Raw genomic sequence first — 72,089 nt, 5'->3', positions numbered from 1 at the left:
GCATCCATTTTCTAAAACCACAGTGATGTCACTTATGATAAAAAAAAAAGCAACAATTTTAAAATTAAGGAAGGAAAATAACATTTTGGTTTTGGAAGAAATGTATTGAGCACATAACTATTAGCTTCTGGCTTCCTACCACATAAACTATTAATAACAAAAGTGGAATGATTCAATATCTAGAGAGTATTTAGTAACTGTATTTCATAGTGGTTACACTTGTTGGTAAAAAGGGGGAAAAGGGGATGAGATAGAGAATTTTCAGTGGGGGAAATCAGGTAAGGGAATAGCATTTGAAATGTAAATAAAGACTATATTTAAGAAAAAAGAATAAAAAGAAACGAGAAAAACATGCATATACTTATTTTGCTGGCCATCTTTCTGTCATTATACTAAAGCAACCGAGAATGCTAAGTTATTCAATGTATAGGTTTTTGTTGTTTGGATTTTTTTTGTCTAACTTCTAAAGGTTTCAGTCCATTTACTTATGAGTCCATTCACTCTGAGCTTTTCACAGTGTATTTCCCATAGCCATAAACTATGGTTGAGAAAAACCTTTTATGTTATAGCCAAAGAGAGAAACAGGTTAAATGGCCTACTGACTCTCAATAGTTTGCAGTCTTTATATATTTCACCATCTGGTGGTAATACCAACCAAGTGACCTATTCTTTATCATTTTCATCTTTTGGAAACTATATAATTTCTAAGATATCATACTGGCCTTCACTCAAATTGCAAATACAGTCAAGTGGAATAATTCCTCTACAGTCAATATTAAATTAACTGTGTTTAATAAAAAAGAATTGGTTGTCCAGTTCTTTATATAGTAAAATGAAGAACCAAATTCTCTTTCAAAAGGCAAATTCATGCAATATAAGAAATTACTATGCAATTTGAAAACTTAAAGTATAATAATATAGCACATGATATTAAGTAGCTAGTCTATTTATTACACTTTTATAACTGTGGAAGAGAGTCAAAAAATAATCAAATTAGTTATGAATTCTTAATGATTCAAATATGTTCAAGTAGTTTGAGACTAATCATGCTCTATTAGAAATAATTGTATACTAGAAGTAAATTATATATATTATAAAATATATTTATGGTTAAATTCATATGCTGATGTGTCATAGTTTATCATACATTATAAAATTTTCACAACATAATTATTTTCAAAGCATTCAGATATTTATTGCCTCTAAAGAATTAATGAGGAAACGTAATAATAATAATAGAAAATCACTTTATGTTCAAGTTAGCCATGTAACATCTTCTGCTTTGGGGATAGAGAATATAAAATTTGTTTCAGCTGCAAGAGATTTGGACAAAATTTTGAAATCTCATGATTTGTTATGCTCACTTATTCTTGAAATAACATCACAGGCAGAAATAATAGATGTGAGTACTAGAGTAAGAAATGTATATCACTCTTTCATCCATTGAATAAACTCTCACAACTTTTAAAGCAAACAAATAAATATAAATCCAATATATTTAGTATATAAATGTCAACACAAACATTTAAGACATATAGAAAACACTTTTAGTGAAACATTGTTTTGGGTCTGAAATTAAGTGAAAAGCATTTTTCAAAAGGTTTGTTTAACAGGGGCTCAAGAGATGACTGAGCAGTTAAACACTCATGCTGCTATTGCAGATGATATTATTCAGTTCAGATATGTGTGTATAACATGTACATTGATTTCTCTCAGAGTTCAGAAGAGGGCATTGCATTCTGTGGAAATGGATTGGGGTTGATGGTGATGAAAGCAGAACACCAAGCCTCTGGAAGTAGAGAGTTTCTGTCTACTCAGCCATCTTTCTTACCCACGTGGATTTTTTCATTATTCTTTCTTTGTTTTATATTCTCTAGTCTGTAAGTACACTGTTTTATTTTATATTCTTCAACATAGAAAGAGTCCTCAATGCAAAATGGAATCCTTCAGTCTCTAGCAAAGTCAGTTTCTTCCTTTCATTAATCTGATTTTATGGGACAGGGCATAGGAAAGAGGCAGAATATATTAAACACCATCACCAAAGGTGGTGAGTGAATGAAAATTTAACACCCAAAAGTAAGACTTGAAATGATGTTGTACTGGCTGGTTTTGTGTGTTAACTTGACACAGACTAGAGTTATTACAGAGAAAGGAGCTTCAGTTGTACAAGTACCTCCATGAGATCCAGCTGTGGGACATTTTCTAAGTTGGGTATCAAGGGAAGAGGGCCCATAGTGTGTGGTGCCATCCCTGAGCTGGTAGTCCTGACTTCTATAAGACCAAGCTGAGCAAGCCAGGATAAGAAAGGCAGTAAGAAACATCCCTTCATGGCCTCTGCATCAGCTCCTGCTTCCTGATCTGCTTGAGTTCCAGTCCTGACTTCCTTTGGTGATGAACAGCAATGTGGAAGTGTAAGCTGAATAAACCCTTTCCGCCCCAACTAGCTTCTTGGTCACAATGTTTGTACAGGGATAGAAACCCTTACTAAGACAGATTTTCTGACATTGGCATACCACTTAGGAAATTTTCCATTTTGGGTACAATTGGGAGCAGAATATATTCAGTTAAACAAACACACTTGATCAAAAGATTCTAGGAACAACTGCATATGTATGGTAAAAATTAACAATGTTAGGCATGCAAAATTGGGCATAATGCATGGTTTATTTTTAAAGAATACATTTCAAATGCAGTTGTACTGATTCCTGTGTGCAAAATAACAAGCCTATTATATCAAAATGGGAAACCAAGTTTTGGTTTAATAATATTTGGAAATTCCGTACATTCCTATAACCCATTTGAATCAAACCTGTCTCCCTATCCTTTCCTCTCAGTATACTCTTCCAAGCTTATGCCTCCCAACTTCATATGACCTCTCTATAAAATGCACTGAGTCTACTTCATGCTGCAAGTAAGTTAATGTGCTGGGCCATCTTACAGGAACAGCAATATCCTGAAGATATGTGACTGCTGTCTTTCCCAGAGCTAGCAAAGGTCAATAACACCTTGCGAGAGGAAGTTTATGAGCTCCTCCTCATTCATGCTGAGATTTTGGATATCCTAGACATTGTCTGGGTCTTGTACATACAGTCAATGCTTCATGTGTTCAATGGTACGGCCATGAAAAGAGAGCACTGTTTTGCATGAGATATCCACTCTCCCTGCTTCTTAAAATCTCCATATCTCCTTTCCTATGAAAATTCCTGAGCCCTGTGGTGAGGGCAAGTGATACAGATGTCCAATTTACATGTGAGTCATTCCATTTCTTATTATCTACATATTGAACAGGTAACAGAAATATCTTCCTAGCCAACTCATAACTATCATTAGAAATCATTCATTTCCTCATATTTATTTTTCACTAATGTATATAATGACTATTTAACCTAAAACATTTGTAGAAATAAAACTCAAGAGAGTTAACATTCAAGATTCACAGTCAAAGCAAGAAATTTACAGCAGTGTTAACAGCTTACAGTTGCACTGTGAATCATACCACATCTGTTTTTAGTTGTTGTGAAACAGATCTGTTTTTAAGTAAATTACTAGCTAGTAGAGGATGAGTCTGTATGAAAATAAATGTAATGGCTTTCTCATGGAAAGATATACACCTTTTTTATTCATATTTTGTATATATCATTTAGAAATATGTTCTCCAAAAAGATAAATGCAAGGATTGTGAATCCTTTTCCTGGCGTCACTTACTTTAATACTTACTGCTTGTTTCTAATGATGATGACAATGTTTATACCTGTACTGAGTGCTCAACCTCTTACTTATTTTGTACTTATGCTTCCCAGATCTTCATTTCTTCATGTATCCCTGAATTATATGACTAAGTGTGACTACTTAGTACAAAGTAACATAGTGATAAAAAACTTGGACCAGGATTCAAATCTGAGATTTCCAAGTGCACATTTCTTTAAGTCCTTCAAAGTTCTTATTGATAAATATTAATGGTGATACTAAAGGATGATCTTTGAAATACAGATTATATGTAAACAACTTATTGAAGTCAAATGGAAAATCTAAACCCAGTTTGACTTTGCGTTAATTTTTCCCACTGTTTATGTCTGACTTGAACTCAAATACTCCAAAGAAGATCTAACACCAATACCCTTCAAACTATTCCACAAAATAGAAACAGAAGAAAAACTACACAACTCGTTCTACGAAGCCACAGTTCCTCTGATACCAAAAACCACACAAAGATCCAACAAAGAAAGAGAACTTCAGACCAATTTCCCTAATGAATTTTGATGCAAAAACACCCAATAAAATTCTTGCCAACAGAATCCAAGAACACATCAAAATGATTATTCACCACGATCAAGTAGGCTTCATCCCAGGGATGCAGGCATGGTTCAATATACGCAAATCCATCAATAAAATTACATAACAAACTCAAAGAGAAAAAAACACATGGTCATTTTATTAGATGCTGAAGAAGCTTTTGACAAAATTCAGCAACCATTCATGCTAAAAGTCTTGGAAAGAACAGGAATTCAAGGCCCATACCTAAACATTGTAAAAGCAATATACAGCAAACCAGCAGCCAACATAAAACTAAATGAGAGAAACTTGAAACAATCCCACTAAAATCAGGGACTAGACAAGGCTGCCCTTTCTCTTCATATCATTTCAATATAGTACTAGAAGTTCTAGCTAGAGCAATTAGACAACATAAGGAGGTCAAAGGGATACAAATTGGAAAGGAAGAAGTCAAACTATCACTATTCACAGATGATATGATATACTTAAGTGATGCAAAAAAAAAAAAAAAAAAAAAAACTCCACTAGAGAACTTCTACAGCTGATAAACAACTTCAGCAAAGTGGCTGGTTATAAAATCAACTCAAGAAATTTAGTAGCCTTCCTACACATCTTTTAATATATGTAAAATTTATGTTATTAAATACCATTTATTTTATATGTATTTAAAATAAATACAAAGATGAGCACAGAGATTGAAACACATTTAGTTGGAAATCATTAAATATAATTATATGTTGGGTATAAGAATATCAGATGAAATAATTGAATCATGAACAAAGAAAATCCTATTCACAGAATATAGAGATAATTTTTTAATTTAATCATTTTTAAAAAGTCTTGTGTAATGGAACAAACCTTTTATCTGAGCACTCAGGTTTCAGAGTCATGTGGGTATTTCTCTGTGCTATTGAGATCAGAGTTCAATATAATGAATTCAAGAACAATGAATGCAATATAGGAAGATCTTGTCTCAAAATAAACAAACTAAAAACCACATAACAAAAAAAATTTTGAAAAAAATTTTATGTTTAATATATTGTATTATTCTGTGTTCTCTAAAATCAGAAGTGATAGAATTTATGAGACTGGATTACAGGGTGTGGTCTCAGTCATTACAAATAGCTGGCTAGTTACAGAAAGTCCAGGAATTTGCTTGGTATTCAGTCCTTGATGCTGGATGTCTCAGCGGTCCCCCATCTGATACAGAAAGCCTGGAGGATTTCTAGGGACCTAGGGTTGTCAGTCTACTTTGGGATCCAAAATAGTTAATACTGGCCATAGCAACAGGATAGATGAAGTTGCCATCAACAAAAATATTTAACACAAAATCTAGAATCCAGAAAGTTAATTCTATATGTTCTATTGTTTCTAATAATGTAGAAATACCTACACCACGTATGTAGATTATCTCAAGTAAGTCATTAGTTAACACCCTCTATTTGCTTTCATAATAATAGGAGGTTCTTTCTACCCTACTAACTCATAGATAGCATCCTAATTCTTGATCCCATTACATATTCCTCTGTCCTTTAATGACCAATCCTTAACATAGAGCGGTAGCAGTGACTTTTAGCTTTAATAACAATTTTCTTGTTGTTTTTTGGATTTGGGTTTTTTTTCAAGACAGGGTTTCTCTGTATATTCCTGGCTGTCCTGAACTCACTGTGTAGACCAGGCTGGCTTTGAACTCAGAAATCCACCTGCCTCTGCCTCCCAAAGTGCTGGGATTACAGACGTGCGCCACCACCGCCTGGCTTTTAATAACAATTCTAACAAATGTAGATTGCCATTGTAGTCAATTTGATTTTGTGGCTCATATCTATAATTATTTTTCACTTATTGAGGCAATTAAAATTATATTTGACACTTGAAAAATAGGTAATGGGCATCATTTTTTATTCTTTTATTAAAGTCTGGGATACCATTTCTCTTTGCAAAGCTGTTTGTCAGTTTTGTAAGATGTGAATCTTATAGGTTCTTGTCAATTACAAAGAAAATTTGTCTCAATACAGAACAATCCATTATTAGTTTTCTGTCTTCTGTAGATGCTTCAATTCATACATATATCTAAATATTTGAAACTTGCATTTGCATATGAAAGATATTCTATAGCATTTGTCATTTTGGATCCATTAGTTACTTTTCTGGCATCAGAAATTCTGGGAGAAGGGTTGCTTGGACCTGTGGCAGCTTGATGCCCCAGTGAAAGGGGATGCTAGAAGGGTGAGGCATAAGTGGGTGAGGGAGCGCCCTCTTAGATGCATAGGGGAGGGTTTGGGTGGGGAGGGTCATGGAGAGGAGACCAGGAAGGAGGACAATATTTGAAATGTAAACAAAGTTGGTTGATGGTGGCTCATACCTTTAATCCCAGCACTTGGGAGGCAGAGGCAGGCAGATTTCTGAGTTCGAGGCCAGCCTGGTCTACAGAGTGAGTTCCAGAACAGCCTACACAGAGAAACCCTGTCTCAAAAAAACCAAAATAAATAAATAAATAAATAATAAATAAACGGAAATGTAAACAAATAAAATGATTAATAAATAAATCATAAATAAAATAAAATATAAAAGAGGGTTTATTTGGGGCTCATGGATTAAGAGAGCTAAGTGTTTCCCATCATGGAAAAGAAGCACTGCAACCAAAAGACAAAGTTAGCAGGAAGAGCTACAAGCTCAAGTGTCCAACCACAAACAGAAAGCATCAAGAGCAGACTGGGAATAGCAGGTGGCTTTTGAAATTTCAAAGCTCCTTCCCAGGGATATTCTTCCTCCATCAAGGCCACATCTCCTAAGTCTAGCCAAACAACACCCAAAACAGGACCAAGTATGCAAATGGTTGAGAGTATGGTGTATATTTCATTCAAACAACTATTTTGATTCTGGGTTACCTCACTCTGAATGATTATTTCCTGCTCTACTAATTTAGTTGGAATCATATTTCATAATTGTATTTAATATTCTGAACAAGATTTAATTTTGTAAATGTCCTGTATTTTGTTATCCATCTACCATTGAGGGTCACATCGATTTTCCAGTTATTGTGAAAGGAATAGCAGTAAACATATATGGTTGTTTTAAGACAACATGTCACTTTATTGTTCAGACTAGCTTTGAACATATGATATAATCCTCCTTCAGCCTACCTAAGGCAAGGGTTATAGGCATAAGACATGGTACTCAGCTACCTAAATCTCAATGAGAGAAACAATGGTAAATTTATATGTTAAACAGTATTAGTTTGCAAACTATAAGTTCAATGTGAAAGATATTTAATTACCTTCAACATAAAGTAATTATTACTGTGGTATACATTATAGAAATGCAGTTACCACTTCTTTTTAAAACAATAGATTTTTTTATTTATATAGTTATTAATTTAATGCGAGTACTCTGTAGCTTTCTTCAGACACAGCCAAAGAGAGCATCAGATCTCATTACAGATGGCTATGATTCAAATTGTGGTTGCTGGAAATTGAACTCAGGACCTCTGGACGAGCAGCAATCAGGGCTCTTATTAGCTGAGCCAACTCTCCAGCAGCAGCCAGCTACCACTTCTCATTTCATACAGTACTTATTTCATGATAAAGTGTCCAGAATGTAGGATATAATCAGAAATTTCAATCATTATGAGAATCAAATAACAAAACAGTGCAACTCAATGATTACTTAATATACTTGTGAAAACTGGAGATTAAAATGTATGTTTTGTTATATTCCCACAGCAGTTGGAAACAATGGACAATTATAATGTTAATGTTCTAATATTTATTTTTTAACTGTGCTATTTTCTACTCAAATGTATTTATAGCTTCAAATAACTAGTAAAATTAATGAGCTATACATTTGGAATATCTTTTTGGGTTCTTGCAATGTGTACATATTAAAAATTAAATTACCTCTTAGTTTTGTAAATATGTAATGTATTATGTCATTCTGAAGTATAGCAGCTACTTACTTACGTCTAATAATAAAAAGTTATGGCATCATATATTCAATAAGATATGCAAGTATGAATATATTAGCTATACAATTTAAATACAAAATACAGTATATATGAAATCACTCATTGAATTGTTCTGTCCTATTTATATGATCATATTAGCAGCATGAATACTTTAAAAATATAGTATACACATATTGTATTACTGTATGATATATTATACGGCACCTTTAAAAGAATTTATTAATATTGCCATATCTGTGCAAAATGATGACAAATATTTGTAAAATGCATATTTAGAGGCTTTCTTCTATGCTGTAAATTGTGTAGCTGAGAACGTCATAAAAGAGGACCCTAACCCTAACCCTAACTCCAACCCTAACCCCAACCTTAACCCTAACCCTAACCCCTAACCCTAACCCTAACCCTAACCCTAACCCTAACCCTAACCCCTAACCCTAACCCTAACCCTAACCCCAACCCCAACCCCAATCCTAACCCTAACCCCTAACCCCAACCCCAACCCCAACCCCAACCCTAACCCTAACCCCTAACTCTAACCCTAACCCTAACCCTAACCCTAACCCACTAAGTTAATATATTATATAAAATTTCATTAAGGCACAGAAAAGGTTTCAGATGAATCTTAGAAGCTGGACAAATGACTGAATGGGTAAAAGCAATTGTTGAAAATCCTGAATTTCATATGGGGAGGGGGGATCCGGGAAAGGGGAAATCATTTGGAATGTAAACAAAGAATATAGAAAATAAAAATATTAAAAAAAAGAAAATCCTGAATTTAATTTTTCGCACTTATATAGTGACTTACAATTCTAATTCAAGAGGCTCAAAGACTCTCTTACAGATTCCTTAGGCAACAGGCATGAAGAGGGACCACAAACATACATACAAGCAAAATATGCATAACACGTTAGTAAATATATCTTAAAAGATTTTGTCTAGATCAATCTGAATTTGTATTAAACATATTTAATTGGAAATTTCCAATGAAATGAACAATGAATGTATATTAGAAAAGACATGAATTATGAATGTATGTTGGAACATTACCTAGCAAAATGCCTTGAAAAAAATTATTGGGCATCTTCTAAAAAATTTTTTCATTTATGTGAGCTATGATTTAACATTTGAATTTCTAGAAATATCGACAGAAAACTTATGTCTGTTCATTCAGGTGTATGTAAAATGCTGTCCAAACAACATTAATCATAATTTAAAAAGATTTATAAATATTTAATATATATCTGGGACACAGAGTATGAAGAATGAGGTATATTACTGAACTAGAGTGATGTTTATATGCAACAACTGAACCACAACAACATTCAGCGAGTAGGTGTGACTTTTTGGAGTAGGTGTGGCTTTGTTGGAGTAGGTGTGTCACTAAGTATGTGGACTTTAAGATCCTCATGTTACCTCCCTGGAAGCCAGTTTTCTCCTAGCACCTTAAGTTGAAGATATAGAACACTCAGCACTTCCTGCACCATGTCTACCGAGATGCTGCCATGCTCGCTTTTTAATAAGAGTGGACAGAACCTCTGAGCCTGCAAGCCAGCCCCAATTAAATGCTGTCCTTATAAAAGCTGCCTTGGTCATGGTATCTGTTCACAACAGTAAAACTCTAACAAATACATTATGTATGTGGGTTTATTTCTGGGTCTTCAATTTGAATCTGCCAGAGAGATGGCTCAGCCATTAAAGGTTGGTTCACAACCAAAAGTCAATTGGTTTTGACATGACATTACTATGCAAAATGAATTGAATCCATTCCAATTAGGATAACAAAGACAACACTAATGATGCCTATCTCACAGAGACCATTTATTTGTATTTAAAATGTATATATGAAAATAGACAAGAAACACTTATGAATGTGACCCATGTTATATAGTTGACATACAGCAAATGTTTTAATCTACTTTTTTAATATCTATACCTTCCTGATCGATGATGGAAGTATGAGGTATGTATGATAGTTCTAATAGACTTTGGTTGTTTTATATTTATAAATAATTTCAAATCCTTCAAATATAAAGGTGAAATTTTTTAATTTCTCTTTTAAGTAATGCATTATTTAAGATTTTTGTACAATGTGTTTTGGATAATATTTACTCCCTTCCCCAACTCAGCTCAGATTCCCTTCCATATTAGACACTTAACTTCATGTTCTCACATTCTTTTTCTGTTTTTAAGTCCATAATATATGAAATAGGAAATAGAAGTAAAATTTAAAAAAATTTAAGTCCCAAATTTGTATTTTTCCATTCTCATATTCCTGTTTATTAGACTTATTGCATATATATATATATATATATATATATAACTTTGAAAAAAGACAATTCCAAAAGATTTGGAAGCACTTTCTATTTAGTTTTGTGTGGCCAGTATTAATCCACCTCGTTGAACAAGGCCACACTAATAATGTCACTCTCTAAGAAAAACCATATTCAAACCATTCACACCTAAGGGCATTTAATTTTTGTCAAAGAACTCAAAGCCATGTAATGAAAAAGGGAGAGCATCTTCAAAGAAGTGTGTTTGTCTGGCTGGATGTCTACATGCTGAAGAATGCAAATAGAACGCTATTACCCTGCACAAAGGTCAAGTCCAAGTGGATCAAATAAATTAACATGACACCAGATAATACCAAATCTAATAGAAAAGAAAGTAGAGAATTGCCTTGAACTCACAGGTACAAGAGACAACTTCATGAACAGAACACCAATGGCTCAGGCTCTAAGATCAACAATTAATAAATGGGACCTCATGAAATTGAAAGATTCTGCAAGTCAAAAATCACTGTCAATAGGACAACATGATAGCATACAGATTGGGGGAAAATCTTCATAAACACTGCATCTGACAGAGCACTAATGTTCAAAATGTCAAGAAGTTAGACACCAATAAACCAAATAATCTAATTTTAAAATAGGATAAAAATGGAGAAGAGACTGAGGGAAAGGAGGTCCAGTGACCATCCCAACCTGGGATCCATCTCAAGGGGAGTCTCCAAGGCCTGACACTATTACTGATGCAATGGTGAACTTACTGACAGGAGCCTAACATGACTGCCTTCTGAGGGGCCCAAGAAGCAGTTGTCCCAGACAGAAGCAGATATTTACACCCAAACAATGGACAGAAGCCTGGGTCCCCTGAGGCTGAATGAGGGAAAGGCTTGAAAAAGCTAAGGAGGAGGGTGACCACATAGGAAGACCAGCAGTCTCAACTAACCGGGACTCCTGAGATCTCTCAGATACTGAGCCTCCAACCAGGCAGCAAACACCATCTGATATGTGGTCAGCATACCCTGACACATATACAGCAGAGGACTGCCTGGTCTGGCTTCTGTGAGAGAAGAAGCACGGGGGGTGGTAGGTATGGGATGAGGAACAGAGTGAGGACCAAGAAGGGGATAATACTTGACTGTAAAAAAGGATAATAATAATAATAATAATAATAATAATCAGAGATAGAGAATTTTTATCAGAGAAATCTCAAATGGTAAGAATCACTTAAAGAAATGTTCAAAGTCCTTGATCATCAGGGAAATGCAAAGCAAAATGACGCTGAGATTCTACCTTACATCAGTCAGAACGGCTAAGCTCAAAATCTTAAGGGACAACACATGTTGGAAAGGATGTAGAGCCAGTGGAACACTCCTCCTTTGCGGGGGGAGTTCATACTTATACAAACACTCTGGATAGCAACTTGGCAGTTTTTCGGAAAATTGAGAATAGTTCTATCTGAAGACACAGGTATAACATGCCTGAACCTATACCCAAAAAGTGTTCTACCGTACCATGAAAACGATTGCTCAACCATGTTCATAGCAGCTTTTATTTGTAGTAGCCAGAAATTAGAAACAACCTACATTTCCCTCAATTGAAGAATGGATAAAGAAAATGTAGCTCCTTAGCACATAGAGTGTTGTAACCCAGTTGCAAAATGATATGCATGGTACATACTCATTTGTAAGTGGATATTATTCATAAAGTACAGGATAACCATGCTACAATCCACAGACATAATGAAGCAGCACAATAAGGACATCCAAGGGAGGATGATTGGCGCTTCCTCGGGAGGAGAAATAAAATAAATATCAGAGATAGATGGAGGGAGGGAACAGATTGGGAGACAGGATAGGGAGCGCAGCTGACCAGGGGTAAGCATATGTAGGGAGAGAAGGGAAAAGAGAATGGGAATCAGTGGTGAGGTAAGGGGCAATTGCCAGGATGTGGCAGACCTGTGATGGGGGGAGGCCAGTGGGAGTATATGAGGGCTCAAGCTGACGCCTACAAAGTCAGGATCTTGATCCCGATGTGCTCACTTCCTGTAGCCAGGAAGGATCCCTAAGGAAGGGAAAATAATAGCAACCCACAAGAAAATATTCAACCCCTAATGTATCCTGTCTACAAGATGTACAGGGACAAAGACAGAGCAAAGGCAGAGGGAATGGCCAACCAACGACTGTCTCAAATTGAGACCTACCCCCTGAGCAAGAACCAACCCTTGCCACTACTAACAATACCCTGTTATGCTTGCAGATAGGAGTCTAGCAAAACTATTCTGTTGAGTGGCTCTACACAGCAGCTAAAGGAAAGCATTGCAGAGCAACCTTGGGGGTTCCCAGAGGCTGAACCACCCACCCACTAAAGTGTAAGAATAGGCTGGACCTAGCTCCCCTGCACATATATAACACATGTACAGCTTGATCTTCATGCGGGTTCCCTGTCTATTGAAGTGACTGCTATACCAGAATCTGTGGCCTGCCATCTGGGGATCCCATTCTCCTAACTGGATTGCCTGGTCTGATCACAAGGCATAAAGATCAGCCTAGTACTTTAGTCATTTGATGTGCCTAGATGTGTGATACCACTGGAGGCATTATGGGACAGTTGTGTGTGGGGCAGTGAGAACGGTGGAATGATGGGAGGGGATGTATGAGGGGGTAGTGGGAGGAGAGGAAAGTTGATATTGGGATGTATAGTGAATGAATAAATACATTAAAAAATCAATTGATTTACTGTATATCAACAAAAATCTTTGTGAGAAAAGAAGTGAATTCATAATTTTTTTTTTATCTTGTATTGTTTTGTTTTCATTTTATTTTGGTCTGGAAAATTTTCAGGCAATCATACATCATATTGTTTGTAAGAATGAGATTTTAAATAACACAATCGGAAAAATCGAGAATATCAAGAAAATGTTAAAATAATTTTTTTAGGATTACCATGTCATCTCTAGTGCTGCTTCAAGATGGAGAGATTACATCCCATCTTTACTTAATATGAAAGCCACGCAGAAGTTGTTATGAGTAAAAGCTCTTTGCTTTAAGGAAGAGAGAAGGTGAAGAATCACATACAACTTTCAGGTCCCAGCCACAGAAGCTTCAAAACAGGAAGGGCATATCAGGACATCCATCTAACGAAATCGTTACCACAGAGGTGTGTCAGAAAGCATGATATAAATATGGGTGCTATTTTAATTTTTATAGGCTATTTATCTTGAAAATATTATTAATTTAATCTTCTGTAAATGAGTAGAGTTCAGTTCCTAGAAACTGTTGAAGACCCAATGCATTCTAGAGCAGGATTTTTCCTTCCTAAAATGCCCTTCTCTTTGTCTTAGTGTCTTTGCCCTTTGGTCTAGGGCATCACTCTGCAGGGAAATGAGCTCATGAAAGAGTTGACATCCTGTTGTGCTAATATACATATGTCTTTTCCTAGTGCAGAAGACACCAGAATAAATTAGAATCAGGTAAGGAGCCTTGTTAATTAGAAGCAGATTAAGCATCCCCCCGAGTTTTCCTGTCAAACCTGTTTTCCTGGAAAGGTTTTTAGACTCCTTTTCCTCCTAAATATTAGAATGAATCATTGTCATCCTGTTTTTTTCTCCTTTTCTTTTGCATAACTAATTTTTTTTGACCAAAGTCATGACAGCAGGAAGCTGGAGAATCACAAGCTGATCCTGAACACATTCCATGGTGGACAACATAGAGAAAATCACTGTGCTTTCAGTGTGGTGCCTCATCAGAGGATTTAACTGTGTTCTTTTTGGGTAAGTAGCCAGTTTATAACAATATAGAGAAAGGGTGTGGCTTCTTTACAAAAGCAAAAGGTTTTTTGTTTTGATTTTGTTGTTGTTTTTCAAACCCCAGAGCTTTACTGAAATTTGTTTTCTCATGTTAGCGTGCCTACAAACTCACAGTTTTTGAGCTTCTTACAGACGTACTATGTTCCAATGAAGCAGAACTGCAATTATGTATGTATGTGTGTATGTATGTATGTATGTATGTATTGCCAAACAACATAGAAGAAGTAATGCTGACTACTACATTTATTTTAGAACAGCAGTATACATTTCATAAAATTATAGGGGAATTTTTAATTTTATTCTACACATAGTACTTATATTAAAACAAATGTTTCGCTGTCATTGGTATATAATTGAGAATAGGCTAGACATCATATGCTGTGAGTCTCAGTTTACATTAATATATTTACTATATGCTTCAAAAGCATACAATGGAAATAACTTTCTCTTCCTGAATTTTGGTAAGAAATATGAAAAAAATTTTTTCAATGATAAAGTTAATAAAGCTTTTCTTAGAATGAAAAGAAACAAAAATATTTGCTTTTTGCTGGATATTTCAACCAAACACACGCAATAAAACACTGAGAAAATATCTTGTATTTTGAGGCTTTCTTTATATAATATGTGATTTTTAATGTTTTAAAGTCTATTTTAATGGTGGTTTTTAAATATTTTTAAGGTCTGTTTTAGCCCACCATCCACCAGAGGTAGTGGGAAAGAAAGGGTACTTGGGAACTTGACCTGTTTAGAAATGGTTCTTTGAACCAATTCCTATATGTGTTGTCTGGAAACTGGCAGTTTAATTATCAGGTTAGCAGCAGCAGCTCAATGAACTAGTAAATACGTCACAGATGTGAAAGTAGTCTAGTTCATTAGTGGCAGGATAGCAAACAGAAATCCGTAGAGATGACACTACCTAAGAAGAACAGTTAGGCCTCAGCTTAATTGGTACAAGCCAACAGGAGGGACCGGGAAGGACAACAGGAAGTTTCTAGCTATGACTCTCTCAGCAAAGCAAAGATTAGCAAAGATGCAAGACCAACAGGGGATTGAACAGCTAGCTCTGTAAGTCTAGCTCAGCTACCATCACTGTCTGTCAAGCCCTTTTTAAACCCTTTCTAAACATCACATGTCCTCCATGGGTCTTATATCAACATATGTCTTGTCTCAATACATGTCTTGCCTCAACGTGTATAGCTGTCTCAGCTGACATCACTCTGTCATTCAGCCTGAGTCTACCAAAGTGATAAAAAATGAAATAGACCATGACACATCACCAGATGTTTATTTTTTGTGTATGTGTGTGTTTCTCTATGCAGTTCTGACAAGTGTAGCTCAACTATACAATATAAGAAACACACACACACACACACACATGTAGTTAGTAAAAAATCCTTTATCATGTGTCCTTCCATGTGTTTATTTTAATAAAACATCATTTCATTTATGTCAACTTCAGTAAGACATTCCTTCAGGAGTCTCTTAATCTTTCACCTGTGTACTCTTCAAAGAAACAGTCCTTCATCTGTTTGTCCCAACAAAACACCATCCAACACAACTGACTTTCCAAAAAAAATCCCTTAAATTTCCACTTCAATTGTCCAACACTTTAAATGTCTTACAATTAAATATAGAGATCTTTGAGCACAGATGGAAATTTATCACCTCAAAACTTTACTACTGTCACTCTAAAATACATTTTTTGTCTTTAAAGTTTTCTTTAAAGTGCTTTTAGCTAATCTTTAAATTTTAGTTATCTACTTTTAATGATTATATATCCTTAGGCTTCTGTTCTGTATGTTTTCTGAAAGTACAGAATAGAATGAGACATTCCATAAAATAAATCAAACAATATGTGAATTCATGATCAAATGTTTTATATTTTATTTCAATCTATATTTTTTAATCTAAAACAAAAAAACCTTACCTTCCTAGCTTGATACCATATTAAATATTAAAAAGAAGTTTAGAACGTTTAAAGTTAGATAAAATAGATCAAATATTTCTCAAGAAAGCATAAGTAATTTGAGAGAAGAAAAATGTCCATAAGATTTTCCAAGAAGTAACACAGAGGAGACGTAAGTGAGAAAAAAAATCAAAGAAAAAAACTTACCATTGTTCAAAAGGATTAGAGATTAATGTGATATAAAATTCAATAGAATTAAGATGTAGCTCTTGTGATAGAGATAGCAGTCCTTACTGGACAGCTAGTAAAAGCAATATTATTGAGGACCAGCATTTGTGTAGCTGATAGCAGCAAATTATGTTGGGTGAGTTAAAAATTTAGTGTCTAGAAGAACTAAATCATAAGCTTAACATGTATCCCTGAAAAAAATGGAGGCACATTGTAAGCTTTCGAGCAGCAAGATGTTCAAAGTTCCTTGAGATACACTTAAGTAAACAAACCTGGCATAAAATATCAGCATGATTGGCCAAGAAATACAAAAAACTGTGGGAAGACTAGACTAGGCAAGACTCCAATTTTCTAAGCTTTACACACTCTAGCATAAACTTTATTACTCAATGGTAGGCCATTTCTGGTTTTTATTTTTTTTATTTTTATTTTTTTTGGTTGTTGTTGTTGTTTTACTAAATATATTTAAATTTTTAGCAAACCTTGGTATAATAGCTGCCAAATGTAACTCTTCTCCTAGTGGTCAGTCAAATGACTTTACTTATTCATACTTCAATGATTTTCAATTAACAAATTTGTGTTCTGATAATACTTTGGCTAATGATAGATTGCCCCATTCCTCTAAATCTACTTACTGTCTGAGAACTACAGTGTTTTTGTCCCAATGCTAAGATTCTGTAATTTCCTATTGTTTTTAATAGGAATGAAGTCAATGTATACTAGTTTGATAAATGAAAGAATTGTTTCTAGAGTGGGAGAGCAAGATGGTGATTTTTCTCAATAACATTCCATGAGTCACAGGAATTAAAGATACAAAATATGGCACTCTCATTTGTGTTAGAGAGCACCTAATATCTAAGGACAATAAATGCACTGAAAACAATTAAAGACAGAAAAAAACTCTGATCATCACTAGCAACCATACTAAAATGGTACACAAACAAAAGCACTGTAATAGTATTTAATAGCACAGAATATCCATAGACAGACAATAGAAAAATAAAGACGGGAGGAAATTTTTCATGTCATCTGCATTCTTTACGTAGCATTACACATTTGATGGGAAAATGCAGTACTTAATTAAATGCAAAAAACCTTAATTTTGTTTAGAAAATTATTGGAATTTTTTCTATAATTATCATGGTAACCAAAGACTTTTATTAATTTAAATATTATCTGGTCATTTATTCAGAAATGAATAATGTAATATTAATGATATTTCAGAATTTAAATGTAAAACAAATGATAATGTAACACAGTGTTCAATATCATCAGGAAAACCAAACATCAGTTTCACAAATTTTTATAAAATTATATTATTTTATGTTTTCTCATGAAGAAAACCAGTGTTTTTCCTTTAATGCAACGCTTATCGTTTGAAAACAAAGAATACCATCAGACTATTATGGTCAAATAATTTTATGGTATTTCTTCAGTTGTAAGGAAACAAAGTTCACATTGTGAACTCTATATCATCTTAAATTATATTATGCAAAGGTATTTATTGAGTTTCAAGTTCAACTACTACTCCAAATATTGTTAGACATGTGTGGAGATTTTTTTTTTTACTTTATTCTTAAATCAGTATTTCAGGAAATCAAATGTGGACTTAGAAAGGATCACTTTAAATGAAGGGTTTTTTTTGTTTTGTTTTGTTTTCTTCAATTTTTTCAATGGGTGGTATTTAATTGAAATATTTTCAAATGAAATATAAACTTCTTAAAAGCTGGAACAATTTTGTCTCTTTGTATCCATAATCCTGCATATAAGTTATTCAATAAACATTTATCTTTAATAGGGGTGATGATAGTTTCTTGCATTAATTGCTTTGATTTTTAAGCATATAAACCCTGGGATAATTTCTATATTTTGATCTTCAAAGGATTTGTAAATAACTACTTATCTAATTCTATCTCTGAAAGTTGGTGTTTGAAACCTGGTTAGTGATTTCTGTGTTTTTGATTGCAGTAAATTAATTCTACCTTATATGTTTAAAATGAAACATTTAAATAGACAAATAAGGTTGAATTTGAGACTACCAAATGTTTTGGGGACCTCACATGAAATAAATCATCTCACATATTGAAATGTAAAGATATTCTTTTAGGCCACAACAAATGGTAGCTATATGATTCCTCTTACATGTGGTATGTGCATGTGTGTCCTGGATATGTTTGACATTACAACCACATTTAAGATTTCATACTTCTCTGATAGCAACCGTGAATAAAAATATGTTGTCATATTCTGAACTAAATTCTATAATTTAACAGGGTTAAACAATATTGAACTTTAGACTCTTGTTTTATAATATATTACACATATAAAATGTAGTCCTTAAGCTGTATTTAGTCCATGACATTTTATTCATATATATGAATATATAATTTATATATATATATATTACTGACATTACATTAATTCCAGTATCTGTGGCATATTGTTATGAGTTACAATCTGTATTTATTTAACACAGTCTATTACTGTGGTCAGTTAAATATAGTTTACATATGGTTGACATTATACACAGAAGGACACTCACATCCTCAGAAACCCAAGTATTTGTATAATTGTAGGTAATATTATTTTGATATTACTTCTATGCAGAACAGTAAAACTTTAAGGGGCCTCAGAATTGAAAAAGAAAGACAGAAGAAATGTCTTTGGAAGTTGCCATCCTTCTTTATTTTATGTAAACAAACAATTGCACACATTAGTTCATAAAACTTAATTCTTTCTTGGAGACAGAATTCAAGAATTAAGGTCATTTCCTTTGTTTCTAATTAATTATTACCTCATCTCCTGAGAGTCCCACCTCACATAGCCCCTATCCTCCATCCGCTTTTCTGAGGAGAGGGAGGCCCAACTGGTACCAACCCACCCTGGTAAATCAAGTCACTGCAGGATGGGTGCATATTCTCCCACTGATGACAGACAAGGTGACTGGGATCCATAGTCAGGTAAAAGAGGCTTGGAAAACCCTTGTTCCAGATGTTGGGGACTGACATGATTTCCAAGCTGCACATCTGTTGCATAATATGGAAGGGGCCTAGGTAGAGCCCCTCAATCTATTTTTAATTATTTCTAAATGTGTGAGCCCAATAAGTGTATAATTTTAAAGACTATATAGTCATTTATTCAATAAATAATCATTTAGTGTCAATTATATTCTAGGGATCAGATGTGAAGCAAATAATAATTAAGACAATGGAAATACCAGTAAGATACATCACAGCATGTTCAGGAGATTTTTTATCTAAGGCTGAATATTTGTGAAGCATCTTTTCATCAAAAGAGCACCTCTTTACTTTGTCATCCTGTCACTCAAATATATTACTTTTAAGTCATATTCTTATACCTCTTGTCCCATGACCATGTTAAAATATAACTAAAATACCTTGTAAACTGCATTCATTTCAGCCATGCATTAAAAGTCCCCACAATGAACATTATAAACTTTAAAGATCAAATGTGTCTAAACAGTAAGCTATAATAAAATAAAAGAAGTTATATACTTATCAAATACAATGCCCAAGTAAGCATTCTTAATCCAAGAAGGAAGAATTGATGAGAAAAAAAATAAAATAAGGCCTGAATTCTAAATAGGAAACATTAAATTTGGCAGCTCCATGTTTAACATCTGGGGTAGATGTTCTAATCTCCCTACCACCTCTAATATAACAGAATGTGCCAGGCTTCATCGGCACAGCTTCATCTGCACAGCTTGCACAAATGATTTCAATAATTTTGTCCTGAGTATGCTAGCATTCAGTTGTTCTCAGATAATGGAGCTAAATTCATAACCTGATCTCTCATATCTACAAATAAAATAATAGTACAACTTTCTCTTGCCAGGTGGAGCCAACATGGTACTCCTGAATCATAGATGTTTCAACTTCCCCATGGTGATCACAGAGACAAAACTATGTAGGTAGCTTCTTTGAAAGAAAATAGCAATTTCTCTGTTTAAAGTTCTGTACTTTTTTTTTTAACTGAACTTGAATCTTTAAAAAAAATGTGCCCCACTCCAAGGATAATCTGCCTTTGTACGATAGACACCATCATTATACAACACCTTCATTTTAAAAGTGCAGGCTCAAGAAGTTTCTTTTTGGCAGTGTAGATCTCTTTAACAATTACAGAAAGTTTCTGAGCATTAATCAATAGGCTCTCTTGAGTTTATTTTTTTCCAGATCAAACAAATGAGTTCATTAGCTTTAAATGAAGGGTTTCATAAAAGGGCTAAAATGATACAAAATACCACATGAATATTCTGTGTTCTTAGCTCAGTTACTAACAGAATTTTTATATTTCCTTCAGAAAATTCATAAGCCATGAATTCACACCAACATTTCTCTTAGCATATTTTTCAACCACCTAATACAATGGTTTATAATATTCTGCTTGTGAAACTCAAAAGTTTTATTAGATCATCTCTACTAATAAGGTGGTTTGTAGCAACTAATAATATAGTACAAACATCTACCACATTATTCCTAATGAAAGTACCTCTAAAAGTCTAAGAACCATGTACTGAGGTTTACCACTACAATACCTCTGTTATTAGTACTAGATACTGTCTTGATTCCTTTCCCACTTTTGTGATTAAATATCAAAACAAAAACTACTTAAAGTAGAAATAGCTTATGTATGCTTATAGTTACAGGGGGATATAATCTATCATGGTGATATGTGGCAACAGGCTGGAAGCACAGTGGCTAGAGCACAAGACTGGCTAGTCACATTTCATCTTCCACTAGGAAACAGATGGCAATGAATTCATGACATAACTTAAATTTCTCCATTAAACAGCCTAGAACCCTTGCAGATTGTGCTCAATACCCAGGTTTGGGGAAGACCTTAAAGTTAATTGGTCTTCCAATTAAGTTTATTAGTAAATGAAGAGAGGACCCGAATGAACTGAAAGGGAATGATATAATCAAAATAAACTTAAATTTATAAATTCTTTTAAGTATTGGAAAGAAAAAACATAAAGATCACTAGTAGTAACTTAACAGCCCATCTGAAAGCTTTAGAACAGCAATAAAAGCTCATATCCAAAAGGACAGGGAATGAAGAACAATCAAACTCTTAGGTAAAATCAATAAATCGCCAAAACAAAAACAACAGCAAAATCAATACAAAGAATCATTAAAAAAGAGATAGTTATTTGATAAAATAAATGGGATTGGCAAACTGTCCAAATTAACTAATAGTGGAAAGAGTACAAAACAAATCCAAGAATACATTGAAAGATCAACCACCATTATCCAGTAGGTTCTATCCAAAAGGTACAGATATGCAACATGCATAAATCAATGAGGATAATAAATGTTTATTTCACAAAAAATAAACCAAAAGACAAAAACCACATAACCATCTCAATGGAGGCAGAAAGGCAGAAAGGCCAACCCTTACATATTAAAAGCCATGAAGAAATTACATGTTGGTAAACTGATATGTAGTGTTTAATCTACCATATCTGAGAGCTGCTCTGAGCTTGGAGGAAATGTAGGATCACATTTCTCCAGCAGAGCTTCCCCTTCTAAGACCTTGTCTGCAGAGCCTCACCTCCAAACTTCTGAAGGAAGTCACATAGTCCTTGACAAACTTCCAAGTTCAGCATTTCCTTTTCTGAAGGAGCCATCCATCTAGTGCCTGAGATTCCAGAAAAGCCTCTCCATGAGGCATTCACTGTAGATTAAGTTCCATCCACTAATTTTTAATCCACTCTGAAAACTCCTTCACACTCTTTAAGGTTCACGTATAGCCTTTAGTCACCTTAAATAATGTGTATGTATATTGCTATTCACTGAGGATCATCTAAGAAAGCTATAACACTAAAATTTTCAGAGAAAGCTTATCCCCAAGCATGCCAGTAGTTACTTCCAGCTAGACCAGAATTCTGTAGACCACAACTGTTCAGGATGCGGCTTAATCCTTCCAGCATGGTGGAAAGTGTCATCTGTGCACCCCGGGGAGTGAACAGAGAATGTGGAATCTTCACTGGTACCTACAAATCATAGGACAATTAGGGATACAAAGAGCATATTTGACAAAGTTATCATTGAGTAGAGAATTATTCAGTTTCAGAATTACTCAGAAATATTCAGAGTAGAGTATGTGAGCTTTCTAGTGTTTTTATTGTTATTTAAGACCAGCCTTCTTCTGGGCTGTTCTGATAGAAGGTATGGGATTATTTCAATTTTCCTGTATCCATAGAGGCTTTTTTTGTGTCTGATTATATAGTCAATTTAGGAGATTTCATGCGGTGCTGAGAAGAAAAACCTTTTGTTTTAGGGTAGAATGTTCTATAGATAACTGTTAAATCCACTTGGCTCATAACTTCTGTTAGTTTAATTGTGTCTCTGTTAATTTCTGTTTCCATGACCTATCCATTTGTGAGAGTGGAATGTTGAAATCTCCGACTATTATTGTGGGAGCATCAACATGTGTTTACATAACATTTCTTTTATAAATGTGGGTGCCTTTGCATTTGGGGCACAGATGTTCAAATTGAGTGTTCATAATGGTGGATTTTTTCCTTGATGAGTATGAAATGCCTTCCCCTAATTTGAAAACTTTTTGTTTAAGTATATTTTATTGCATATTAGAATGGCTATTCCAGCTTGTTTCTTGGGATCATATGCTGGAGCGATTTTTTCCAGCCTTTCACTCTAAGGTAATGTCAGTCTTTGTCACTGAGGCGTTTCCTGTATGCAGCAAAATGCTGGGGACCATTACTTATCAAGTCTGTTATCCTAATTGGTCAGGGAAGAAATAAAGAACAATGTAGACTTTCTAGAATTTAACAAAAATGAAATCACAGCACCTCACTTTTGGCTAAAAGTATGGGACACAGTGAAACTAGTACTAAGAGGAAAAATCATATCAGTAAGTGCCTTCACAAAGAAATTGGAGAGATTCTACAATAGAAACTTAACAGTAGATCTGAAAGTTCTAGATTTAAAAAGAATCAAAAAGACCCCAAGAGTAGTATACAGCAGGAAATAATAAAATTCAGGGCTGAAATCAACCAATTAGGAACAAAGAAAATGATACAAAGAATTATTAAAACTTAGAACTGGTTCTTTGAGAAAATAAACAAGATAGATAAACCCCTAACCAAACAAACTAAAGAGCACAGAGACCAAAGTTAACAAAATCAAGTCCACTGTTTTTGCGTGTTTTATTTTATACAGTTTCTTGTTATTATTTTATACAGTTTCTTTACTGTAGCATTTTTTATATCTTGATATCTCAAATAGTAATCCCTCTAGCATTGTTCTTTCCTGTCCAAGATTGCTTTGGCTATATGAAAGTACTTTTGCTTCCAAATAAATTTTTAATTTAATTATTAACAATTTTATTAATTATGTAAAAATGTGAAATTTGAAAATGGGATTTTATGGAATCTGTTAATTGTGTTTGGTAGAATGGTTATCTTCATACTTATTCTACTAATCCACAAACATGAGAGCTCTTTCTGGCTTTTAGTTTCTTCCTAAATCTCTTTCTTCAGAGATTTAATTTTCATTGAAGGCATATTTACCTCATTGTTAACTTGTCATTAAGGTCATTGTAATCACATTATTTTCAAGATCTCTCTGCAAATATGTTTGGTTTTGGTATATAGAAAGCCTATTGACTTGGGAAGCTAATTTTGAATCTGCCCACTTTACAGAAATTGCTTCTGTGAGTTTACTGGTTGAATTTTTGACATTTCTTATATATAATATCATTTCATCCAAAAATAGGGATGACTTATTTTCTATCCTCAGTTATATTTATATAATATACTCTTGTCTTATTGCTGCAACTTGTGCTGTGGGAATTGTATTAAAAACTCAAGTTGGACTAAAGAACAGCCTTGTCTCATTGCTGACTCTAATGGGATGGGTTCAACATTTCCTTCTTTCAGATGATATTGGCTGTAGGTTTGACGCATAGTCTGATTATGCTGATGTATGCTAACGTCATTCCTAATCTTTAGGACTTCTTTAACAAAGGTGTGTACATGAAAATTCCTATACTTACACATGCATACAAACATACATACATATACATATTTTTAAGTACTATAAAGTGAAATTCTGTGTATAAGTAACGGAAAATATGCTTAAGTATATTTATATATTTACACTCTTTATATGGTAAATGTAATTTTTGAGTTTATCATTTATGTCAAATGAATAAACATAGCTAAGTGGTTTAAGTACAAGTTTCATTTCTCCTTTTCCTGAACTGACTTCTAAAAAAATAAACAATAAGAATTTAATTGTAAAGTTAAGAAAAACTGAGCAGAGCTTGAACATTTGCTAAACAGAAGAGTGGTATTCGAATCAAAGGGATCCTCATGCTGAAATTTCTTCTTTTACACAGTGAATAAGAATTTATGAAAGGAATCAGTGCTCTAAATTCAAAAAATTTAATTCATTCTCATTTGTTTATTGTATATTTATAATTTCATAGTAATCAGTAATATAAATAGATATGTTCTCTTTAAATTTTTTGTTAAAAATTTGAAAGTCTTAGAAAGTGCCTGAATGCATTAGCATTTACTGAGAGACAATATATCACAAGGAAAAAATTGAGCTAAGTGACTTTTCTGTGCAGACAACAGAAAGCTTTTATAAACAGATTAATGATGGAAATGGTGTTTTTCGCTTGGCATCTTCTGAAGCATAATGAAGTTAGGTCTCCAAAGCAAAATATATTTTCCTTCAGGGAAAAACAATCATTTAAGCAGCCATTGATTTGTTACCTACTGCCTTGACATGTTATGATGAGCTTTTCAAAGCATGCTGATCTTACTTTCTGACTATAAATGATGAATGTAGAAAAAAAGAAAAGAATTGCTCCCAGGAAATAGCAGTTTTATGTATCACTGAAAATTTTGGATACTCAAAATATATTCAAAGATCCAAACATCTATGTTAAACATGTTAAAATATTCATAAATGTATATTGACAGTGTTTACTGAGAAATAAGCAGAGCTTGTGAGATACTTAAGCATTCTTAATCTCAATTAAAACTATCACACTAGTGTTTCCCTTAGCTCAAAATATTTTGAAAATTTTCTTATTAATTTTATACTGTAGAATAATCAATATGTATGTATGCGAGATAACTATTGCAATTTCTTTTCTTCTTTTCCCCAATGAAACAAAATAAAAATAGAAAAAAGTTAAATTAAGCAATTTATTTTATGGAAATACAAATCAATCTGCCTTCACAGAATAAAGAGTGTCACTCATGGCTGGTCACTTACACAGTCCTGAGAACATCCTAGAATTCCAGAATAATATAATCGGTGGCTTTAGAGTACAAAATAATAGGATTTTTTGTAAAATTTTCAAACATACTGAAACTTTGTTTATGCTCCCTTTTGTATATTTATTCTATGTGGCTTAATAAAATAATGCTACTGGTTTCTTCTTTAAGACCAATGACCTCAGTAACTTTTAGTGTTTGCCTAGGTCAACTACAAGGTACAATTTCCCTCCTGTTGAGCAGACCTTAATTCCAATGAAATAATTGTTGGTTGATACTGTTATAAGAGCCACTATTGTACCATTAGGGAAATCTTGCCCTGTTGTTCCTGATTGTGACCCTCAGGCATGACAACTGGGTAGAAATATTGTTGTTTATCCACCCATGATATTTTCCTTGATTTCAAAAATAATAACAACAAAAATACAAGAAGTAAAATTGAAAATAGAATTATTCATAATTTATGATATGATGAAATTGTATATCTTCCTCAAAAAGTAGTTCTTAATTGACAAAGACTGTTAAAAAATTTAAAGGAGTAGCATGATGAGAAAAGGACCCATCCATGTATTACTGAGAAGGATAAAAGTGGGTTTGTTTGTTTGTTTTTGTTGTTTGTGATTTTTTTCTTTTTTTTTTGCTGGTTGGAAGGAGTTTTATTAGACTTACAGAGTTCTACAAAGTACAAAACCAGATATATGATAAGATAGTGTAATCTATAACTACCTCTAAGTTTGAAATAAAGTTACAAAGGATATGCTAATCGCCCAATTCTCTGACCTGAGATTCTAATCACTTCTATAGACATAGGTATATCATCAAAAGGCAGGTAAGTCACTGGAATGCCTTACTGGTGGAATTTGGTAGAAAATCATTCACTGGTATTTCATTTTATTTTTTTCTCCTAAAATTTTTTTCATTAATTTTTAAATTTCTTTTCCTTATTCACTTACATCCTGCACAATGACTCCTGCCTAGCCAACCCTTCCCACAATCCTTCCCCATCCCTCCTTCCTCTCTCCTCTGAGCAGTTAGGGGCCTTCCCTTGGTATCTCCACCATTGCACTTTAAATTTCTAAAACTATTCTTAACTTGCCAGTTGTTTTTATTTAGTTTTCAAATTTTGACTATATTTTTTTATTTTGACTGTATCTAAGTTACTTTAAATTATCTTTTCATTTTCTTTTTTAAATATATATATATATATATTATTTTCTATATTCTTTGTTTACATTCCAAATGATTTCCCCTTTCCCAGTTCCCCCCTCCCCATATGTCCTATAAGCTTTCTTCTCTCTACCCATTCTCCAATCACCTCCCTCCTTTTTCTCTATCCTGGTCATCCTAAGTGAGGTAACCCAATCACAAAAGAATACACTTGGAATGCAATCTCTGATAAGTGGATATTAATTAGCCCAGAAGCTCTGAATACCAAGGGCACAATTAGCATAGCAAATGACTCCCATGAAGAAGTAAGGAGAGGGTCCTGATCCTGGAAAGGCTTGATCTAGCATTATAGGGGAGTACCAGGACAGAGTACTTTAAGTTAATTTTAGTTAAATCAATTCATCCTACATACCAAGAAACCTAGTCAAATTTGAAATTTCCCAGTTCTGAATATACACTACAAAGATCTTTAGACAGACTTTAAAAGACTCACGGCTCTTAGTCTAGGCTTACAGACAAATTTCTAAACACCATGATTAAAACTAACTAGTACAGGGCATGAGGGACTTATCAAAGTATTTCCACATGATGGATTGGATATATCTTAGATATGGTATGACTGGATAGATGATAAAGATATCAGTTTACAAATTAAATGGCAGAACCCAATTCTAATCAAATCGTCTTAGTGGGGTTTTAAGGTCCCCAGATTTATGTGTCATTTTTGTTTGTTTGTTTCTTGGGTTTTTTTTATTCGATATATTTTTATTTACATTTCAAATGATTTCCCCTTTTCTAGACCCCCATTCCCCGAAAGTCCCATCATCCCCCTTCCCTCCCCCTATTTTCCCACTAAACCCTTCCCACTTCCCTGTTCTGGTTTTGCCCTATACTGCTTCACGGAGTCTTTCCAGAACAAGGGGCAACTCCTCTGTTCTTCTTGTACCTCATTTGAAGTGTGGATTATGTTTTGGGTATTCCAGTTGTCTAGGTTAATACCCACTTATTAGTTAGTGCATACCATGATTCATCTTTTGAGACTGGGTTACCTCACTTAGTATGATGTTCTCTAGCTCCATCCATTTGCCTAAGAATTTCATGAATTCATTGTTTCTAATGGCTGAATAGTACTCCATTGTGTATATATACCACATTTTTTGCATCCACTCTTCTGTTGAGGGATACCTGGGTTCATTCCAGTTTCTGGCAATTATAAATAGGGCTGCTATGAACATAGTGGAACATGTATCCTTATTACATGCTGGGGAATCTTCTGGGTATATGCCTAGGAGTGGTATAGCAAGATCTTCTGGAAGTGAGGTGCCCAGTTTTCGGAAGAACCGCCAGACTAATTTCCAGAGTGGTTGTAACAATTTGCAACCACACCAGCAGTGGAGGAGTGTTCCTCTTTCTCCACATCCTCGCCAACATCTGCTGTCTCCTGAATTTTTAATCTTAGCCATTCTGACTGGTGTAAGGTGAAATCTCAGGGTTGTTTTGATTTGCATTTCCCTAATGACTAATGAAGTTGAGCATTTTTTAAGATGCTTCTCTGCCATCCGATGTTCTTTAGGTGAAAATTCTTTGTTTAACTCTGTACTCCATTTTTTAATAGGGTTATTTGGTTTTCTGGAGTCTAACTTCTTGAGTTCTTTATATATATTGGATATTAACCCTCTATCTGATGTAGGGTTGGTGAAGATCTTTTCCCAATTTGTTGGTTGCCGATTTGTCTTGTTGATGGTGTAGTTTGCCTTACAGAAACTTTGTAATTTTATGAGGTCCCATTTGTCAATTCTTGATCTTAGAGCATAAGCTATTGGTGTTCTGCTCAGGAACTTTCCCCCTGTACCGATGTCCTCAAGGGTCTTCCCCAGTTTCTTTTCTATTAGCTTCAGAGTGTCTGCCTTTATGTGGAGGTCCTTGAGCCATTTGGAGTTGAGCTTAGTACAAGGAGACAAGGATGGATCAATTTGCATTCTTCTGCATGCTGACCTCCAGTTGAACCAGCACTATTTGTTGAAAAGGCTATCTTTTTTCCATTGGATGTTTTCAGCCCCTTTGTCGAGGATAAAGTGGCCATAGGTGTGTGGGTACATTTCTGGCTCTTCAAAACTGTTCCATTGATCTGCCTGCCTGTCACTGTACCAATACCATGCAGTTTTTAACACCATTGCTTGAGGTCAGTGATACTGATACCCCCAGAATTTCTTTTATTGTTGAGAAAAGTTTTAGCTATCCTGGGTTTTTTGTTATTCCAGATGAATTTGAATATTGCTCTTTCTAACTCTGTGAAGAACTGAGTTGGGATTTAGATGGGTATTGCATTGAATCTGTATATTGCTTTTGGCAAAATGGCCATTTTAACTATATTAATCCTACCGATCCATGAGCATGGGAGGTTTTTCGATTTTTTGAGGTCTTCTTCCATTTCCTTCTTCATAGTCTTGAAGTTCTTGTCATAAAGATCTTTCACATGTTTGGTAAGAGTCACCCCAAGGTACTTTATACTGTTTGTGGCTATTGTGAAGGGGGTCATTTCTTACTTTCCCTTCATGAAACTGAAATGAACCTCCTTGAGGCCTCAGGGTGTAAGACAGCTATTTTGTGTTACTTGATCATTAATGCTTCCTATTTTGTTTGCATTTAATCTTCATCTTTTTGTAACTGACTCTCCTCACCTCTTATTGTATTTACAGATACAAAATTAAAGACTTAATTTTCATTTCTGAGGACTAATGACATTCTTATGAATAGTATAGAGTCTTAAACATTGTTTAAGGAAAGTATTTATTGGTCAGCTGCTGTGGTGGCAGCAGCAGCAGCAGCAGCTGGTCCAGCGTAAGGGGTATCAGCAGTGGAACCAAGGTGACAGGGTCCAGGCAGGCCTTGTGCCCATTACCACTGACCTTTGCTGGCCAGCCGGGTTGCAAGCAGTGGCAGATTTACAACACCTTTCACCCCACAGAAGCCACATCAGAACTCTGCCTCCCGCCAGTCAGTTATAAGAGTCTCTCCTCCATCTTGGATCTCGGGCGTCAGAGAGATCAGACAGACTGAGGTACACAATAACCCAAGGGCAACATTGCGGGGGTCTAAGCCCGGCAGGTGTTGGCCTGCACCCAGGCCCAGGGCTGTTCGGGGGCCATCTGTGTGCAAACCCAGCTAGGAGGTTGTTTGCCCCACCCGGTGCCCTTGCCTCCATTTTGACTACAGGATTCCAGAGAGTTCTAGCAGGCAAAGTCAGCTAAGAGTCATAGCCCGAGGCTAACATAGCAGAGGTCTAAGATGGACAGGCCTTGGACTGACCCCAGGCCCTGGGCTGCTAGATGGGCAATCTGTGTGCCAACCCTGCCAGGAGGTTGTTAGCCTAGCAGACTCTCCCAGCACTTTCAGGGAGTGCTTGCACACTCTGCCATCCTGGCCACCTGACAGAACCAATTATCAGTCATAGCCTGATGGGAACTTAGCTTGGGCCTTAGCTTGCCAGGTTTTTGCCTAGACTCAAGGCCTCAGCAGCTAGGCTAGCCTTGTATGCACCAACCCGGTTGGGAGATCGGCTACCCAGCAGAATGACCAGCACTCAGAAAAGGTTCTGCAGCATAGACCATCAGCACTCACTGAAAGAGCAAACAGGCACCGCCTGGTTCAAAGAAACAACCTGGGGCAAGGCACACTAGGACTCCAAAAGCAGCCAAGAAGAGAACAGCACATCAGCAATCTGTAACAGGTGAAACCCAGCCATCCAGTGTTGTAGAAATAGGCCTACAGCCTCACAGGAGGTACAAATACCAGTCAGAGACAAGACCAACTAACGCCAGAAATAACAAGATGGCAAAGGGCAAACACAGACACGCTACTAACAGAAATCTAGGCAATATGGCAGCGTTTGAACCAAACTCTCCAACATCAGCAAGTCCTGGTTACATAAACACACCAGAAAAACAAGATTTGGATTTAAAATCACTGTTCATGATGCTGCTAGAAGAACACAAAAAAGACATAAATGAATCTCTTAAAGAAATACAGGGGAACATGAATAAGCTAGAACCTGTATAATGGAAACACAAAAATCACTTAAATTCAGAAGAATAAGGCTCAAGAGATAGAAGCCAATAAAGAAGAAACACACACAAAATAATTTAAAGAAATGAAGGAGAAAGTGTGTCAAACAGCAGAAGTCATGAAAGAGGAAACATAAAAATCTCTTAAAGTATTACAGGAAAACACAAACAAGCAAGTGAAGGAGCTAAGCAAAACCAGCCAGGATCTAAAATCAGAAGTAGAAACAACTAAGAAATCACAAAGGGAGAGAACTTTGGAGATAGAAAACCTTGAGAAGAAATCAGGGGCCATAGATGCAAATATCAACAACAGAATATAAGAGATGGAAGAATCTCAGATGCCGAAGATACCATAGAAACTATTGACTCAACAGTCAAAGAAAATGCAAAATGTAAAAAAAGTTGTATCCCAGAACATCCAGGAAATCCAGGACACAATGAGAAGACCAAACCTATGGATTATAGGTATAGATGAGAGTGAAGATTTATAGCTGAAAGGGCCAGCAAATATCTTCAACAAACTTATGGAAGAAAACTTCCCAACTTAAAGAGAGAGATGCAATGAATATACAAGAAGCCTACAGAACTCCAAACAGACTGTACCTGAGCAGAAATAACTCTTGTCACATAATAATCAAAACCCCAAATGTACTAAACAAAGAAAGAATATTAAAGGCAGTAAGAGAGAAAGGCCAAGTAACATATAAAGGAATACCTATCAGAATCACACCAGACTTTTCACCAGAGACCATGAAAGCTAGAAGATCCTGGGCAGATCTCATGCAGACTCTAAGAGAACACAAATGTCAGCCAAGACTGCTATAACCAGCAAAACTCTCAACCACAATAGATGGAGATACCAAGATATTCCATGACAAAACCAAATTAACACAATATCTTTCTACAAACCCAGTTCTACAAAGAATAATAATAGGAAAACTCCAATACAAGGAGGGAAACGACACCCTGGAAAAAGCAAGATAGTTACCTTCTTTCATCAAACCCAAAAGAAGATAATCACTCAAATATAAAAATAACATTGAAAATGACAGGAAGTAATAATCACTATTCCTTAATATCTCTTAACGTCAATGAACTCAACTCCCCAATAAAAAGACATAGACTAACAGACTGGATAAAGAAACAGGGCCCTACATTTTGCTGCATACAGGAAACACACCTCAATGTCAAAGACAAAAATTACCTTAGAATAAAAGGCTGGAAGACAATTTTATAAGCCAATGGTCTCAGGAAACAAGCTGGAGTAGCCATTCAAATATCAGATAAAATTGACTTGCAACCTAAAGTCATCAAAAGAGATACAGAAGGACAGTTCTTGCTGGTCAAAGGAAGAATCCACCAAGAAGAACTTTAAATTCTGAACATCTATGTGCCAAATGCAAGGGCACCCTCATTTGTAAAAGAAACTTACAAATGCTCAAAGCACACATTGCACCTAACACAGTAATTGTGGGTGACTTCAACACTCCACTCTCTTCAATGGACTGATCAGGAAAATAGAAATTAAACAGGGAAAACTAATTGAAGCTTTGGACCAATTGGACTTGACTGATATTTATAGAATATTTCACCCTAAAACAAAAGACTATACCTTTTTCTCAGCACCTCATGGTACCTTCTCCAAAATCGACCATATAATTGGTCACAAGACAGACCTGAACAATTATAAAAAGATCAAACTAGGGAGATATAACAACAGAAACTGAGGAAATTCAAAAAATAATTAGATCCTATTACAAAAGCCTATACTCAACACAACTGGAGAATCTGGAGGAAATGGACAGTTTCCTAGGCAGATATCCAACATCAAAACTAAATCAGGATCAAATAGATCATCTAAACAGTCCCATAAGACCTGAAGAAATAAAAAGGGTCATAGAAAGTCTCCCAACCAAGAAAAGCACGGGACCAGATGGCTTCAGTGCAGAGTTCTATCAGACCTTCATAGAAGACCTAACACCAATATTCTTCAAACTATTCCACAAAATAGAAACAGAAGGAACTCTACCCAACTCATTCTATGAAGCCACAATTACGCTGATACTAAAACCACACAAAGATCCAACAAAGAAAGAGAACTTCAGGCCAATTTCTCTTATGAATATTGATGCAAAAATACTTAATAAAATTCTTGCCAACCGAATCCAAGAACACATCAAAACGATCATCCACCATGATCAAGTAGGCTTCATCCCAGGGATGCAGGGATGGTTCAATATAAGGAAATCCATCAATGCTATCCACTACACAAACAAACTCAAAGAAAAAAAAACCACATGATCATCTCATTAGATGCAGAAAAAGCATTTGACAAAATCCAGCATCCTTTCATGCTAAAAGTATTGGAAAGAACAGGAATTCAAGGCCCATACCTAAACATTGTTAAAGCAATATACAGCAAACTGGTAGCCAACATCAAACTAAATGGAGAGAAACTTGAAGCGATCAAACTAAAATCAGGGACTAGACAAGGTTGTCCTCTCCATATCTTTTCAATATAGTACATGAAGTTCTAGCTAGAGCAATTAGACAACATAAGGAGTTCAAGGGGATACAAATTGGATAGGAAGAAGTCAAATTATCACTATTTGGAGATGACATGCTAGTCTACTTAAGTGTCCCGAAAACCTCCACCAAAAAACTCCTACAGCTGATAAACAACTTCAGCAAAGTGGCTGGTTATAAAATCAACTCAAGCAAATCAGTTGCCTTTCTATACTCAAAGGATAAGCAGGCTGTGAAAGAAGTTAGGGAAATGACACCCTTCAAAATAGCCACAAACAATATAAAGTATCTTGGTGTGACTCTAACCAAACAAGTGAAAGATCTGTATGACAAGAACTTCAGGTCTCTGAAGAAGGAAATCGAAGAAGACCTCAGAAAATGGAAAAATCTGCCATGCTCGTGGATTGGCAGGATTAATTTAGTTAAAATGGCCATCTTGCTAAAAGCGATCTACAGATTCAATGCAATCTCCATCAAAATCCCAACTCAGTTCTTCACAGAGTTAGAAAAAGCAATTCTCAAATTCATCTGGAATAACAAGAAACCCAGGATAGCTAAAATTTTCTCAACAACAAAAGAAATTCTGGGGGAATCAGTATCCCTGACTTCAAGCAATACTACAGAGCAATAGTGTTAAAAACTGCATGGTATTGGTACAGTGACAGACAAGTGGACCAATGGAACAGGATTGAAGATCCAGAAGTGAATCCACACACCTATGGTCACTTGATCTTCGACAAAGAAACTGAAAACATCGACTGGAAAAAAGATAGCCTTTTCAACAAATGGTGCTGGATCAATTGGAGGTCAGCATGCAGAAGAATTCGCATTGATCCATTCTTATCTCCATGTACTAAACTTCACTCCAAGTGGATCAAGGATCTCCATGTAAAACCAGACACACTGAAACTAATAGAAAAGGAACAGGGGAAGACCCTTGAGGACATGGGCACAGGGGAAAAGTTCCTGAATAGATCACCAATAGCTTATGCTTTAAGATCAAGAATTGACAAATGGGACCTCATAAAATTACAAAGTTTCTGTAAGGCAAAAGACACTGTTAAAAAAACAAAATTACAACCATTAAATTGGGAAAGAATATTCACCAACCCCACATCTGATAGAGGGCTAATAGCCAATATATACAAGGAACTCAAGAAGTTAGACCCCAGGGAACCAAATAACCCTATTAAAAATGGGGAACAGATCTTAACAAAGAATTTTCACCTGAAGAAATTCGGATGGCCGAGAGGCACCTTAAGAAGTGCTCAACATCATTAGTCATTAGGGAAATGCAGATCAAAACAACCCTGAGATTTCACCATACACCAGTCAGAATGGCTAAGGTCAAAAACTCAGGAGACAGCAAATGTTGGTGAGGATGTGGAGAAAGGGGACCACTCCTCCACTGCTCGTGGGTCTGTAAGATGGTACAACCACTGTGGAAATCAGTCTGGAGGTTCCTCAGAAAACTGGACATGAGACTTCCAGAGGACCCTGCTAGACCTCTCCTGGGCATATACCCAAAGGATTCCCTGGCATGCAATAAAGACATGCTCCATTATGTTCATAGCAGCCTTATTTATAATAGCCAGAAGCTGGAAAGAACCAGATGCCCCTCAAAGGAGGAATGGATACAGAAAATGTGGTATATTTACACAATGGAATACTACTCAGAAATTAGAAACAATGAATTCACAAAATTTTTAGGCAAATGGTTTGTTCTGGAAAATATCATCCTAAGTGAGGTAACCCAATCACAAAAGAATACACATGGAATGCAATCTCTGATAAGTGGATATTAATTAGCCCAGAAGCTCTGTATACCCAAGACACAAATTGCATTAGAAATGACTCCCATGAAGAAGTATGGAGAGGGTCCTGATCCTGGAAAGGATTGATCTAGCATGGGAAGGGAATATAAGGACAGAGAACAAGGAGGGAGGTGATTCGAGAAGGGATGGAGAGAAGAAGGTTTATGGGATATATGAGGAGGGGGGATCCGGGAAAGGGGAAATCATTTGGAATGTAAACAAAGAATATAGAAAATAAATATATTAAAAAAAGATCAAACTAATCCCTTGCCTCCTATCAGATCATTATGGAGTAAGAGTGGTCTTCAATGGCAACAAAAACATCAGAAAGCCCACATACACATGGAGGCTGAACAATACTCTACTCAATGACACCTTGGCCAAAGAAGAAATAAAGAAAGAAATCAGACTTTGTAGAATTTAATGAAAATGAAGGCACAACATACCCAAATCTGTGGGACACAATGAAAGCAGTTCTAAGAGGAAATCTTATAGCCCTGAGTGCCTCCACAATGAAAATGGAGAGTGCATACACTAGAAGCTTAACAACACACCTGAAAGCCCTGGAACAAAGGGAGGCCAATTCACACAGGAGGAGTAGAAGACAGGAAATCATCAAACCAGGGCTGAAATCAGTCCAGTGGAAACAAAGAGAACCATACAAAGAATCAACAATACCAGGAGCTGGTTCTTTGAGAAAATCAACAAGATAGATAAACCCTTAGCCAGACTGACCAAAGGGCAGAGAGAAAATATCCAAATTAACAAAATTAGAAATGAAAAGGGGGATATAACAACAGAAACTGAGGAAATTAAAAAAAATCATCAGATCTTACTATAAAAGCCTCTATTCAACACAACTGGAGAATCTGGAGGAAATGGACAATTTCCTAGACAGATACCAAATACCAAAATTAAATCAGGACCAAATAGATCATCTAAAGAGTCCCATAACCCCTAAAGAAATAGAAGAGGTCATAGAAAGCCTTCCAACCAAAAAAAGCCCAGGACCAGATGGCTTCAGTGCAGAATTCTATCAGACCTTCAAAAAGACCTAACACCAATAGTCTTCAAACTATTCCACAATATAGAAACAGAAGGAACACTACCCAATTCCTTATATGAAGCCACAAATACGCTGATACCAAAACCACACAAAGATCCAACAAAGAAAGAGAACTTCAGACCAATTTCCCTTTTAAACATCGATGCAAAAATACTCAAAAAATTCTTGCCAACCGAATCCAAGAACACATAAAAACGTTCATCCACCATGATCAAGGAGGCTTTATTCCAGGGATGCAGGTTTGGTTCAATATAAGGAAATCCATCAATGCAATCCACTACATAAACAAATTCAAAGAAAAAACCACATGGTCATTTCATTGGATGCTGAAAAATCATTTGACAGAATTAAGCATCCTTTCATGCTTAAAATCTTGGAAAGAACAGGAATTCAAGGCCCATACCTAAACATAGTAAAAGCAATATACAGCTAACCAGTAGCCAACATCAAACTAAATGGAGAGAAACTTGAAACAATCCCACTAAAATCAGGGAGTAGACAGGGCTGCCCCCTTTCTCCTTATCTTTTCAATATTGTACTTGAGGTACTAGCTCGGGCAATTAGACAACATAAGGAGGTCAAAGGGATACAAATTGGAAAGGAAGAATTCAAACTATCATTATTTGCAGATGATATGATAGTCTACCTACGTGACCCAAAAAACTCCACTAGAGAACTCCTACAGCTGATAAACAACTTCAGCAAAGTAGCAGGTTATAAAATCAACTCAAGGAAATCAGTGGCCTTCCTATACTCAAAGTATAAGCAGGCTGAGAAAGAAATTAGGGAAATAACCCCCTTCACAATAGCCACAAACAGTATAAAGTAGCTTTGGGTGACTCTTACCAAACATGTGAAAGATCTTTATGACAAGAACTTCAAGACTATGAAGAAGGAAATAGAAGAAGACCTCAAAAAATGGAAAAACCTCCCATGCTCATGGACTGGCAGGATTAATATAGTTAAAATGGCCATTTTGCTAAAAGCAATATACAAATTCAATGCAATACCCATCAAAATCCCAACTCAATTCTTCATAGAGTTAGAAAGAGTAATCCTCAAATTCATCTGGAATAACAAAAAACCCAGGATAGCTAAAACTATTCTCAACAACAAAAGAAATTCTGGGGGAATCAGTATCCCTGAACTCAAGCAATACTACAGAGCAATAGTGTTAAAAACTGCATGGTATTGGAACAGTGACAGGCAGGCAGATCAATGGAACATGATTGAAGATCCAGAAAAGAACCCACACACTTATGGCCACTTGATCCTTGACAAAGGGGCTGAAAACATCCAATGGAAAAAAAAGATAGCCTTTTCAACAAATGGTGCTGGTTCAACTGGATGTCAGCATGCAGAAGAATGAGAATTGATCCATTCTTGTCTCCTTGTACTAAGCTCAACGTCAGATAGAGGGCTAATATCCAATATATACAAAGAACTCAAGAAGTTAGACCCCAGAAAAACAAATAACCCTATTAAAGATGGGGTACAGAGTTAAACAAAAAATTCTCACCTGAAGAACTTCGGATTGCAGAGAAACATCTTAAAAAATGGTCCACTTTATTAGTCATCAAGGTAATGCAAATCAAAACAACCCTGAGATTTCACCTTACACCAGTCAGAATGGCTAAGATTAAAAACTCAGGAGACAGCAGGTGTTGGCGAGGATGTGGAGAAAGAAGAACACTCCTCCACTGCTGCTAGGGTTGCAAATTGTTACAACCCCTCTGGAAATCAGTCTGGCAGTTCCTCAGAAAACTCGGCACATCACTTCCAAAAGATCCTGCTATACCACTCCTGGGCATATACCCAGAGGATTCCCCACCATGTAATAAGGATACATTTTCCACTATGCTCATAGCAGCCCTATTTATAATTGCCAGAAGCTGGAAAGAACCCAGATATCCCTCAACAGATGAGTGGAGGCAAAAAATGTGGTATATCTACACAATGGAGTACTATTCAGCCATTAGAAACAATGAATTCATGAAATTCTTAGGCAAATGGATGGAGCTGGAGAACATCATACTAAGTGAGGTAACCCAGTCTCAAAAGATGAATCATGTATGCACTCACTAATAAGTGGATATTATCCTGGAAAACTGGAATACCCAAAACATAATCCACACATTAAATGAGGTACAAGAAGAACGGAGGAGTGGCCCCTTGTTCTGGAATGACTCAGTGTAGCAGTATAAGGCAAAACCAGAATGGGGAAGTGGGAAGGGGTGGGTGGGAGGAAAGTGCGCTTATGTGACTTTTGGGGAGTGGGGGACCAGAAAAGGGGAAGTCATTTGAAATGTAAATAAAAAATATATCAAATAAAAAAAAAGAAAAAAAAAGAAAGAAAAACATTGTTTAAAACACTTAAAGATCATATTCCAAGAGCACTCATATAGAATTTACAGATGATTTAATCCATGCTGCTAGAAAACTGTAAGATTTAAGCAGTTTATACATGTGGATAAGATATCAAACAGTCTTTTGTCTCTGTTGAAATGAATATATTCACAGATGTGAAGCTATCCAAGGTCATACGGTATAGGTAAATGATTATCTGATATAAATATTATTGGGAAGTTATGATTTTGTGAGTCAATAAATGAGATAGTTATTTGGATGAGAGCCTCCCTCATGGTGTTTCAACATAGCTTTGACAGAAAAGAATACCTTCAAAGTATTTTTTTTTAAAGATTTATTTATTTATTATTTGTAAGTACACTGTAGCTGTCTTCAGACACCCCAGAAGAGGGCATCAGATCCCATTACGGATGGTTGTGAGCCACCATGTGGTTGCTGGGATTTGAACTCAGGACCTTCAGAAGAGCAGTCAGTGCTCTTAACCACTGAGCCATCTCTCCAGCCCTCAAAGTATATTTTTAACTTATTAAAGTTAAGTTTGTGTGCATCCCTTACCCAAGGTCTGTGTCTCATCATGGAGATGCCCTCCACCTCCTCACCCCTGTCAGTTGCATAGTTCCATTCATTTTCATGCCCTTGTAGCTATCTTTCCTGTCCTTCCCCACACTTGATTGTGAATTCCCCAATCCCCTTCCTTCCCTCTCCATCCCAGTTCCTCCCTCCATCTGCCTTTTATGTCTATTTTCTTCATCCTTTTAACTGATATTCAAGCTTCCTTGCTTGGGACAGCCTTCCTATTTAGCTTCTTTGACTCTGTGGAATGTAACAAAAGCCTGTGCTTTAATATCCAATTGTGAGTCTATATCGTGCATATAATTTTGGAACTGGGCTACCCCACTTAGAAGGATATTCTCAAGATCTATCCATTCACCTGCAAAATTCATGATGTCTTAGATTTTTTAAGAGCTGAATAGTATTCTATTGTATAGATGTATCACATTTTGCTTATCCATTCTTCACTTGAGGGACATCTAGGTTGTTTCCAGTTTCCGGCTATTACTCATAAAATTTCTGTGAGCATAATTGAACAAATGATTTTGTGAGATGTTGGAGCATCTTTTAGGCATAGCCCAGAAATAGTGTAGGGTCGTGAGGTAGAATTATTTTCAGTTTTCTGAGAAACTTCCAAATTGTTTTATAAAATGGTTGTACAAGTTTGCACTCCCACCAGCAATGGATGAGCACTCCCCTTGCTGCATATCCTGGCAAGCATGTACTGTATCTTGAGTTTATTATTTTAGCCATCATGGTGGGTATAAGTTGGAACCTTAGACTTATTTTGATTTGTGTTTCCCTGATGACTAAGAATTTTGAACTTTTCTTTAAGTGCTTATTGGCCATTCAAAATTCCTCTGTTGAGAATTATCTGTTTAGTTCTGTAAATCATTTTTAATTGGGTTGTTGGTGATTAACTTATTATGTTCTTTGTAAATTCTGGATATTAGGATTCTTTCAGATGTACTTTTGGTGAAGATCCTTTCAAAATCTGTGGGCTGCCTATTTGACACATTGACAATATTTTTTGCCTTACAAAAGTTTTTCAGTTTCATGAGGTTCCATTTATTAATTGTTGATCATAGAGCCTGAACTATTGGTGTTCTGTTCAGGAAATGTCCCCCTCTGCCAAACAGCCCAAGGCTCTTTCCCACTTTCTTTTCTATTTGATTTAGTGCATCTTGTTTTATGTGAAGGTTCTTGATCTACTTGAAATTGAGTTTTGTGCAGGGTGTTAAGTATGGATCTATTTTTATTCTTTTATGTGTAGACATACAGTTAGTATAGCACCATTTGTTGAATATTCTTTCATTTTTTGTATTGTATAGTTTGTACTTCTTTATGAAACATCAAATGTTCATAAGTGTGTCAGTTTATTTCTTGGTCTTCTACTCGATTCCATTAAGCAATGTGTACCAATAGCATGCATTGTAGTCTCCTCTACAAACTATATAGTATATACAACAACAAGAACATTTGCACTACTATAGGACAATAGAAACAGTTTCTATTACCACACATTCAAGACGGTCAAAAATTAATAATTTCTTTTCATATAGATGTTCAGGTCACTGAAGTAATTAGTTCAGATAGGTAGCCCATATCTTGTAAATCAACCTTTTTGGCTTTCTTATTTTAACTAAAGATATAGCTTACCAACATTTCATTGGCATTACTGAAAGTAAATAATAAAAAGCAGTTTATCCAAAATGTGAAATGTAAAAATAGTTTATACTGTTTCCTACATTGATGAGAAAAAAGTGACACTTTAAAGAATTGATCTAAAATGTGTTCCAGATAATACTGAATACATTGCTCCTCTATTTATGAGTTGTTTTAAATACATTTGAAAATAAATGGTAATAATTGGGTAAGAAAAATTATTTCGGTAGGATCATTAGTATGAACTAACAGTAAGATCACTCACTCTTAAAAATTGCTTCTATAAAATGAATAATCCCTCACATCCTTGAGGAATGCATCTCCTCTACCTAGTTTTCACTATTTTCCTTCATTTTTCTTGCTGAATGTTAAATGCATTCAAGAACAAAATAACAATAGCAACAGTAAAGGAGAACAGGCAATATTTAGGTAAAGCCCTTCATTAAGTAGGACTGATCTCCCATGCCTGTGCTTTTGGCTCTGGGTTACAATATTCAGGATGATATTTTCTACTTCCATCCATTTTCCAGAAAATTCATGATGCCCTTATTTTTAATAGCTGAATTGTATTCCATTGTGAGAAACGAACCACATTTATTGTATCCATTCTTGAGTTGAGGGACATCTGGGTTGTGTTTAGGTTCTGGCTACTATAAATATTTCTGCTATGAACACAGTGGAGCATGTGATCTCATGGTACATTTTTGGTATATACCCATGAGTAGTGTAGCTGGGTCTTCATGTAGAACTATTTCCAACTTTCTGAGGAACCACAAAATTGAATTCCAGAGATACTATATGAGTTATCAATCTTACCAGCGATGAAGAAGTGTTCGTTTCTCTACCTTCATATGCTGTCTCTTGAGTTTTTGGTCTTAGAAATTCTAATTGGTATAAAGTAGAATCTCAAGGTTGTTTTAATTTGCATTACCCTGACGAATAGGGATTCTGAACATTTCTTTAAGTACTTCTTGGCCATTTAAAACTATTCTGTTGTGAATTCTCCTTTTGGCTCTGTACCCCATTTTTTTAATTGGGTTATATGAGTTCTTTATATATTTTTAATATTAGCCCTCTATCTTATGTAGGCATAGTGAAGATTTTTCCCTATCTGCAGGTTACCAATTTGTTCTATTGATGGTGTCTTTTGCTTTAAACAAGTTTTTTAGTATCATGAGGTCTCATTTATCAATTGTTGACCTTAGATACTGAATCACTGGTGTTTTATTCAGAAAATTTCTCCTTGTGCTAATGAGTTTGAGGCTCTTTTACATTTGGCCTTCTATTGGATTCAGTATATCTGGTTTTATGTTGAAGTCCTTGATTCACTTGGACTTGAGCCTTGGGCAAGGTGGTAACTATGGACCTATTCATTCCTCAACATGTAGGCATACAGTAAGATCGGCACCATTTTTTGAAGATGCTCTTTCTTTTCCACTGTATGCTTTTGGTTTTCTTGTATTAGATTGAGTGTCTATAGATATGTAGGTTTATGCATGCAGCATAAGAGTTGGTAGGAGGCCACTGGCATGTATATAGCATAGGTTTGCATGGTCTAGCCTCAGTGGGAAAAAATTAGCTTTATCTTTATGAGACTTGATGCCCCAGGTCAGAGGGAAGTCTAGCACAGGGCAGGTGAGTACCCTCTTGGAGGTAAGGGGAAGGAGGAATGGCGTGACCAACTGTGGGAGAGGGCAATGATGGGAATGTAAATAAATAAAATAATTTTTAAAAGTTTCACAATAATTGGAATCAATGATATATCAGCAGTAGTATATTTGAATAAAACATCATAAACTAAATACAGCTTGAGATCTGTATTTTGTAATCTTAATGTATTGTAAAACAAGAGTCTAAAGTTCAAATATTACTTAACCCTATTAAATTATGGAATTTAGTTTAGACTTATAACAACAGATTTTTAATCATGGTCAGTACCAGAGAAGTATGAAGCCTTAATTGTGGTTATAATATCACCTATCAAGGAAAAACAAACAGATACCACATATAAAAGGGATAAATAATTACCATCCGTTGTGACTTAAAAGGATACCTGTATCTTTCAATGCATGGTATGATTTATATCATGTGAGCACCTCAAAATATTTGGTAGTCTGAATTTTAATCTTATTTGTCTGGGGGAAAATATATGGTAGGATTAATTTACTAATATCATAAGCATGGAAATCACTAGCCAGGATTCAAACACCAACTTTCATAGACAGTATTTATCAGCAAATTCTTTGAAGATCAAAATATAGCAATTAGCCTGGGGTTTATGAGCTTAAAATCAAAGCAATAAATGTAAGATACTATCAGCACACTTATTAAAGATAAATGGTTATTGAGTAACTTATAGGGAGGATTATGGATACAGAAAATAGTTGGAATGTAAATAAGTAAAATAGAAAAGAAAAAAGGCTGATTTCAATCGCACCGGTGTATGTTAATGCTAGCTGTCAAGCAGATTAGATTGTGAGATGCCCTAGAAGTCAGTACATACAACTGTGAGGATGTATCTAAAGGTATTTTTATAGAATGTAGCCAACAGAAGAAGCAGCTAGTGATTCTGGGGAATTAGCAAGAAGAAATGAGAAAGTACATAATGTCAGCAAACATAAGCATTTTCTTCTCTCTCCTATGTAATATAAGCTGCTTTTCTAAAACAGTATTTGACACCACAATCAACTGACCACTGAGCTAAAATACATCATTTTCACTATAAGGATTTTTTTCTCCAGACATGTGATATCAGTTGTGAAACTCTGATTGGCACACATACATGCCTCAGTGACTGATTTTCAAATAATGATAAACATATAAATTTTGTTCATGACATCATTATGTGGGTTAAGCATGTTTATCACTTAACCAATTATTCCATTGGCCTTTTACTCAAGCATACACCCATACATTACTCTGTGTCAGAGATATGAAAGAGTAATAATTTACAATTATTAATTAGCTTTGTAATATTTGATTGTGCAAGGAATTCACAGGATAGTAAGGATGGTAATAGTCTTCCCTTAAAGATATCATAAACTTAAGCAGGCTGAGGTGAATAAGGATAGCAGGCCAAGGGCAACATTTTACATTATCCCAATTTAAGTACTATTAACTTTGCTATAAAGTCTGACAAAAGTTTAGGATTTTGGGGCCAAGTAATATTTTCATAAAAATGTATCACTACAAAAATATTTCTGAGGGATTGGCTATGTGCATTATGTGGAAGATAGCATGAGAATGTGATAAAGTAAAGCTGATTGAACACACTAAGGGCTCTATGACATATGTAATCTTCTCACTGACCAAAACTATGTAATGGGATTGAACAGTGTCCTCAAAGAGATGACATGTTCATTTTTAAAGATGTGAGGCTTGTTTCTAAGCAAAGAAGATGCCAAATGTGTCTCCCATTAAGATAGTATTTTTCAAATGTACAAAATCTGTAGAACTCTCATTTTATTTTATTTTGCATTTATAAAGTACACCACCAGCTACAACTCTGCCTGCATTCCAGGAGGCCTGCCAGAACCAAGATAGCCAGATAGGACACCCCTGCCCACCCCAGCCCTTGCCTGCTAGGTCCCCTTGTGACACACCCAAATGTGGTAAACTAAGCCCAGTCCTAAGCTCTTGATATTCAGGCTCACAGCTCTGACTGCATTGGCTGAGGTCTGCTGGCACAATACACAACCATGTAAGTCCCTCTAAGGCATACCCAAATGTAATAAATTGTACATTGTCCCCTGTGCTCCACTTTTGTCCCATAGCTCTGGCTGATTCCCAGAAGGCCTCTCAGCACCAGGGAAAGGGAAAGAAGGCAGTCAGGGCAATATGGCACCTCAGGAGCAAAGCTGTCCTATTACAGCAAGCCCTAGACATCCTAACACAGCTGAAACACAGGAAAACACAAACTGAGGGAATCCTGGAGCTAGAAAACCTAGGTAAGAGAAGATACAGACTCCAGGATCACCAATAGAATATAAAGGATGGAAGAGAAAATCTCAAGCATAAAAGATGTGTAGAAAATTAAAGAAAATGTCAAATCTAAAATGTTTGTGACTTAAAATATCTAGGAAATTTGGGACACTACAAAATTACAAACTCTAAGAATAATAGGAATTGAAGAAGATTCCTAGCTCAAAGGCCCAGCTAATATTTTCATCAAAATCATCAAATAAAAATCTAATCTAAAGAAATGGATGCCTGTACATATACAAAAAACTTACAAAAAAATCCAACAAAGGAAATTCATTCTGCCACATAATAATCAAAACACTGAATGTAGAGAACAAACAAAGAATATTAAAGGCCACAAGGTAAAATGGCCAAGTAACATACAAGGAATCCTATTAGAATTACACTCAGCTTCTTAAAAGAGACTTTAAAATCCAAAAGGTTCTGGGCAAATGTCTTGTAGTCTCTAAGAGACCATAGGTGCTAGGACAGAATATAGACACAGTGAAACTTTCATTAAAATAGATGGATAAAACAAGATATTCCATATGTAAATGAAATTTAAGCAATATCTATTTACAAATCCAGCCCAATGGAAGATGATAGAGTGAAAACTTCAACCCAAGGAGGTTAATCAAACCCAGGAAGCATCAATAGACAAATTTGCCCCCCAAAATATATGAAGTATCAGAATGGGTGCAAAAAGAGAATCCATCATTCTGTTTCATATAAGATACATACCTCAGCAAAAATGATAGACACTATTTACCTCAGAGTAAAGTGCTGGAAAGTTGTCTAAGTAAATGGACACAAGAAACAAGCTGGACTAGTCATTCTAATATTTAGTAAAGTAGGCATTCAACTAAAATTAATCAAAAGAGATGAAGGACACTTCGTAACAATTAAAGAAAAAAAATCTACCAAGATGACTTCTCAAGTATGAATATCTATGCCTCAAATGCAAGAGTACCCACAATAAAAAAAAAAACACTAAAATTCAAATCACAGTGAATCCCACATAGTAATATACAAAGGCTTCAAGACTGCACTCTCACTAGTGGACAAGTCATCCAGACAGAAACTAAACAGAAGACTCAAATGAACCACAGATATCTGGTTTTACCTAGACAAAAGATATACCTTCTTCTCAGAAACTCACAGAACCTTTATTCAGAATTGATCATATACTTGGTTTCAAGGCAAGTCTCAGCAGATAGAAGAAAAGTGAAATCAACCCTTTGTCTAATCATACCATAATGGATTAAACCTGGACTTTAACAACGGAAAGAACAGAAAGCCTACAAACTCATGTAATCTGAACATCTTTGTGCTCAATGAACACTGAACCAAGAAAAAAATAAATTTAAAAATATTTTAGAATTCAGTGAAAACGAATGGACAACATACCCAGATTAATATGACACAATGAAAATAGTGCTAAGAGGAAAGTAAGTGGAAAATTAGGGGTTCTTTGGAGAGTCAGTTGTGTTGGATGGAGTTTTGATGAGACAAACATGTGTGAAGTGTGCCCTCCTTCCAGCCTTCAAGCAGGAATTCCTGTGCTAGCCATATTCCACTCCACCTAGAGTGGAGTGCTCAGACCAAGGTGAAGCTCATTGTTCTCCAAGACAGTGAAGGAATGTTTCCTTAAAGTGGACACGGGTGAAAGACTAAGGCCGACTCATGAAGGAACATTTCACAAACATGGTATATTCTCACTCACTAGTAGATATTAGTCATAAAGTACAGGATAGCAGTGCTCCAAACTGCTGACCCAAAAAGCTAAGTAGCAATAAGCGGGACCCAAGAAGGGATGCTTGGATCTCCTTGAGAAAGAAAGAGAAACAGATTAGATATACTGGGCTGCCAGGTACTGGTTGGAGGAAGACAGAGGAGGACAGAGGGAGGAAGACTGGGAGAGACATCTGCTTGTGAAAGGGGCCTCTCTGGGATTATCTTTCTCTGAACTTTGGAGATCTTTCAGAAGGGAAGGGTGGCAGTCTCCTTTTAAACTCTTCTGGAGCACAAAACCACGACTAATTTCCATTTATATTTCATAAACCTAATATCAAGATCATAAAAACACATTTAACATTCTAAACACTGGACAATTCGAGAACCACTACTTGGTGAAATACAGATTTTTATCATTGTAGTTGTTATTCCTGGAGAAATTTAACTACAAGTTAAATGAAGAATTTGATATTAAAGAAGATAACAATGTATGACAGGTAACAGAAAAATAAAGAACACACAAATTCATAGAGTCACAGAGGTTAGAAAAGGAAAGTGGGAGAACTAAATGTGCAGAGCTCTGGAAATTGTCAGAATAAGTGGACAGATTGATAGGGAGATGACAGACACACAGAGGAAACCAAATGCTCCACATGTTTTCTATTTGAACTTCCCAAATGTGTTTTCTTCCTTTGCAAATAGACTCATGGAAAGTTCTGTAAACGACTATTCTAAAAGCATCTGTTTATCAGCATCAGGAGGGAGTTAAGCACCCTCTATCAATCAATCTCATTCATTTTAAAAGCTGATGTATTTCTATTCTGGATTAATTTGTCTGAGGGATGGTGAATGAATTATAAGCAGGACACATTGGAATGAGTATTCAGTCAAAACAGAAGTCAGCTGCTTTCTCCAAGGTAGCCCATGCCAGCTGGCTTAAGAGTGGCATTGGCTCCAGCTGTGTTTGGAAGCCCAATCAGATACAGCGGTACTGAACAGAGTAAGTGCATAAAATACAAGAGCGGATAGAATGAACTGAAGCAATAGGATAATGCTAGATAGCAAAATAAATTCCATGCATGATTCAACTTAATTGATCATATTAGAGACATATGCATAGTCTATAGTGTGAAAACATTATTTCAGCTTCTCTGAGAGCTTTTCATATTTGTTTCATATTCTAATTTAACAAGGTACACAAGTTAGAACAAATGAAGAATGGATTCCTTTGGAATTGGGACTCAATTACTTCAAAATCATCCTTGAATTTCTTTTTTAAGGGCTTAAAATATATCTAAAGTAAAATTAGTTTAATGCTACACATGCACTTTTTTGAGTAAACTTTTTTTTGTCAAATTATGAAAGCCTATCATAATCTTTTCTGTATTGGATGTCATGCTAACTTGTTGATACATATATGAAGTCCAGAAGCAACTTTTCATTCTTCCTTAATTATTTCCACTTAAGTTGTTTCATGAAGTGTCACTCAGTGAATTTAGAGTTAGCTGAATGATATTTGATAATCAGCAAGTCCCTAGAATCCTGCTGTCTCTGCCTTCACTGTGCTGGATATAAATATCATCATGCTCTTTGATTTTATGGGTCCTGTGGATCTGAACTTTGCTCTTTATATTTGCATAACAAGGACTTCGCCTACTAATTTCCAGCCCCATTATATCTTAACTTTCTTAATTGCTTAATGGATTTGTCATATATCCCAGCATTGAACATTATGTGCCAGAACCTATGGGCATTATTACTTCTCTAATGTAATGAGCTGAAAGGGACTAAAAGAAAAAAAGAAAAAGGCATATGAATAATAACTATTGCTAGAAAAGAAATGGTCACTCTATGGCAGAAGTTCATATGAATTAAAATATGAATTCACTCTCTGAGACCTCAGAAAACTCCTTAGAGATATAATGTTTCTCATAAAGTCTACCTTGAATGAGAATGACAGGGAAAATTAAATGCTAATGACAAGAAGAGATGTTATGACAGAAAGACAACATGAGGTGTCTTTATTTTACTTATATGGTTTTTATATTCGTTTTTTGAAAAATTTATCTTTGAAGAATTGAGTTGGGATTTTGATAGGTTTGCATTGAATCTGTATATTGCTTTTGGCAAAATGGCCTTTTTAACTATATTAATCCTGCCGATCCATGAGCATGGGAGGTTTTTCCATTTTTTGAGGTCTTCTTCCATTTCCTTCTTCATAGTCTTGAAGTTCTTGTCATACAGATCTTTCACATGTTTGGTAAGAGTCACCCCAAGGTACTTTATACTGTTTGTGGCTATTGTGAAGGGGGTCATTTCCCTAATTTCTTTCTCAGCCTGCTTATCCTTTGAGTATAGGAAGTCTACTGATTTGCTTGAGTTGATTTTATAACCTGCCACTTTGCTGAAATTGTTTATCAGCTGTAAGAGTTCTCTAGTGGAGTTTTTTGGGTCACGTAGGTAGACTATCATATCATCTGCAAATAATGATAGTTTGACCTCTTCCTTTCCAATTTGTATCCCTTTGACCTCCTTATGTTGTCGAATTGCCCGAGCTAGTACCTCAAGTACAATATTGAAAAGATAGGGAGAAGGGGGGCAGCCCTGTCTAGTCCCTGATTTTAGTCGGATTGCTTCAAGTTTCTCTCCATTAACTTTGATGCTGGCTACCGGTTTGCTATATATTGCTTTTACTATGTTTCGGTATGGGCCTTGAATTCCTGTTCTTTCCAAGGCTTTCAGCATGAAAGGATGCTGAATTTTGTCAAATGCTTTTTCAGCATCCAATGAAATGACCATGTGGTTTTTTGCTTTGAGTTTGTTTATGTAGAGGATTGCATTGATGGATTTCCATATATTGAACCAACCCTGCATCCCTGGGATAAAGCCTACTTGATCATGGTGGATGATTGTTTTGATGTGTTCTTGGATTCAGTTGGCAAGAATTTTTTTTTCTTTTTTTTGTTTTTTTCTTTTTTTTAATTTTTTTTAATTTTTTTATTCGATATAATTTATTTACATTTCAAATGATTTCCCCTTTTCTAGCCCCCCACTCCCCGAAAGTCCCGCAAGCCCCCTTCTCTTCCCCTGTCCTCCCACCCACCCCTTCCCACTTCCCCGTTCTGGTTTTGTCGAATACTGCTTCACTGAGTCTTTCCAGAACCAGGGGCCACTCCTCCTTTCTTCTTGTATCTCATTTGATGTGTGGATTATGTTTTGGGTATTCCAGTTTTCTAGGTTAATATCCACTTATTAGTGAGTGCATACCATGATTCACCTTTTGAGTCTGGGTTACCTCACTTAGTATGATGTTCTCTAGCTCCATCCATTTGCCTAAGAATTTCATGAATTCATTGTTTCTAATGGCTGAATAGTACTCCATTGTGTAGATATACCACATTTTTTGCATCCACTCTTCTGTTGAGGGATACCTGGGTTCTTTCCAGCATCTGGCAATTATAAATAGGGCTGCTATGAACATAGTAGAGCATGTATCCTTATTACATGGTGGGGAATCCTCTGGGTATATGCCCAGGAGTGGTATAGCAGGATCTTCTAGAAGTGAGGTGCCCAGTTTTCGGAGGAACCGCCAGATTGCTTTCCAGAGTGGTTGTACCAATTTGCAACCCCACCAGCAGTGGAGGAGTGTTCCTCTTTCTCCACACCCTCTCCAACACCTGCTGTCTCCTGAATTTTTAATCTTAGCCATTCTGACTGGTGTAAGATGAAATCTCAGGGTTGTTTTGATTTGCATTTCCCTAATGACTAATGAAGTTGAGCATTTTTTATTGAGTATATGTGCATCAATGTTCATAAGAGAAATTGGTCTGAAGTTCTCTTTCTTTGTTGGATCTTTGTGTGGTTTTGGTATCAGCGTAATTGTGGCTTCATAGAAGGAATTGGGTAATGTTCCTTCTGTTTCTATTTTGTGGAATAGTTTGAAGAGTATTGGTGTTAGGTCTTTGAAGGTCTCATAGAATTCGGCACTGAAACCATCTGGTCCTGTGCTTTTTTTGGTTAGAAGACTTTCTATGACCCCTTCTATTACTTTAGGGGTTTTGGGACTGTTTAGATGATCTATTTAGTCCTGATTTAATTTTGGTATTTGGTATCTGTCAAGGAAATTGTCCATTTCCTCCAGATTCTCTCGTTGTGTCGAGTAGAGGCTTTTGTAGTAGGATCTGATAGTTTTTTGGATTTCCTCAGTTTCTGTTGTTATATCCCCCTTTTCATTTCTAATTTTGTTAATTTGGACACTTTCTCTCTGCCCTTTGGTCAGTCTGGCTAACGGTTTATCTATCTTGTTGATTTTTCTCAAAGAACCAGCTCCTGGATTCGGTGATTCTTTGTATGGTTCTTTTTGTTTCCACTTGATTGATTTCAGCCCTGAGTTTAATAATTTCCAGTCTTCTACTCCTCCTGGGGGAATTAGCTTCTTTTTGTTCCAGGACTTTCAGAATGAGCAATCCTCAAATTCATCTGGAATAACAAAAAAACCAGGATAGCCAAAACTATTCTCAACAAAAAAAGAAATGCTGGGGGTATCAATATCCCTGATCTCAAGCAATACTACAGAACAATAGTGTAAAGAACGGCATGATATTGGTACAGTGACAGGCAGGCAGATCAATGGAACATGATTGAAGTTCCAGAAATGAACCCACACACCTATGGCCATTGATCCTAGACAATGGGACTGAAAACATCCAATGATAAAAATATAGCCTTTTCAACAAATGGTGCTGGTTCAACTGGAGGTCAGCATGCAGAAGAATGCAAATTGATCCATTCTTGTCTCCTTGTACTAAGCTCAACTCCAAATGGATCAAGGACCTCCACATACAGCCAGACATTCTGAAGCTAATAGAAAAGAAACTGGGGAAGACCCTTGAGGACATCGATAGAGAGGGACACTTCCTAAACATAGCACCAATAGTGTACGCTCTAAGGTCAAGAATTGACTAATGGGACCTCATAAAATTACATTTTCTGTAAAGCAAAGGACACCATCAAAAGGGCAAATCGGCAACCAACAAATTGGGAAAAGATCTTCACCAACTCTACATCAGACATACACTGACATAAATGTTAATAAACAAACATCAGTGTCTTTCTTGATGTTAAAAAAAAATAGAAATGGGAGTTGGATAAATGTAATAAAACTCAAAGCCAAACAAACTAAGAATATAAATAAAAGCATTCACTGTTGCCTGGAAATATTTACTTATTTACTTATTGATTTATTATAATTTACAGAAAAAGTCAAACTCACATTTCACATCTGTCATATTATAATTAAAATTAGATTGCTATACATTATGTTAGGAAGAAGATTTCTAGGCTTACTTTGGTGGTTTCTCTCACTTAAAAACTTTTTTTTATAGATATAGAAAAGCCTTTATTTTCCTGTAATTGAATACTTTTTTTATTCGATATATTTTTTATTTACATTTCAAATCATTTCCCCTTTCCTGGACCCCAGTCCCCAAAAGTCACATAAGCTCCCTTCCCTCCCCCTGTTCTTTCATCCACCCCTTCCCACTTCCCTGTTCTGGTTTTGCCTTATACTGCTACACTGAGTCTTTCCAGAACCAGGGGCCACTTCTCCGTTCTTCTTGTACCTCATTTGATGTGTGGATTATGTTTTGGGTATTCCAAATTTTTAGGCTAATATCTACTTATCAGTGAGTGCATACCATGATTCACCTTTTGAGTCTGGGTTACCTCACTGAGTATGATATACTCCAGCTCCATCCATTTGTCTAAGAATTTCATGAATTCATTGTTTCTAATGGCTGAATAGTACTCCATTGTGTATATATACCACATTTTTTTGCATCCATTCTTCTGTTGAGGGCTACCTGGGTTCTTTCCAACTTCTGGCTATTATAAATAGGGATGCTATGAACATAGTCAAGCACGTATCTTTATTACGTGCTGGAGAATCCTCTGGGTATATGCCCAGGAGTGGTATAGCAGGATCTTTCAGAAGTGATGTACCCAGTTTTCTGAGGAACCACCAGACTGATTTCCAGAGTGGTTGTACCAGTTTGCAAGCCCACCAGCAGTGGAGGAGTGTTCCTATTTCTCTACATCCTCGCCAACACCTGCTGCCTCCTGAATTATTAATCTTAGCCATTCTGACTGGTGTAAGGTGAAATCTCAGGGTTGTTTTGATTTGCATTTCCCTAATGACTAACGATGTTGAGCATTTTTTAAGATGCTTCTCAGCCTTCTGAAGTTCATCAGGTGAAAATTATTCATTTAGCTCTGTACTCCATTTTTTAATAGGGTTATTTGGTTTCCTGGGGTCTAACTTCTTGAGTTCTTTGTATATATTGGATATTAGCCCTCTATCTGATGTAGGGTTGGTGAAGATCTTTTCCCAATTTGTTGGTTGCCGATTTGTCCTTCTGATGGTGTTCTTTGCCTTATAGAAACTTTGTAATTTTATGAAGTCCCATTTGTCAATTCTTGATCTTAGAGCATACTCTATTGGTGTTCTGTTCAGGAACTTTCCCCCTGTACTGATGTCCTCAAGGGTCTTCCCCAGTTTCTTTTCTATTAGCTTCAGAGTGTCTGGCTTTATGTGGATATCCTTGATCCATTTGGAGTTGAGCTTAGTACAAGGAGATAAGGATGGATCAATTCGCATTATTCTGCATGCTGACCTCCAGTTGAACCATCACCATTTGTTGAAGAGGCTATCTTTTTTCGATTGGATGTTTTCAGCTCCTTTGTCGAGGATCAAGTGGCTATAGGTGTGTGGATTCATTTCTGGATCTTCAATCCTGTTTCATTGATCCACCTGCCTGTCACTGTACCAATACCATTCAGTTTTTAACACTTAAATACTTTTAAAGGAAGAACAGCAATATTAACTAAGTACCCATCAGAGCTCCCAGGGACTAAGGAAACAATCAAAGATTATACATGGACTGATTCATGGCTCCCACTACATACATAGCTGAGGACTGCCTTATCTGGCACCAGTGGGAGCTGACGTGCTTGGCCCTGAAGATGCTTCATGTCCCAGAGAAGGGGGTGTAGGAAGGGGGAGGCATGAGTGTGTGGGTGGTTGGAACACCCTCTAAGAGGCAAAAAATCCACTATACAATAGGCATATTCATTCAATAATATTTTATATGTCTCCTTAGATACAGGCATTACATTAAATATGAGATGAATCTAGGAACATAATGATTCAGATTTTTCCTTCTAACTAGCTGACCTTTTGGAAAGAATTATATCAGCCTTACTAGTGGCAATAAACCAAAGTGCCTCAGTCACTATCAACTGCTAATAGCTACACCTCTTAGGGCAGGCCTTAGATGTCCTGCTGGGGCCTGGAAAATTGACTCAGTGGTTAAGAGCACTCACTGATGGCTCTTCCAGAGGTCCTGAGTTCAATTCCCAGCAAACAGATGGCGACTCACAACCAGATGCCCTCTTCTGGTGGGTCTAAAGAAAACAATAGTGTACTCATGTGTATAAAATGAATGAATGAATGAATAAATAAATAAATAAATAAATAAATAAATACTAAAAAAAATAAACGAAAGAAGTCCTGCAGGAACTTTACTGTTTTGATCTTGTGCAAATCTTGTACAGGTAATCAATCACAAGTTTATAATCTGATGGGTATAATAGTCATGGCATGCAAGAAGTACAAATTTCATGGATCTCCATACCATGCTTCAGCTTTTATCTTATATCTGACTACACTTCATTAGTGTCTCTGCAGCCTTGGAAGAGGAGAGGATGGTCCTACTTTTATACATGCATGGGCAAGACTAAATGGATTCATGCTAGTTTTAATAACCATAAAAATGGGCAGTTAGGAGGATGATAGGCATTAGGGGAATTCTGATGAATGTAATAATGGATATGATCAGAGAACATTGGGCAGCAAATATGTGAAATTTTCAAATAGTTAACAAAATATTTAAATAAATATGTGTGTCTTATTTAGCAGATGAAAATTAAGAACAGCATTACAAATGCAGTTGGAAGAAAGTCAAATCATGTTTGTCTTCTGTTATACTTGATTCCAGGAACAGTAGTTTTTTCCTTTAGCTCTGATTTGGCCAAAATAACCAAATTCTGTCTTTCCAGATGTAAATAAATTTAGAAATGAGTGCAATATGGTTTTGTGAGTTGGTTCTCTTGGTGGTTTAGTTTGACCATGCCAATATTTTTATTAGAGTAACATTTTATTACTATATTTATCTAGTTATAATAATCAACACATTTAATTTTCATGCCAACATTTTCATACACTGCCACAGGAGGATAACAGCAATTGAAAAGCTACAAAGTGATGGGTGTAATTTCTGTGACCTGCTTGTCATCAGTACAAAGTCTATTAATCCTTAGGGAAGAATGCTGCAAGCCTCATTTTTTTTCTCTCAGGGATAGTAAAGGTTGTTATCAACTTTTTCCTGCCTCCTCTAAGTGGTTCCCTCACATTTAAAATTGTAACTGTATTACTGGCCAATGACCTGATATTTTTCTCCTGCCTATAAAATCACTAGAAAACCACAAGTGGGCTGTTTCCATTTCTTTAAGCAAAATTACCCATTGCAAATATCTGACTCATAATACTCTGAATTACTTTGGTCAATTGGATTGCGGTTTATCTAGCATAAAATGTTTTGATAGAAATATTAAGTAAAATTTATTAAATTGAAAGAAAACTTCACATCAATTGCTTTTGCCAAAAGTTGTCAGTTTCTATACCTGCAGATTACCTAACCCTCCTGGTTTATTGAACATTATCATTTCCAAAAAAATTTGTTTATGCTTGGGGGTTGAAACTTCTAGTTAAGCCTCATTGTCTCAATAGACTAGAGACTTCAGTAAGCACTAGTAATAGCCCTATAGTTTTTTTAGGACTTGTGATCATGTTGCCATGATGGTGGGATTGTTCTATTTATATAGCTAGTGGCAAATAAACAGTGCAGGCACTATATCAACTGCCCATAACTAAAGAAGAGGAATATGAGTACTTTCCTCCCTAGGCATAGAACAGATTTGGAAATATTGGTCTGCTATGACTCTCTTCCTGATTTCTGTTCAGTATATTAACTATAGTTAAAAAGCAACATATCAAGTCCCATTTTTGTAAGCAGTGATGAGTGGTTAGTAGTATAGTTCTAAGAAAAGTATGTGAGCATCATAAAAAAGTAGACTTTTTTAAAGAGTGAGTACTGATGAGGTTGTAATAAAGGCACAACCTTCTAGAAAATGGAGTGAAAGCAGCACAATGTTAACAAATAGACTACAAGGCTATGCATTGAGTTTTCTGCTTAATACTGAATATAAATAGTAAATTCTAAATAAATGTGTGATATATTAAGCTCTTTTATCTTGCTATGGCTGATAGTGGATGGTAAAATGTGGATGATATATCTGTAGCTGTATACATGAGTGTCCTAAAATTTTTAATCGTCTGTTACTACTTTTGAGCATATAAATTGAAATTATTTAGGAATTCATTTCCTTCATGTGAAAAATAATAAGGCCATCATATTCTTAAGGAGAGACAAGAGCCTCAAGCAAATATTATTTTTAGTTGAAACAAAGGAGATTTCAAAAATACTGTCTATGTTTATAGATAAATTAGTGTGCAACCATCATTTATTAGGGGGTGAATGCAAGCAGTATTTTTCTGAAAAACAATATATGAAGTATAATAATACAAAGTTACTGAAATTTGAGAATTTCAAATATTGCTATTCTGCCCTATTGCAGTCAGTTTTAACTGAAAACCCCATCTCTCTCTCTCTCTCTGGAAAGATATGTAATTAATATTTCAGAGTCTAACAGAACACAAGTGAACGTCTTGAACAGTCTTTTGACATTTACATAGTTGTGTGCCAGTTATTTATAAATCATTAACCCTGTTCATACCCCTTATATCAAATTTTGATTCATATCTATTGTTAATTTGTATTCAAATTAACTTTACCTTCTCTGTTTTCCTCATTCCTTAAGCCCTACTATACATGTTTTTTTTATTTTTTAAATTATTTTATTGATATATTTTTATATTTACATTTCAAATGATTTCCCCTTTTTAGGGTCCCCACTCCCTGCAAGTCCCACAAGCCCTCTTCCCTCCCCCTGTTCCTCCATCTACCCCTTCCCTCTTCCCTGTTCTGGAATTCCCCTATACTCTTGCACTGAGTCTTTCCAGAACCAGGAGCCACTCCTCCATTCTTTTTGGACATCATTTAATATGTGGATTATGTCTTGGGTACTCAAAGTTTCTAGGCTTATATCCATTCAAGCTGGAAAGAACCCAGGTGTCCGTCAACGGAGGAATGGATACAAAAAAATGTGCTGTATTTACACAATGGAGTACTATTCAGCCATTAGAAACAATGAATTCATGAAATTCTTAGACAAATGAATGGAGCTGGAGAACATCATACTAAGTGAGGTAACCCAGTCTATACATGGTTTTTATCCTCAGGTTAGCTGACAGGTCTTAAATTTTCAATGGCATAGGGATTTGTCTTGTAAATTGTATGCCTTATTATTTTAAAAATGTATTAAACCTGTTTTTTAGGCTCTTCACTAGTACGGAATAATACTTTATATTACCTTCTCAGTGTTTCCTGTTCTCTTGATGTTTTTTCTGGTATTGAAAGTGCCTCAATAACAAATGTTATACCAACTACCTCTAAGTGCTCTATGCTCTATGTTCAAATACTCATTCAGTTTCTGGACCTATTCTGGGCCATGTTCAAAATGTCTTCTAAGTTTACATCTATACATTATGAGGTAGGAAAAATTGATGAGAAAATGTAATGAAATAGTTAACCTTAATCTTGGCAAAAATCAGACATTTGAACTTAAAGTTGGGAGTTTCATTCCAACTTTAAGTTGAAATGTTTAACTTTAAGTCCCTGGAATGAACATTGCTTCTTGAAAATCTGTGGTATTGTGTTCTAGTGCCCAACTCAAATCTCTTCTTCTAATGGACAAATAAGGTTCACAGCTTGACAGATATGAGAAAAACATGAGAGAATGCTCAAAAGCAATGGTGCCTATGCCAACAGGGTTAAAGTTGGCCAGGTTGAATTTCTTTAGCACTGGAAAAATCTAGGTGTTAATTAAACTCATCCACAGTTTTGGGGTTCCTATTTGTGTGTTACTCTAGAGAATATTGTTTACATATAACTCAGAAAAGACTGATGGAAAAATTGAAAGTTTATTCTTAAAAGACCTACAGTGTCCTTCTTTTTCGATAATGACTGAATCATTGAAGTAAACAGCTGTAGCCTTATTGATCATTTAGACATTGAATATCTTCTATTACCTGCCTATGGTTTTTTAATTAAGCAGACTGAGCCAGAAATCAACTCTACTTTTGCAGTCTATACTTCAGGGTAAGTATATCTAAAAACTTGATGTTTCAAATCTGCCATGTCACCTTGCCTCTGGCGCATAGTGCTTCTGCTATCCAAGTTTTTATCCTTATTGTTATGCAAAAAATCTTTCCAATCCTTTATTGCAAGAGCCCCTATTCCACATTTAGCAATAAGCCTTATTCAATTCCAGATTTTCTTATTCACTCACAATGTCTAGTATTGAAAACCAGATTAGAATTGGGTTTCTCTTCTTGACTTCCATCCCTTCATATGCCCCCACCCTCTCAGGAGATCAGGGTACGTGGGAGCGCCATCTCAGAAGCAAGTGAGAGAAGCACTGGGATGAAAAACTCTTGGAGGGCAGACGGAGAAGGGAGACAATATTTGGAATGTAAATATATAAAATAATTGTATAAAATGACTAATACCTTTTAACCAATCAGAGAACAGTTTGTTCTGACTCGAAGTAACCATTACCCTCTCTTTTCCAGCGATGTTTCACAGGCATATTAGACACCATTGTTATGGGTCACATATTCCTTAAGAGCCATTTTTTCTACTAAGTGAAGGTCAAAACTATCTTCATTCATGGCCTAAAGTCACTTAAGATCTCAGTCCATTTTGCACTACTCCAATAGTGTACAGTAAACAATGCTAATAGCTCCACATTTGATAGTAGAAGCAGTGTTTTCTTCAGGAATGTGATATTGCTGTCATTCATTACTTATTTATTCATTTACTTAGTACTGTTACTTTTTGGAATTTGCCTAGTAGTTAAATGACAGAAGCCATTCAAATGTAGAACTTTGTACATCACAAATCCAAAATAATCATTCAACTTCATTTTTACATGTGTGAGATGGGAGAAGCAATGTGCCACACCTTGCCATTTTCTTAAGGAGTATACAGACATACCATGCTACCCTTGCAAAATGTAATATTACTCTTCTTGTCCACAATCAGATGGAGTTTATTTCTCTCTATAGAATACATTTCTGGTACTATGATATCTAAAAACTTTTGCTTATTTTTGTGTAGGAATATCAAAGTAATCTAGTTCTGTTCAGAAGACATCATGACAAAGCAGGAGGTATGAGGGGCAGGGCCTGGATGACAGTGTAGGATCAATGATTAGTGCCAAAAAGTGTTTGTAATGTCACTTAGTAGCTTGTCAGGAAAATGAATTAAGAAATAACAAGAATATTCCAAATATTCCATGCCAGGTATATGGGAATATACTATTTATATTCAGTCAAAGTATATTATCATGCTTCCTCACATAGTCCACTGTCCTGCACAATAGCATGGGTTTGGGGGTGATTCTGATAGGATCATTTAGTCAACAACTCAACTATAGGTAACCCTATCCTAAGATTTGCAACTTTATAACTTTATTTATTGATAATAAATGGGCAGTTAGGGGTACCATTCCCTATTATTTGGCAATTTCATTTAGATTGTCTTCATATCTGTATTTATTTTAGAAACCATATTCCTGCATTGTTTCAATGCAATGCAAATATTTAGCTATCTCTGCCTTATACCCTCACTCGTTTCCCTTAACTCTGTCTCCCAATTTGATCTTCTCATATTCTCTTTTTTGGAAAGATTGTTATAAAAATCAAATATAATAAATTCTTATCACAAATAATATTTCCTTCCATTTACATTACTGTCAAGGATACTACTCAATATAAGTATCAGAGATGTATATTTTCCACAGTGTGACACAGCTCTGTACTTCATAATGTGACCCAGTGCTCAATATATTATCCTTAATTGTTACTATATAGAAATTCTTAATCATTTTTAAAGAGTCCCTATTTTATTTCAAACACCAACCCACAAATTGTGGAGACAATTTACTACCACCAATAATAATTAAAGTAATTATTGTACCAACTAATAATAAATTACCATGCCCCCATTTTGAAACATAAAGATATAATTGACTAATACATATCCATTAGGGTCCAGATTAATGCAATACCCATCAAAATCCCAACTCAATTCTTCACAGAGTTAGAAAGAGCAATTATCAAATTCATCTGGAACAACAAAAAACCCAGGATAGCTAAAACTATTCTCAGCAACAAAAGAAAGTCTGGAGGAATCAGTATCCCTGACTTCAAGCAAAACTACAGAGCAATAGTGTTAAAAACTGCATGGTATTGGTACAGTGACAGGCAGGAGGATCAATGGAACAGGATTGAAGATCCAGAAATGAACCCACACACCTATGGCCACTTGATCCTCGACAAAGAGGCTGAAAACATCCAATGGAAAAAAGCCTTTTCAACAAATGGTGCTGGTTCAACTGGAGGTCAGCATTCAGAAGAATGCGAATTGATCCATCCTTGTCTCCTTGTACTAAGCTCAAATCCAAATGGATCAAGGACCTCCACATAAAGCCAGACACTCTGAAGCTAATAGAAAAGAAACTGGGCAAGACCCTTGAGGACATCGGTACAGGGAGAAAGTTTCTGAACAGAACACCAATAGCATGTGCTCTAAGAGCAAGAATTGACAAATGGGACCTCATAAAATTACAAAGTTTCTGTAAGGCAAAGGACACCATCAGGACAAATCAGCAACCAACAAATTGGGAAAAGATCTTCACCAATCCTACATCAGACAGAGGGCTAATATCAAATATATATAAAGAACTCAAGAAGTTAGACTCCAGAAAACCAAACAACCCTATTAAAAATGGGGTACAGATTTAAACAAAGAAGTCTCACCTGAAGAACTTCGGATGGCTGAGAAGCTTCTTAAAAAATGCTCAACTTCATTAGTCATTAGGGAAATGTAAATCAAAACAACCCTGAGATTTCATCTTACACCAGTCAGAATGGCTAAGATTAAAAATTCAGGAGACAGCAGGTGTTGGAGAGGGTGTGGAGAAAGAGGAACACTCCTCCACTGCTGGTGGGGTTGCAAATTGGTACAACCACCCTGGAAATCAGTCTGGCAGTTCCCACGAAAACTGGGCACCTCACTTCCAGAAGATCCTGCTATACCACTCCTGGGCATATACCCAGAGGATTCCCCACCATGTAATAAGGATACATGCTCTACTATGTTCATAGCAGCCCTATTTATAATTGCCAGATGCTGGAAAGAACCCAGGTATCCCTCAACAGAAGAGTGGAGGCAAAAAATGTGGTATATCTACACAATGGAGTACTATTCAGCCATTAGAAACAATGAATTCATGAAATTCTTAGGCAAATGGATGGAGCTAGAGAACATCATACTAAGTGAGGTAACCCAGACTCAAAAGGTGAATCATGGTATGCACTCACTAATAAGTGGATATTAACCTAGAAAACTGGAATACCTAAAACATAATCCACACATCAATGAGGTACAAGAAGAAAGGAGGAGTGGCCCCTTGTTCTGGAAAGACTCAGTGAAACAGTATTCGGCAAAACCAGAACGGGGAAGTGGGAAGGGGTGGGTGGGAGGACAGGGGAAGAGAAGGGGGCTTACAGGACTTTCGCGGAGTGAGGGACTAGAAAAGGGGAAATCATTTGAAATGTAAATAAAAATTATATCGAATAAAAAATTGATATAAAAATATTATTAGAATGTCTACTTCCTATTTGTGCACCTGGGACAGAAAATACTCCATTCTTCATGTTCTTTTTCATTCACAGATTTCAGCAGATATGATTTCAAGTGAGGGTGTATGTGTGTGTTTGTGTGTGTGTGTGTGTGTGTGTGTGTGTATGTATTTGAAAGCCTTAAGTATTCTACAAGGTTTTACCTGTCTACAAACTAAAATCAGTGATTCTCATTTTGTTTAATGAAAGAATTATAGTGGTAGAAAGATAAAACTGTTATCAAAAATATATTTGGAACATTCCTAGGTTGAAGAATAAATAAATAACCCTTCTTATTGTCAAACCTAGCTGGAGGCTGGTATACAAAAGAAGTCAGTTAATGCTATTCATAAGAGTCAGACAACTGAGCAGACTAGGACTGGGACTGGATCTGGTGAGCAAGGATAAGCGATAATGAAGCTTGCAAGGCAGAATTTTAAATATTCCCTAAAATCACTGCCTTTTGTAAACTATTGGATTTTATTTTAAATAAAGAAGGACTACTCATCTATGAAAACATATCCTATACCAGTAAAGAGAGATGTTTTATTTAGAAGTGACATTTTAGCTCATTAAAAAAGTAAACCAAGTTATTAAAACAGTAATTTTTTGATATAACAAAAATAACTGAATGACAAGAGAAAATTTATTTATTTTGTGGCTTAAAAATGATTTATTCATTCTCCATTCTTTTAAGCAAAACACCAGATTGAAAGGGACAAACATTACAGGATACTTATAAAATCATTGTTGACAAAATTCAGAGAGGCAGGATAAGGATGGAGAGAAAGAGAGAGACAGAGAGAAGGGGGCAAGGAGGGAGGGAGGGAGATAAAGAGAGAGGGGAAGGGAGGGAGAGGAGGAGCAGCAGGAGGAGAGAGAGAGACAGAAAGAGAGAGAGAGAGGAAAATAGCATAACTATTTCTGGGTCACTGCTTTAATGTATGAAATTTTTGGAGACACACTCCTGTGCATCTCATAAGAAGTATACTATGAATGTAGCTCCTTTAGTTTGCTAATTATTGCATTTAAATTGAAAACCAATTGTATCGAATAAGAGTAGTTAATGCTATGTACAAATTATTTTAAATATGCTATCATTCATTTTTGGTGGGCATAGTAGTGCATATTTATATATTTATATGTTTAAATTAAGTCCTCTTCTTTGTTCTAATCATTAACATTTATTTTACAATTTTTAAGCAGTTTTATGACTATATTATTTTTAGATATCAACTGCATTGTAATATTCTACTAATCTTAGTTCTGAAAAGAGTCATATAAATAATGCATTTATAGTAATAAAATATATTGTCATGTCATTTCAAATACTGACTCAAATTATGAAGACATTTTTCAGATACTAACTTTTGTTTGTTTTTCCACTGATAATGTGTTCTTCCTTAGTATCACCATCTTTGCTTTTAAAATGAAATTTAAAACTTTTCATATATATAACTGATTTTGGTGATTTAATAAAATGTTACTTAAGAGAAAGCAAATTCATTATTTAAGTAGGTGCTAGGTGAAGATGCTGGAGACACAATTTTCATTTTCTAAAGAACTGAACACACCTCCTTAATGCTGCAATGTGTACTAACTATAAAACCTACGCTAAAGTGACTAAATGAAGTTCAAAACTGTCCACGATGTAAGAGTTCCTAATTATGAAAAAATTAATAATACATTTATAATAGATAATGTTAAATATATACATATAGTCAACTTTATGCTATTTTATGTAAGTTTCACTGCTATAATCAATGGCTCATATAATTATGTGAATCATTCATTATGTTCTGTAAATCAATAAAAATCCTAAAGTGTCCTAGGCAGGTTTTTTTTTCTCTCTGTGCTTAAGTAGCATGTTTCTTTTTTTTTTTTTCACTTTTTTTTTATTCGATATAATTTATTTACATTTCAAATGATTTCCCCTTTTCTAGCCCTCGACTACCCGAAAGTCCCATAAGTCCCCTTCTCTTCCCCTGTCCTCCCACCCACCCCTTGCCACTTCCCTGTTCTGGTTTTGCCTAATACTGTTTCACTGAGTCTTTCCAGAACAAGGGGCCAATCCTCCTTTCTTCTTGTACCTCATTTGATGTGTGAATTATGTTTTGGTTATTCCAGTTTCCTAGGTTAATAACCACTTATTAGTGAGTGCATACCATGATTCACCTTTTGAGTCTGGGTTACCTCACTTAGTATGATGTTCTCTAGGTCCATCCATTTGCCTAAGAATTTCATGAATTCATTGTTTCTAATAGCAGAATAGTACTTCTTTGTGTAAATATACCACATTTTTTGCATCCACTCTTCTGTTGAGGGATACCTGGGTTCTTTCCAGCATCTGGCAATTATAAATAGGGCTGCTATGAACATAGTAGAGCATGTATCCTTATTACATGGTGGGGAATCCTCTGGGTATATGCCCAGGAGTGGTATAGCAGGATCTTCTGGAAGTGAGGTGCCCAGTTTTCGTGGGAACTGCCAGACTGATTTCCAGAGTGGTTGTACCAATTTGCAACCCCACCAGCAGTGGAGGAGTGTTCCTCTTTCTCCACACCCTCTCCAACACCTGCTGTCTCCTGAATTTTTAATCTTAGCCATTCTGACTGGTGTAAGATGAAATCTTAGGGTTGTTTTGATTTGCATTTCCCTAATGATTAAAGAAGTTGAGCATTTTTTAAGATGTTTCTCCGCCATCCGAATTTCTTCAGGTGTGAATTCCTTGTTTAACTCTGTACCCCATTTTTTAATAGGGTTGTTTGGTTTTCTGGAGTCTAACTTCTTGAGTTCTTTATATATATTGGATATTAGCCCTCTATCTGATGTAGGATTTGTGAAGATCTTTTCCCAATTTGTTGGTTGCCGATTTGTCCTCTTGATGGTGTCCTTTGCCTTACAGAAACGTTGTAATTTTATGAGGTCCCATTTGTCAATTCTTGCTCTTAGAGCATACGCTATTGGTGTTCTGTTCAGAAACTTTCTCCCTGTACCAATGTCCTCAAGGGTCTTCCCCAGTTTCTCTTCTATTAGCTTCAGAGTGTCTGGCTTTATGTGGAGGTCCTTGATCCATTTGGATTTGAGCTTAGTACAAGGAGACAAGGATGGATCAATTCACATTCTTCTGCATGCTGACCTCCAGTTGAACCAGCACCATTTGTTGAAAAGGCTATCTTTTTTCCATTGGATGTTTTCAGCCTCTTTGTCGAGGATCAAGTGGCCATAGGTGTGTGGGTTCATTTCTGGATCTTCAATCCTGTTCCATTGATCCTCCTGCCTGTCACTGTACCAATACCATGCAGTTTTTAACACTATTGCTCTGTAGTATTGCTTGAGGTCAGGGATACTGATTCCCCCAGATTTTCTTTTGTTGCTGAGAATAGTTTTAGCTATCCTGGGTTTTTTGTTGTTCCAGATGAATTTGATAATTGCTCTTTCTAACTCTGTGAAGAATTGAGTTAGGATTTTGATGGGTATTGCATTGAATCTGTATATTGCTTTTGGCAAAATGGCCATTTTAACTATATTGATTCTACCGATCCATGAGCATGGGAGGTTTTCCCATTTTTTGAGGTCTTTTTCCATTTCCTTCTTCAGAGTCTTGAAGTTCTTGTCATACAGATCTTTCACATGTTTGGTAAGAGTCACACCAAGATACTTTATACTGTTTGTGGCTATTGTGAAGGGGGTCATTTCCCTAATTTCTTTCTCAGCCTGCTTATCCTTTGAGTATAGGAAGGCCACTGATTTGCTTGAGTTGATTTTATAACCTGCCACTTTGCTGAAGTTGTTTATAAGCTGTAGGAGCTTTCTAGTGGAGTTTTTTGGGTCACTTTGGTAGACGATCATGTCGTCTGCAAATAATGATAGTTTGACTTCTTCCTTTCCAATTTGTATCCCTTTGACCTCCTTATGTTGCCGAATTGCCCGAGCTGGTACCTCAAGTACAATATTGAAAAGATAAGGAGAAAGGGGGCAGCCTTGTCTGGTCCCTGAATTCAGTGGGATTGCTTCAAGTTTCTCTCCATTTAGTTTGATGCTGGCTACTGGTTTGCTGTATATTGCTTTTACTATGTTTAGGTATGGGCCTTGAATTCCTGTTCTCTCCAATACTTTAAGCATGAAAGGATGTTGAATTTTGTCAAATGCTTTTTCAGCATCCAATGAAATGACCATGTTGTTTTGTTTTTGAGTTTGTTTATGTAGTGGATTGTATTGATGGATTTCCGTATATTGAACCAACCCTGCATTCTCGGGATAAAGCCTACTTGATCATGGTGGATGATCGTTTTGATGTGTTCTTGGATTTGGTTGGCAAGAATTTTATTGAGTATTTTTGCATCGATGTTCATAAGGGAAATTGGTCTGAAGTTCTCTTTCTTTGTTGGATCTTTGTGTGCCTTTGGTATCAGCGTAATTGTGGCTTTGTAGAAGGAATTGGGTAGTGTTCCTTCTGTTTCTATTTTGTAGAATAGTTTGAGGAGTATTGGTGTTAACTCTTCTTTGATGGTCTGATAGAATTCTGCACTGAAACCATCTGGTCCTGTGCTGTTTTTGGTTGGAAGACTTTCTATGGCTCCTTCTATTTCTTTAGGCATTATGGGACTGTTTAGATGGTCTAGTTGGTCCTGATTTAATTTTGGTATTTGGTATCTTTCAAGGAAATTGTCCATTTCCTCCAGATTCTCCAGTTGTGTTGAGTACAGTCTCTTGTAGTAGGATCTGATGACTTTTTTGGATTTCCTCAGTTTCTGTTGTTATAGCTCCCTTTTTATTGCTAAGTTTGTTAATTTGGATACTTTCTCTGTGCCCTTTGGTCAGTCTGGCTAAGGGTTTATCTATCTTGTTGATTTTCTCAAAGAACCAGCTCCTGGTTTTGTTGATTTTTTGTATGGTTCTCTTTGTTTCTACTTGATTGATTTCGGCCCTGAGTTTGATGATTTTCTGCCTTCTACTCCTCCTGGGTGAAATAGCTTCTTTTTGTTCCAGGGCTTTCAGGTGTGTCATTAAGCTGGTAATGTATGCTCTCTCCATTTTCTTTTTGGAGGCACTCAGGGCTATGAGTTTTCCTCTTAGCACTGCTTTCATTGTGTCCCATAGATTTGGGTATGTTGTGTTTTCATTTTCATTGTGTTCTAAAAAGTCTTTAATTTCTTTCTTTATTTCTTCCTTGACCAAGGTATCATTGAGTAGAGTATTGTTCAGTTTCCACGTGTATGTGGGTTTTCTGTTGTTTCTGTTGCTATTGAAGACCACTTTTACTCCATAGTGATCAGATAGGAGGCATGGGATTAGTTCGATCTTCTTATATTTTGTTGAGGTCTGTCTTGTGACCAATTATATGATCAATTTTGGAGAAGGTACCATTAGGTGCTGAGAAAAAGGTATATTCTTTTGTTTTAGGAGAGAATTTCTATATATATCTGTTAAATTTAATTGGTCCAAAGCTTCAATTAGTTTCATTGTGTCCCTGTTTAGTTTCTGTTTTCCTGATCGGTCCATTGAGGAAAGTGCAGTGTTGAAGTCACCCACAATTATTGTGTTAGGTGCAATGTGTGCTTTGAGCTTTAATAAAGTTTCCTTTACGAAAGAGGGTGCCCTTGCATTTGGAGCATAGATGTTCAGGATTGAGAGTTCTTCTTGTTGTATTTTTCCTTTGACCAGCAAGAAGTGTCCCTCGGAGTCTCTTTTGATGACTTTGGGTTGAAAGTCAATTTTATCTGATATTAAAATGGCTACTCCAGCTTGTTTCCTGAGACCATTTGCTTGTAAAATTGTCTTCCAGCCTTTTACTCTAAGGTAGTGTTTGTCTTTGACCCTGAGGTGTGTTTCCTGTAAGCAGCAAAATGTAGGGTCCTGTTTACGTATCCAGTCAGTTAGTCTGTGTCTTTTTATTGGGGCATTAAGTTATGAGATTGATGTTAAGAGATATTAAGGAATAGTAATTGTTACTTCCTATCATTTTTGACGTTATTTTTTAAATTTGATTGCTTAACTTCTTTTGGGTTTGATGAACGGTTACTATCTTGCTTTTTCCGGGGTGAAGTTTCCCTCCTTGTATTGGTGTTGTCCTCCTATTATCCTATGTAGGGCTGGGTTTGCGGATAGATATTGGGTAAACTTGGTTTTGTCATGAAATATCTTAGTTTCTTCATCTATGGTGATTGAGAGTTTTGCTGGATATAGTAGTTTTGGTAGGCATTTGTGTTCTCTTAGAGTCTGCATGAGATCTGCCCAGGACCTTCTAGCCTTCATAGTCTCAGGTGAAAAGTCTGCTGTGATTCTGATAGGTCTTCCTTTATATGTTACTTGGCTTTTTTCTCTTACTGCCTTTAATATTCTTTCTTTGTTTAGAACATTTGGTGTTTTGATTATTATGTGACGGGAAGTATTTCTGTTCTGGTCCAGTCTGTTTGGAGTTCTGTAGGCTTCTTGTATATTCATGGGCATCTCTCTCTTTAGGTTAGGGAAGTTTTCTTCCATAATTTTATTGAAGATATTTGCTGGCCCTTTAAGTTGTAAATCTTCACTCTCATCTATGCCTATAATCCTTAGGTTTGGTCTTCTTATTGTGTCCTGTATTTCCTGGATATTTTGGGTTACAAGCTTTTTGCATTTTGCATTTTCTTTAACTGTTGAGTCCATGGTTTCTATGGAATCTTCAGCATCTGAGATTCTTTCTTCTATCTCTTGTATTCTGTTGTTGATATTTGCATCTCTGTCCCCTGATTTCTTCCCAAGGCTTTCTATCTCCAAAGTTTTCTCCCTTTGAGTTTTCTTAGTTGTTTCTACTTCTGATTTTAGATCCTGGGTGGTTTTGCTTAGCTCCTTCACTTGCTTGTTTGTGCTTTCCTGTAATTCTTTAAGAGATTTTTGTGTTTCCTCTTTCATGAGCTCAGCCTGTTGACCAAAGTTCTCCTGTATATCTTTAAGTTTTTTTTGTGTTTTCTCATTGTTGGCTTTTGTATTCTCCTGGATTTCTTTCAATGATTTTTGTGTTTCCCTTGCAAGGGCTTCTAACTTTTGATCCATTTTCTCCTGAATTTCTTTAAGTATGTCCTTCATGTGTTCCTGTACCAGCATCATGACCAGTGATTTTCAATCCAAATCTTGTTTTACTGGTGTGTTGGTGTATCCAGGACATGCTGGTAGAGGAGAATTGGGTTCAGATGTTGCCATATTGCCTTGATTTCTGTTAGAGATGTTCCTGCGTTTGCCTTTTGCCATCTAGTTCTCACTGGTGTTACTTGGTCTTGTCAGTGCTGGACTCACCAGTGCAAGCTGCCCCTTCCCAGTTGGCCTCCGTTGCACAGCTTACCCCCTGCACTGCCTGTAGACAGGGTGCTGCTGCCCAGGCTGTTCAGATCCCGAAGCAGGCACCTGAAGGCTCCCGCTGGGGCCCGCTGGATTCACTGGAGCACACTGACTTCTCCCAGCTGGCCGCCTGGACCTGGTGATGTGGTGCTGCCGCCCAGGCTGATCTGGATCCAGAAGCAGAGAGAGTTTAGCTGAGGGCTTCAGCCTGAGGCCTTGCCCCAGATTGTGTCTGTGGACCAGATGGAGCCCGTGTGCACCCCCAGGGAGCTCCGATGGTGTATGCTGCCGGGACCTCCCCTGTGTTCGATCACTCCGCTGGGCAGCCGATCCCCCAACCGGGCTGGCACACACAAGGTTAGCCTGGCCGCCCAGGCCCTAAGTCCAGGCAAAAGCCTGGGAGGCCAAGGTCCGAGCCAAGTTCCCCTAGGGCTATGACTGTTAATTGGGTCTGCCAGGTGACCAGGATGGCGGGAATGTGCGCTTGCGCTCCCAGAAAGCGCCGGGAGAGTCTGCTGTGCTAACAACCTCCTGGGCGGGTTGACTCACAGATGGCCCACCAAGCCGCCCAGATCTTGGGGTCAGTCCTGTGCCTTTCGGGGCCTAGACCCCCGCTTTGTTAGCCTCAGGCTATGCCGCTATGGCTCTGCCCGACAGAGCTCTCTGTTGTCCTGCAGGCAAAATGGCGGTATGCGCGCAGGCCCGGGCCAAAAACATCCTGGCTGGGTTGGCGCCCTGATGGCCCCACCGAACAGCCAAGGGCCTGGGTGCAGGCCAACGCCCGTCGGGCTCAGACCCCCGCGGTGTTGGCCTTGGATTATGTTTGTGTACCTCAGACTGTCCGATGTCACTGGATTTCGAAATCAAGATGGAGAGGCCGAGTTCTGAAGTGGCTTCTGTGCAGCGAAAAGTGCCGCAAAACCGCAGCTGTTTGCAGCCCGGCTGGTCAGTGAAGGTCAGTGGTCGTGGGCGCAGGGCTTAACTGGACCCTGTGTCTCCTTGGTTCCACTGCTGATGGCCCTTCAGCTGGACCAGCCACTGCTGTACAGCCGCCGCCGCCGCTGCCCCAAGTAGCATGTTTCAAGTTGAATCTACCTTACAAAAATATGTTTCATATTTTTAGTTTTGAAAAATCTCACTCATGTAACAAGACAGATTGCATATATTATGAAATTAGCTATTATGGAATAGTTTTTCAGCAAATCTCAATGTTAAATAATGCTTAAATATCACAAATGTTATTAGCCTACAAAACCACATATTTTCTAGTTAGACATTTCTTATCTAGTTTCTGTTTGATCATTGTTACTTGTTGCCAAAGAGGTCAGATTAAAACACATAAAGCCTTGCAAGACTGCTTCTCCATGAGAGGTTAAATAAATCAAAAGGGGAAAAGGGGTGTCTTTAATGAATATAGTAAATTATAATATGTTCATAAATGTTTATAAATTATTTTAGCAATTACAAGTGTTACTTCAAGTATAGCAATAATCTGACAAAAATTGTTTTAAAGAAGCGATTGGATTTTCTTTGCAAATTGATTTAGTTCCCTCTTGAACTGGTTTATAGCACCTTGTTTTTATTATTGAATTTGGCAATTTGTTATTTATTTCAACCACTCTTTTGTGTAATGAAATTCTTTTGTTGCCTATAGACTCAGCTCATACTTAATTTCAATGTGTGGCCTTGGGTTTTAAATGAGCCGTTCCTCCAAGCAGCAGATCCAATTTTTTCTTCATTTTTCTGCAAGATCTCACATGTTGACCTAATTTTTTTCTAAGACATTGTAAGCTCTCAAAAAATGAAGCTTAAGCACACAATTAGGAGCAATGAAGCTCAAAATTGTTCATGCAAGAAATATAATCATTTTCCTTGTGCATCTGAAAATAAGGGATTTGTGCTGTCCAATCATGAGCTAAATAGTCTTATAAGAGAAAACAGGCACACATAACCTATCATTACATTTTTACAAATGCAGGAGAATGTTTGGTACCCACAATTATGAACTCATAAACATCTACTTGCTAATCTACCTCTCTGCCCACTATGCAATGCTTTATTTTGTTATATATTTCAGTATCTTAGTCTAGGCAGATTCTATGTATTAGTCATTGGAAGAGTGATTGATGAGAGTGTGAAGTAATATTTCCATCATCCAGTAAAAACTAATGTTGATCAAGGAAATAATTGGACTTAGAAGAACAATTAAATTCATTTGAGTTCTTGATTTCTCAAATATGTTTAAGATTCTTCTGACTGAAGAACTTTAACAGGCTAGAGTATAAACCTGTAACTAACTAACAGATATTTTCCCACTCAAAATGGTTGCATTCCCAATTGCTTGTCATTTAAACACGTAAATATCTACTTGCTTTCTAAGTGAGAAAAAGTAAATTAGATTAGGAAATTTAAAAATTACTCTAAGCATTTTAAATACATATTCTTTTTGGATGTTTAATACTGTAGTATAGTCTATGTTTCATCCTTTCTCTCCAAAGAAAGTTTACTCTGGCTCATGTGAATCTCCATTCCTAACTCCTCCACTGCCTTTTCCTCCCAAGGATCTCAGAGTTTTCTTTCCAGTTTTGTAATTCTGCGGAATAATTTTCCCATTTTTTTGCAACTAGAAAAATATATTTTATTATATTTCACTAGTAAGCAAGGGGTTTCCAATCTGTAAGCAGCTTTATATTGCTAAATGTCCTCCCCTTATTCCACTACATGTGGGGGTTATTCATGCTTTACTCTTGACTTTGTCACTTTTCTTCCCTTTGTAAAGCTAACAGGGATATACAACTTAAAAGAAAGTGCATTCTTTCATATCTGTGTTTTAGTTCTGCTCATCTAGTTTTCATTAATTGTAAGCTTGTGAGTTTGTTCTTGAGTTTATGCATTTCAATGCAGATCAGAAGAGGCAGTTGAAAGCAGGAAACAAGAAGTATCCAGAAGATTAGAGAAGCTGAGGGAGGCCATATTGAATCAATCTGCTTAGAAAGGAATTTGAAGGGAAGAGTTGTCTTGAACTAGCTAGTCAGAGTTCAGAAAGAATTAGAAAGGGAGAGCATATTCACCAATAAGCCTTGGAGATAACAATTACCTAAGGTGAATAAAAGTTAATTTGATACCACATAGTAAAAAGC

The sequence above is a fragment of the Apodemus sylvaticus genome, chromosome 11 (genome assembly GCF_947179515.1).
Source record: "Apodemus sylvaticus chromosome 11, mApoSyl1.1, whole genome shotgun sequence".
Lineage (NCBI taxonomy): Eukaryota > Metazoa > Chordata > Mammalia > Rodentia > Muridae > Apodemus > Apodemus sylvaticus.
Note: the sequence above shows the minus strand (reverse complement) of the source record.